Source organism: Athene noctua, chromosome 4 (assembly GCF_965140245.1).
Source record: "Athene noctua chromosome 4, bAthNoc1.hap1.1, whole genome shotgun sequence".
In the NCBI taxonomy this organism is placed as follows: domain Eukaryota; kingdom Metazoa; phylum Chordata; class Aves; order Strigiformes; family Strigidae; genus Athene; species Athene noctua.
In genome coordinates, this window is record NC_134040.1 from 25,973,672 (window position 1) to 26,034,619 (window position 60,948).

The 60,948-nt window shown below is 41.3% G+C and overlaps 2 protein-coding genes and 1 long non-coding RNA gene across 7 annotated transcripts; 1 reads left to right on the forward strand and 2 right to left on the reverse strand.

Annotated features, from left to right (window-relative positions):
* Positions 1-5,437: 5,437 nt before the first annotated feature.
* LOC141959610 (uncharacterized) lies at positions 5,438-16,389 on the reverse strand. The gene is made up of 3 exons (XR_012633474.1): positions 16,327-16,389; positions 6,098-6,212; positions 5,438-5,558 (listed from the first exon to the last, which is right to left on the reverse strand). It is a non-coding gene; the product is annotated as an uncharacterized LOC141959610 (long non-coding RNA).
* Positions 16,390-16,654: 265 nt separating this feature from the next.
* Positions 16,655-45,662, forward strand: KLF3 (KLF transcription factor 3). 5 transcript variants are annotated; one of them, XM_074904649.1, is made up of 8 exons: positions 16,655-17,068; positions 21,165-21,200; positions 25,425-25,516; positions 27,961-28,060; positions 34,820-35,315; positions 35,762-35,912; positions 40,389-40,549; positions 41,706-45,662. In XM_074904649.1, the coding sequence occupies exons 4-8, from the start codon at positions 28,004-28,006 to the stop codon at positions 41,885-41,887; spliced, it is 1,047 nt and encodes a 348-aa protein (XP_074760750.1). In that variant the 5' UTR covers positions 16,655-17,068; positions 21,165-21,200; positions 25,425-25,516; positions 27,961-28,003; the 3' UTR covers positions 41,888-45,662. The 5 variants fall into 5 exon arrangements, with proteins under 5 accessions (XP_074760750.1, XP_074760749.1, XP_074760752.1 ...); XM_074904648.1 differs by having other exon boundaries at positions 27,964-28,060; XM_074904651.1 differs by lacking the exon at positions 25,425-25,516.
* Positions 45,663-49,376: 3,714 nt separating this feature from the next.
* LOC141959611 (toll-like receptor 1) lies at positions 49,377-54,296 on the reverse strand. Its single transcript, XM_074903802.1, has 2 exons — positions 54,249-54,296; positions 49,377-52,142 (listed from the first exon to the last, which is right to left on the reverse strand). Exon 2 carries the CDS (start codon positions 52,050-52,052, stop codon positions 49,596-49,598), a length of 2,457 nt encoding a protein of 818 aa, XP_074759903.1. The 5' UTR covers positions 52,053-52,142; positions 54,249-54,296; the 3' UTR covers positions 49,377-49,595.
* Between the last annotated feature and the right edge of the window lie 6,652 nt (positions 54,297-60,948).

Sequence of the window (60,948 nt, forward strand, 5' to 3'; positions counted from 1 at the left end):
TAGTGAGCTTGCAATTGGGCTATTGCACTGGTCTTGCTCCACAGCAATGATACTATCTATAATTACTATTTTTCTTGCCTTGTATCTTCTCTTCCCTAGCCAACCACCTGAGCTGTTGAAATACTTAGTAAGCCTGTGTCCCCATCCCATTCATAAAGCTCCAAGCAGGCCTGTAGTCCATTAATCTTAACTCATGGCAACAACTCCACTTCACTGGAAGATTTTACTTAAATTGTTTCTAATTCGGGTTAGAATCCTTTTTTCATAGCATTCCCTTGTTAAACACTCATCCCTCTCATTCACACACATCTTTTCATTTCAGAGATGTGAAGTGCAAACTTCATCTTCTTTGCACAGTGTACAAACAACCCTAAATGTAGCAGCCAGGATGGGGTTCATTTCACTTCAATTTAGCCATCTGAAATGAGCCTGCCTCAATCATCTAGATTCTCTCTATAACAACTGGAAAGCAGAAATTTCTTTCAGAAGGAAAACTTCCCTCATGCTGGCACATGGGGAGGTCTTACCCTCTGGAGAGGTCTTCCACCAAATGCAGAGCACGTCTAGGACACCGAATACTCAGAAAACTAAAGGTAGATGAGACTGATGATTGATGGTTTATGTCTTGACAGTATTTTGTAAACAGAAACTAATTATTTCTGGCTCTTAAAAGCTTAGCAAAACTTTCTAGCCCATTTCAGAGAAGGGAAATAGAAGCACATAAGAGAATATATGACTTGTCAAAAGACAGACTGGCAATCACCGTCAAAGTCACAGGAAGAACACAGAAGATCTTCAATCACAGTCCTGTGCTAACACCATTAAACCATGCTTCTTTCAACAAACATCTTTCTACTTGTTGCCAACAAACATCTCAATAACAGTTTGACACAGGTTATTAATTGCTTGTAGTGCCTTGCTTTGAATAGCAATAAAAAGTGGTCACACACAGGATTCTCTGGAACTGGGTGGCCAGTTCATGTCCCCTAACCCCTTTAGGTCAGATTGAAGAAAGGAACCAAGGGCAGCATCCAGAGCAGTTCCAAGTGATCCTTCACTGGTCTGGATTCAGTAAAATTCCAGTGGAGACACAGTTGTGCCAGAAAAGGGTTTTCTTCCCCAGGAAAGAAGGGATATGAGCAAAAGCAATCTTTTCTCTGATCATAACTATGGAGGGCTTGCCAGCTCCAAACATACTTTCTAGTGTAGAGCAGACCTCCAGCCTTCAGAAGTACTATATCATCTCCCATCCATAAAAGTCAGACCAACGAACCTTCAAGTTCATAGGTTATCCAATCCACTATAATTATGTATCTATGTGTGTATCAGTAGTAATATATCTACATATGCATATTTGGGTACTCAGGAGTATCTGCATGTGCACACACACAATTGTATAATTATTATGAACTAATTCTTGATATTTAAATATTTGGTCTTACTAATAACGTATACAGCTCACCAGGACTCTGTATGCACATATAGGGGAATGCTAGAGGAATTTTTTTCACTTTATCAAGCCAGATCCAGCCTTCAGAGCACTTAAGAGACCCACAAGATCACGAAGGGAGAGGTATGGTTATAAAGCCTGGGTGAATAATTAGTGGTGCAGTGTAGTTGCAAAATAACTGGGCAAATACCCACTGTGTCTCTAGTCCATCGAGCTGCTGAACTCCCCACTGGCTGGGAAGGGCATGCCGTGGAGCAGCTCAGCTGTGTCGTTCAAGAGGCTGCATGGGAGTCCTGAATTCTTACTGTCAGCTTATCAGAAACAGTTGTAAGACAAAGAGAAGGATTTGTTCTTTTTCAAACAGTTCAGTAACTGAGAGCAAAAAATAGTGGGTTTGTTTGTGGTAAAGGTAGCAGTGTATCCTGCACTCACTTTGCTACTGTGCAGAGAGAGAAAATGTAAGAATGCAAAGCAACAGCATTTTAATTTCAGGTTGTAAATGCTATACCCTGTTCTTCACGCCCCATGCTTCATGCCGAGGAAAAGCTGCAGCATGCCAGAAAGGAGCTCTTTTCAATGAGCAGAAACAAAACTGAGGAAATTGGAAATCTACATTATTTACTGCATCTAAACCTCTTTCTTATGGTAAGCAACAGCCCTGGCCAGCAAGCCACAAAGCAAAAGACACCTTAGTGATCCAGGAAGTTCAGAGATCTCCGAGTTAAATACCGAGCAATGCAGGTGCAGGCTGCAGATGGGAGGTTTGGGTGTAAAAGCATGCCAAGTGCATAACAAAACTCGATTGAAGGAAGCCAATTTTAAGATCTCAGTCTGAATTCGTTGCACATAGATGGCAGGAATTCCACAGATACCCTGTCTGAGAAATAAGAGTTTTTAAGGTTCCTCAGTGTGCGAGCCACTGGCATGAAAAGAGACCTGTTTTGCTTTGCTTTCTTGCAATTACAGCTATCACTAGGCATGCTCAGATATATGTTATGTTAAATATGCAGGGACAAATAATTTCTTGACGCAACTCAGCTGAAGTGAGCAAGGAATTTAGTCTGTATTCACAGAATGAATGATTTTTCAGGATTTGTGTCTAATTATTTTAGAAATAAGAACTGAAGATTTTGCTGAAAGCAAGGAGGCAGACCATCCATATTTGAATTATTTCTACCTTACTTCTTCCATTCATCTTTTGTGCACTTTATGTTCCCTTATCCACTGGGATATGCAAACCATTTTTAAGACTGAAAGAAATCCTGGTTTGGTGTGTTCTTCTTCACAGAATCATAGAATGGTTTGGGTTGGAAGGGACCTTAAAGATCATCTAGTTCCAACCCCCCTGCCATGGGCAGGGACACCTTCCACTAGACCAGGTTGCTCAAAGCCCCGTCCAACCTGGCCTTGAACACTGCCAGGGAGGGGGCAGCCACAGCTTCTCTGGGCAACCTGTTAAAGGGTCTCACCACGCTCGCAGTGAAGAATTTCTTCCTTCTATCTAATCTAAATCTACCTCTTTCAGTTTAAAACCACTACCCCTTGTCCTATCACTACACCACTCCCTGATAACAAGTTCCTCCCCATCCTTCCTGTAGCCCCTTTAAGTACTGGAAGGCTGCCATAAGGTCTCCCCAGAGCCTTCTCTTCTCCAGGCTGAACAACCCCAACTCTCTCGATCTGTCCTCATAGGGGATTCTTATCTATCTATACAGAACCAGGAGCTCTAATCTGTAAAACTGAGATAAGTTCAAACAATAAATGAAATTATAAAGAAAAAAAAACAACAAAGAAATGTTAGGAGGGGGGTATGTAGAAAGAAATGAGCTTAGCTTGAAAAGACTGGGTGCTCATGGGCAGACAAAATTCAAGCCTTAAATTCTCCCCATTTCTGTAAAACAGCCCAACTAATAATCCACCATTTGAGGGGAAGAAGATGTCACAAACAGAATACAAAGCTGATATAGCATCTGCTTAATGCAAATGATCCTTGCTTGGCTACACAGCAACGTTCAAGCAATGCCTATCACAAGTCTTAGAACAGTGACAACCACCCAAGAGAAATCCACCTTGCATAACACATTCCACTGAAGGCTCAAGAGCCTTCTGGTGAACCTACTGGCTTAGGGTTTCCTTGAACAGAATCTTTAAAGAAAAAAATAAAACCTGGGCATTTTCTTCTTCATTAGGCTCCCCAACTGCATGATGTATCTCCAGTTAACATGAATTTTAAAGTAAGAAAGCTGTACCACCCTCTTGCCTTACTAATGCCTGGCCGCACAGCTACTTAATAATGACTGGTTTGATTCCTTAAGATGTTTTTTCTTAGCTTTGTTGAAATGTTTACTAACATAAAAAAGAAGCAAATATCCAGTTCTTACTCCATCACGCTATTTCATCTGTAAATTATAGGTGATAATAACGTAGGTGACCCTGCTGCACGTAAAGCTTAGTAAACAGCAACCCTACCAAAGCAGCCCCTTGCATTTCCTTGGAACCGTTGACATAAATATTGGAATTTGGATATGCACCATTGTTTATACAGTGCTTTTGATATATAAAGCCCTGTGCATGTGCCAACTACTCTGCTACTACTAAAACATACTTAGAAGATAGATCTAAGATTTACTCTTCATGTCTCACATTTCTTTGCTTAGGTCCCAATTCTACCTAACCTTTACAGCCAGCATTTCAAGTTTACACATTATTAGTTATTATACTAGAAATATTTGCAGTATATTAGGTTAGGCACATACGTAAATCTTCGCAGAATCCAGGATACATTAATTCACAAAGACTGAAATTCTCTCTTCTCAAGTATGCCTTTGTAATTACTCCTAAACATTTACTCTGACTTAAGGATGTAAATGGAATTTATGTGGGAAATGAGCTGTTGCTGGTTGTTTACACATGGGTGAATTTTGTCCAGTGGGTGTGTATGTTGATTTTCCACTTTAGGATTTCTGATCCTCCCAATTTTTCATAACTACCTGCCAAAATCACTGTTGTTAGTTTTGGGGTTTTGTACAGTTGAAGTCACAGTTATGACGTTTGTGGTCAAAATATCCCACATCTGATCCTTTTTCCATTCACCTTTAACTCTCTTCCCCAGCCCTGATCATAACTGCTTAGAAAAGTTTAAATGGATAAGTAACCTTTTTATTAATTACACATGTAACTAGATGATAGTTTGTTAACAGAGTAACTCTTGGCTTCTGGAGTACTGTGGAACAAGCGTGTCACTGAGGACTGGATTTCTCTAAGTCAATGGCGCCTGTATAAGAAGTTCTAACTTTCTCAAGTGTGTATTTTTGAGAACTTCCAGCCCCAAAAGGACTGATGTTTATCTTTGCAACAGTTTTCTTTGGGAAGATATGAGTTTAAAGACTTGACTTAGTGGCAAATTTTGCAGGAAGTACATAGCCTTTTTTGAGAGAAACATTCATTTGCATTTTTAATCATATAATTATTTTCCCCAAAGCAATAAAGTTCAACTGCTTTTGAATATATTATTTTACCCATTATATTTTTAAAAATAATATTTCCTTAAAGCTTGACCCTTAAGTTTAAGCATCTTCTCTATTTTCAGTTTACATCTTAAATAACTGACACATTTTATTACCATCTCTGAAACCCAGTAAGTAAAAAATCTGATTTGAGACTTCTGTATTCTGAATTTATACTTCTTACCTGCCATAAATAGACTCCAAAAAGAGATGTAATTTTGTGCCAGAATATAATCCTACAATCATATCACATTTCCTTTTCAAAAGTCAAGCATTCAGACATGGTATAACAAAATGTTGTAAATTGCATTAGAAGTGAGAGCCGTTAGGGTCATCCAAGAAAAATACGTGTTTTCTGTACAAAACTAGAGGCTCCACAAGCCCCAAACTCTAAATTTCCAACTATTCATGGAATACATCGCTGACCAGTAGCAGTTTGTCCAGGCCTTTTATTAGAAGTATGTACAACATACTGTCTTCTCCTGATGCTCTCTGCAAAGGCTTCATAAAGAGGAGAGATGGCAACAGGCACAATGGGAACAGGCCAAAGGATGATTTGGGGTATTGTATGCTCCAAAGGGATAAAAGAGCAGATTGGATACCTGCAGAAAAAGCACAAGTACCCCTTGAAAGTATGTTCATAGAATAAGCATGAAGAAATGTGAATGGACACCTTTTTGTGCTCAAGAACGAATACTGAGCATTTACAATTACTTTAAAATCAAGCTTCAGAATTGCTACAGCAATTTTTTATGATGGTATCTCTAAATAACTGTTCACTAAAAGTGGAATTTCTCCACTGATGTGAACCTGCTTTGGCCATGCCTCACCAGAAGCTGATGGAGTTCTTTTGAGAGGTGATCACCATAGGAGTAGCTTTGCTGTTCATAAGGGATCCAGAGAAGCCTGGAGAGAGCATGTCTTCGGTGTAGACAGAGGAGAGTAAACTTGACTGAAAAGCCATCTTCATGTTCTCCTAATCTTGGTGTTCTCAGTCCCATGTAATTCAGACATTCCATACAAACTCTTCAGCTGGCATGTGAGCAGCAGTGCTCTCCCAGCACCAATACACTTTAAAGTGCAGCTATTATTAACGTCCCCATGACTCCTCCCACACACATCCCCAGTAAAACCCTCTTACCAAGTTTCTGAAAGCATCTTTGGAAGGTGGCCATATGGCTGTTCTCCCCCGTTCCCATTCCAGGTCAGTTGTCTCTCTCTGAAGACCTCTTCCTCTCTTCTGTCCTTCTTGCACACTGTGAAAGGAGACAATAAGGATAAGGATCTCATCTATGGTTTATATAGATCCAGCAACCCACATTTTGCTGCTTGTGTGACCCAGGAGAGGTAAGATCTCATTTCTGGATAGTTTTCAGTAACTTTTTCCTGTTTTGGGAACTGTTTCATTTCTGTTTAAATGTTACTATAGATACTGGAATTCAGCCTTGCAAAGTTACATAACCAGACTCTGCAGAGGGAAGGGCAAGGATGTCAGAAGGGATGTAACATTCTTCTGTGCGAACCCTACACAGAGAAGAGCATTCGGTGTGAGAGCGCTGCGAGGGAAAGGTGCCCTTCACACCTCTCTCCAGGTCTGGGAGGCTGTGTGCCTGCCCTCAGGCCCATAAGGGACTGAACATGGCTGAAGCGTCTGGGTGAAACTAGTCATAGGACAGCCATTAAAAATACTGAAAGGGTAGATTTTGTTCATACGTTGAGACATGGCAGCACATACAAGCAGACATTCCACAGCTTAGAAACAGGAAAAAAGGTAAGTTGCATTTGTCTGGACTACTCAGGACAGGGATGTGCACAGAAACCAACCCATCTTGGGAGAAGCTAACTCCAGGCCCAGAGTCTCAGTGTGACCATGCACCCTGGCTAACTAGCCCAGAAAGCAGAGCTAGTCAGTTGTATCAGTGCTCTCTCCATGCCCAAGGCCTGTGGTGGCAGCTGGCTAAGTGCATTTCAAAAGTCACCAGCTTGCTCAGAGCAAACTCTGAGCAAAGTTACCTAACCACAGTGGTATGCTCACGGCCTCAGGCGTTTTTCTATTACTCATGAATATTTCTTTATCATATGGTAGGGAAAAAGAAGTTTCTAAACCAATTTGCAAATGCTTTTTCACCATCATGTTCATAATTCTGGAAATGACTTAGAAAAGATCCACTATCCTCCAAGCCTATCAATTCTCCATTGCTCCACCAAATACAACTGAATTCCAAGTGGACATCTGCATGTAAAAAGAGGAAGGATGGTTCACTGATTTCTCAATGTCTTCAAGAAGGCCAGGTTCACCTCTTGATCCCTTGAACCATCAGTCAGTCCATATTTCCAAGCCAAAATAGGCATTTGAACGTTTAACAGAGAATCTACTCAGACACTAATTTTCATCCTTCCCTGCTATCACTACCTCTGTTTTCCTTGAGTGAAATGGTAATCACACTGCCCTATTTCACTGAAAAGTAGCAAAGTGAAATTCCCTTAGCAATTATGTTTATCATCAAAGTTTGAAGAAAAAGATGGAAATGGAGATTTCAAAAGATTGAAATGGAGATCCCCTGCATCGCAGGCATATAAAATGCCCAACTGTTTTTTTATTTAAACTAGTGTCAGTTGTAATCTTGCCTTTCTTGACCAACTACTACAAGTGCTCCTTTTACAACCAGTACAGATGCTGCTTCTGCTTCTGCAGTGAAACAAGGAAACAACAAGTCAGAGACATCAGGCACAATCATTTAGGACCAGAAGTGAGTAAGAATTAATTAATATCACATGGCAATACAGGTAGGCAGATTTTGTGAACAGAAGTACTATGTTCACCTTCCATGGGGTTTTTTGTATATACCTGCCACCCTAGGTTTATATTTCACAGCTCCTCAAATGCCAATTATACTGATACTGGAACTGTTAACCCTTGCACAGTTTTTAATTAAACAAAGGCCATTTAGATACTCTTCAATGATCCAAACATTCATAAGTTATGTGTGCAGTACTGGAAACAGTCTCTGACACCATTCTAAGTGTACAGTTAGTCCACTTCAGTTAGTAGTTTTCCAAAATCATGTAAAACAGGTCAGACACAGGTTGATTGCCTTTGCACATTCAAAGGACAGGGTTTATGTAAATATAAAGAGGGATATTAAATGATCCAGCACTGAGAAGGCAAGTAGGTGATCATGACTCCAGTGCATTTAGTGTATGGATATATATACATACAGACATTTCAATCCTATTTCCTCCTCCAGTCACCAGCAACAAAATTAAAAAAAAAAACAAAAAACCCACACACACACAAAAAAAGCCAACAACAAAAAAAAAAATGTTTGCCTTAAGAAATACCAACAGAAAACAATTTCTAGGATGTACTGACTCCCTCACTTTTTGACAATTTGATTGCTTCAAAAGTGTCTCAAGGTGCACGCTGAAAAGTTGAGAACTTAAAAAGGACCTGGTCATTTTTGAAAATATAATACTAACATGAAGTGTTGTAGACTAAGGAACAGAAATGGTGAGTCTTCCCTTAAAGCTTAGACTGGAAAATGGTTTTCTGGTGCTAGTTTTATCTGATTCATGAAAAATTACAAAGGTATTTGGCAAAACACACTGTATAAATGCTTTTCCTATTGTATTGAAAAAGTTATGAGCACAACTGGAAGACCTGCACTTATTGTGAATGAGTTTCTTTGCCTGAACAATGAACTGAGCTGTAGACAGGATACCTATGTAGTACTCTCCAATGCCTTTGGATGTTTTGAATGCCACATCTCCTTCTATCCCAGTATCGCTTCTTTTACAATCCCATAGACTTTGCTTGAATTCTAACTACAGTTGGAGTATTTGAGAAATTCAGGCCACTTGAACCAATCAGTTCAGTGCGGTTCTTTGCTCAGAAATGCCAGTGTGACCTTACCATTTGCTGAATCTGTAAATAAGTAATTATTTGGCTTACTTATTAAGGTAACACACCCTAGCTAGGATGAAAAACCAGACCTACAAGATAATCCTCATCTCAAGTTTCTGCTGGCTGTACTGTCTCAATTTGCTTGCCCATATTCTATTAGTGAAATTTCATCTATGCTTCATACTGTAGTTGGAAGTGTGAGGTTCAGATGGTCAAAGCAATAGTAATCTAATAGACCTTTTCTCTCATTAATTTTTGAGCTTAGGATCTTGTTCTGCAAATAAAAAGATACCTATCTACTGTAGAAACTGTATTGCAGAGTATGTAATTAAAATTTTTTGTCAGATAACTTTTCGTTAAAATAGGTGGATTAATAATGGTATTACTAGGTGCTTACTTACTACACTTCTGTGTAGAAGGCAAAGAACTAAAATTTCTTATGAGGGGACTATATTTCACACTATAGCTGATATCACCCAGAACATTAATCTTTCCGTTTATACGCTGAATAACATCTTCTTAATAACATCTCTTTCCAAAAGTAATTTGGAAGTATAATGAAAACAGCAGTTATGTTTAAAAAATTAGACATGTAAGAAAAAAAAACTTTTTGAAAGAATGTATTTTCCCAAACACTTTTTTGCTTTTAATATGTAGAATATGCAGTAAAAGAAAAAATAATAAAAATTGAAGGTATCGCTGGTAAAAATAGAGAACAGCACTTGTTCTTTGTTTTTAACCACCAGATACCACTCTTGCTGGAGTATATAGTACTACATAGAGGTATGGAAGATGGTAGCCACTGGCCATTCCTTTACTTTGTTGTTAATATCTGCATTATGGTAATTTTAACTTGCAATTTGTTTTCATTCAGGTTCTCTACTTAACAAGTACAACATTTTATAGGTAGCAGCTGCCATGAACAGCCTGATTTTATAGCACATAATGATCCTTATCTTGCTCTAAAAGTGGTACTTACTGCAGAATCACAGCATCAGTAAGGTTGGAAGTGATCTCAGGAGATCATTTGGTCCAATCTCCTGTTCAGGGTAGATTCAGCTCTGAATTCAGAATAGGTTTGTCTAGGTCTTATCCAGCCAGATTCTGAAAACCTTTTGAAAAGATTTAAGAGCCTCTCTGGGCAAATCTCATGGCAAGGGACTGTTTTTTCTTGGTTTGGCTGGAACATACCTCCCTGCCATTCCCTCGGTTTTATGACCACTGTCTCCCATTCTCACACTGTGGCCTCAGCTTCACCTTCTCAGTAACTTCCCTGTAGGAGCTGGGGGTGCTGCTGTTAGGTCCCCCTGAAGCCATTTCTTCTCCAGGCTGTCATAGCCTTTACTGACATACTTCTTTTATATAGTGATATTTTTAATAAATACACACAAAATTAGCTAAAGATGGCAGCTAGTTCAAACTGGTCAGATTCTGCAGTTTTTTCAAACTGCAAGGGAAGGAACCAATATCATACCAACTTCAGTACATTTCTTCAGACAAAGGAATTAAATTCTACACTTTGTCTGATAAGTCATTTCAGGACCTCACAATTCAGAGAAGAAATGTGCTAACTTTTCAGTGAGTATTTAATGACATTAAAGAGATACAACATTTTTCAGTCCTACATTAGCTTTTCAAATCTGCTAGTATACATTTTTCACGCAATACCAGCTTTGCGAGAAAAAAAAAAAAACACAAAAAAATCATTGTTTCCCAAAATTGCATGCTTTTGGAGGCTGTTTTTGAATATTGAGCATTATGAGTCATTTGTGACTGTGGAAATTCCAGTAAGTCAATGGAGTTATGTCAGACCTGAATCGGACTCTTTAATTTCTGACAGTACATCCTAAACTACACAAGCTCCCCAAATGTGAAAGGAGGAAAAAAAAGGCAAAAATGGGTGTTAGCATTTTCCATATTTTAAGACACCTTTCAATCACCCAAATTAGACCCAAAGTTGTTCCCCCATTCTAGCAACACCTAAAAACCTGTAGCCTCTAGATATATGAGACCTTCAGAGGGTCCTACTCAAGTTATATAAAGCTGAAGCCATACATAATGAAACATGACAAAATAGGGAAATGCTTTAATTACACCAAAAAAATTAACATAGTATCTTAAAATTTATCTGTTTCCCCATCAGTCAAACAAATAAATAAGAACGGGAGGTATAGCAGCCTTAACTATATGTTACTATAGTTAGATAGCTGTAACTATCTCCTGGAAGATCCAAGATCTACTTTTCTCCTAGGAGCAGTCTGGCATTGCATCCATTGAGTTGCCTGACTGAACAAAGTCAAAGTGACTTTTACATGATATGGATCCTCAATAGGCATAAATAGATACCTCTAGATTACTTTTTGCACAGCAAAGTCAACTTTCATCTGTTAACAATCTGACTTTCTGTCTAACTGTCACACAAGATTTTTTGAGAATAGCAAAGAGCAGAATTACTACTCTGGACTTCCCATTGATTCAAGACTTTCACAGCATATTTTGGAACATGAAGCAAATCTTTATACAGTGGAAGTCAACAGCTATGTAAGCAGACTAGTTTACATTTTATATCCAGTGAACTGAGGTGAACAGAGCAACTCACTTCTTATTCATTGCTTTCTGTTGGGAAGGAACGGTGGACAGACACTACAAGTAACACAACTTTTATAACCAAACTACTGACTGCATATATTTTTTGTATGAGTAAATCACATCATCTTTCTGTTTGTTGTTCTATACTCTGAGGAGAAATTCCAGCCCCAGAACTGAGGAAAATGTCATTATAGTAATAAAGCTCAAGAACAGTAGTAAAAGACAGGACATCTACACAGATGGCAAGACTGTGTTCTAAATTACATCAACATCACACCTCTTGAGTTCACGTCAGCATAAATTTGATGAGAATTTGGTCTCCAAACCCAACAACCTTTACACATACATATCTGCTATTACTTCCAAAATTGCTGCTATTCTTTCTGCTATGGAAATCTCAAGTGTCCCTCAACTATATCTTGGACATCAATACTTAACACAACAATCTTTCTCCACTTCAAATAATAAAATTCAAGGCCAGCAGCCTCCAATAGCAGTGACACCAGCAACAAAAATATGCTAGTTCTCAAAAATATGAATACGTAACAAGAAATTCAACATACAACACCCCCGCAGTCCCCAAATGTTGTGTCTGTACTTTTGATTGCTGCAGCGGACTCGAGGGCTGACCCTCAGAGGGCTGTTTTTTATTAAAAGCAGTCATGTGTGACTCAGTGGTTTTAACTAGAAAGAGCAGCCATCCATCCTTTCCTTGTGTGAGGTGGTGAACACAAGAGCCTTGTGTTGTGGTGTTCAAAATTTGTTTCTGCACAAAATGAGAATTCATTTCAGGGGTGAGGAACTACAGCAATTGTCTCAGTCCTGGGGCCACAGGAAGGGGCAGGCAGGGAGGAGGATCCTGGGCCAGGTCAGGCAGCAGGAGTCCCGTCATCCAGCATGTGGGCAGGAGGAGGGAGGGGTTCATGCGTTTGCCTCTGCTCTAGGCCCCATGCACCTCAACACCAGCTCTGCCCAAGCTCCTCTGGTGGTTTCCTCTTGCCCTCACCTGCGCAGCAGAGCTGGGGAGCCTGGCTGCTCGATGCCACCTTGCCCTTCCTCCCAATTATGCAAACACGTGGATTGACTCAGGGGTTGCTCACATACCCAAGTGGCTACAAGATGAGAGCCCACTGTTTCAATATGGGAAGTTTCAACGCAGTAAAAGAGCATTGTATGTTGCACTGTGAGGTTTTTAATACCTGCAAAAGCCTTTCCTGGGGACCAGTGAGTTGACGCTACCCACACAGCTCCCAGAATGGCACAGGAATCGTCTGCCAAAAGACGGGGCTGAGTCACAGAATTCACAGGAGGGTATGTCTATGCTACAGTCACAACTGATGTGACTGCAATACAGTGTAAACAAAGCCGGGCAAGCTTTAAATTAGCTAGCCTGGGCACCAGCAGTAGTCTAGCCATTGCATTCAGGCCAGCCTAACCACTCAAGTATTTACCCAGCTTTTTGGGCATGTTTTCCAGCCAGCTCTGAGTTCCAGGCTGCCACAGCTGGATTGCTACCAGCTCCCCAGTTGGCTAGTTAAAAAACAGCTCAGGTACGTCTGTGACTGCAGTGTAGACATACCTAAGCTTCTGAATCATTTAAAGTCCTACTGTCTCGACTTCCACATCTCTAAAAACTTGGACACTGGCCTGTAGCACCACTGTATTGCTGAGATTAAATATTTGGGGTGCAATAAATAAATACCATTTTAAGTGTGAAATTTATGGTTCTTCAAGATGGGAACTGTTTCACAAAAATAATTAATATTGCTGACTATGTGACAACCTCTCTCTCATTCATTCCAGAAGCAGTTCAGTGAGTACCAGATGCACGAGGTGACTATCTGACCTGAAACCCTGCAGAACACAGAAAGTTTATACACAGATATCCAAATACCTCAAACATGTCCAGGCCGTAGCCTGTATCTGTGGACTAAAGGAAAAGTCCACTGATTCCAGCGCACATTTTCCCTGCAAAAATACCACTCACTGACTACATAGTACATTTTGTAACACAGAGCAGCTTGGAAGAAATGCCAGCTTAACACTCGCATTGCTTGGGACCAGCAAACCACTCCAACTTCACCCCATAACCTGAAGCTGAATTAAGAACTGCAAAAGTACACAAAATACGTCTTTTAACTGATTTTGGGAAAGCAGAATATGTCTTTTACCTTTAAAAGCCATAAATCTGTGTACAATTTAAGTCACATTCATCACAGTGGCAATTTAGCTTATTGTAGCAAGGGCTCATTTAATCATGTCTGGATTTGGTCCTTTAACAGACATCTGAATATTTTATACCTTTTCATTTAACATTTTAATACTGATTTGTTCATGCCAAAAATCTCTATGTTCCCCTCCACCCACTCTACATACCACCTCCTGTCTGCTTATACCAGAAATCTGTATGTGCCAACACTCTCTCTAATGCTTGGGAGTATGGATCCTCAAGGCCACATCATGTCAAATGCTCCATCTCATGGTAAGGGCTCATGCCATGTGCTACAAACCAAAGGACACCCAAGCAATATTCTTTATCCTTTCAATACCAAAGACTTGCATACCACTTCTCTTCCTTCTGTTTTGAGAGAAAAGTCATTCAGCCCATCAACATTTGAAATGCTGCAGGGATGATGGGCAGAGCAGGGATGGAGGAGGTGTTGTGCTGGAAGATGTTAAGGGCTGCCATCAGCCAGTCCTTTGATCTAGAAACACTTCCAGACCTGGTTAAACTGCTGGGTCTGCTAACCAGATGGCAAGAACTCTCTTGTGTTCCCAGCTTCTCCCTCCTGATTTTTCAATTCCCATTAAAATCAATGAGATTGTGCTCCTTTCAGAATTTGAACACCCCTTCAAATTTTTCCATTGTTGCAGTAAGAAAACCAAGCACAGGAAGGCAACAAAATGCTGACAGATGTACATGCTTGCTTGGTACTGCAAAAGCATCATTCACAATCCTCCCTCTCCTCTCGTTTGCCAATATAAATCCAAAGTGACTTCACAAGAAGTCAGTAAAATTACGCCAGATTAAAACAGGTTCATCTGGGGCCAGAACTAGATAATAGGTAGCAGGAAAACCCAGTGACTTTAACAGGGGCAGCATGCTAGCTACTACTGAGTATTTTGGGATTTCTCATGATCTGCCTCAGACCTAAGGGTTCTAGTTAGCTGTGTAACCTCTGCTAGTTCCCAGAATAAAAGAACACAAAACTGGGACGTAACTACTTTATCTTGAGCATGTTCATGCAAGAAAACTACAGCAGCTCCTTTTCACAGCCCTAATGAAATGCTTTGTGTCCATGTCTATGTTCTAACACAGCAATTCTGTTTATTTTACAGGCTTATAATAAAAAAATGACATTTTATGAGCTACATGATAGTATTTCAACAATACCTTGTTGTGACATGATACAGCGTAATTACTTAGCAGGAGATAGTACAATTTATTGTTATGTCACTGAGTCATATCCTTCAGGACTTCAGGCTGGTGTCTTAGTTTGCTTTTTAAAGCCATACAGACTAGCCAGCTAAGTCAAGGGATGCATAAAAACCTCCTAGAAGTAAAGATATAGAAGAAACATGCGCCTGCACACATCAGCATATTTGAAAACACTTCCCCAATCCTTTTTGCTTCCCTTTTTGTTTTGCTTTTACAGCATTACTGGCTGGGTTAGTAGTAATCAAAGATAACAGAAATTCCAACCCAAATATGCAAAAACCAGGTATGTTACATTAGGGTCCTATTCAGGTAGTTAAACACACAGACTGATCCCACGGAGCTGGAGTTGCTCAGCACCTACCACTGACTTCACCCACGAGAGGGGCAGCATGCAAACAGTCCCTCTCTGTCCACAAGAAGCACCGCTGGCTCTCCATCTGCCCGCGCAGCTTGCACCGCAGGGCAGGGCCTTGCCAAGCACGGCATTTGCCTATCCCTTGGCATCATTTTAGGTACCCCACACTAATCAGGAGAGGACATGATTTTGTACGACACACTGTAACAACTGTAAGCACAATACGGTGCACTAGTGGCAGCACCTTTCCCTAAGCAATAGAGTTCAGACACTAGGCCAGGATAGTTATCTTTTTTAAAACGCCTGCTCTGAGTGAAGTCCCTCGGACTGTCTTCGGGTACGGAGACAAGCGGCTCCGGTTTCACGGGCCGTACGTGCAGTGCATCCCGCGGAAAACTCCGTCTCAATCAGTAAGCACCGAGCCGGGAGCAGCCCAGGCTCCCGGCCGCCACGGCGTGCCCCGGTGCCCCAGCGCCGCGGGGCCGGGCCGCGCCTCCTCAGCCCCGCCAGCCCCCGGCTCAGCGCCAAGGAGCCCGGGGAGGGGGAGGGCTGGGACACACACACCCGCACCGCCCCTGCCTGCGCGGCCCCGCGGCTGGCACCGGCCGCGCCCGCCCGGGGCCGCCGCCTCCGTCGAGGGGAGGCCGAGCCGAGGGGAGCTGGCAGCGCCTCTCCCCGTTTGCCCCTTTCCCTCCCGCCCGGAGCCTCTCCCCGGCGGGAGGCGGGAGCGCACCCGGGCGCGACGGGCCGATCACAGCCATAAAAAAACCCAAAACCAACCACCACCCCGGCAGGGGCCTCAGGCAGCCGGCAGTCCCGGCGGCCGGGGCGGGCGAGCCGCCAAGCCGGGGCAGAGGCGGGCCGACACCTCTGCCCCACGCCCGCCGCGCTCCGGCCGCCAGCCCGCACCGCCGAGCCGAGCCTCGCCCGGCCCCGCCACCTCCCCGGCGCGACGGGGCGCGGCGCGGGCCGCCCCGCGGCGGCAGGGCCGGGGGAGCCGCCGCCCGGCTCCGCGCCGTCCCCCTCCCTTTCCCAGCCCCCGCCGGCGAAGCCAGCTCGGCGGCAGCGCCCCAGAGCGAGCACCTCCCTTCCTTCCCCCCGGGCGCTGGGTGTTGCTGTTTTGCTGCCGCCGCCGCAGGTCGGCCGGGGTGGGCGCGGAGGGAGGGAGGGGAAGGGGTGCGCTGCGCTGCGGGGCCGGGTGCCAGGCGCACGCCTCTGCCTGACACACGGGCGGGGGGGGAGGAGGAGCCGGCCGGGCAGGTTTGTGTGCGGGGCGGTGGCGGCCCCACTCCCCGCCCCGCCCTTCCCCTCCCCTCCTCTCCTCTCCCCGGGCTGCTGGGGATAATTAGTGTCTGTGCGAGTCTGTCTGCCCCCGGGAGGCAGGGCGGGCGGCGCGGAGTCAGTGCGTGCCCGCCTGTTTGTGCGCGGTGACTCGCCCCGGCCCCTCGGCGGAGCCTCCACCCCGCGGGCGGGGAACCGCCCGGCCGCGCTCCCCGCCGTGACCCTCCCACCGCCGCTCACCCCGCCGGCCCGGGGAGCCTGGCAGGGCGAGCGGCGCCGGCGTCATGTGACATCGCGGCCCGGTGCCAGCAGCCCGGGGGGAAGGCGAGCGGGCGGAGGGCGGGAGGCAGGGCGGCGGGCGGGCGGCTCCTCCTCGCACACGGACCCGGAGCGACCGCGGAGGCGCCTCAGCCGCGGGGACGCGGGACACGCCGGCCTCGCGCCTCCGAACCGCCGCCGCGCCCCCAGCCCCCGCCACACATCGCGACCCGCGGCACTGCGGGAGCCGACGGAGGCCCGGCGCCGTCCGCGCCGCCCGCCGAGCGTAAGTGTGAGGGCGGAGGGGGGGCGGGCCGGGCTGTGCCGGCTGCGGGATGGAGGTGCCGGCGGAGGAAAGTTTCCAGGCGCTGCGAGCGGCGCGGAGCCAGGGGCGGCAGAGGCGTGGGACGCCGCCGGCAGCCGGGGCAAGCGGGAGCCGCGGCCGGGCCGGGGGCCGGGAGTCTCCGTCGGCCCGCAGCTGCAGGGAGGGGGGAGCAGGACTCGCTCCGGGGGGGAGGGGAGCGCGGGGGCTCCGGACAGGGCTCCCGCCGCGGCGCCTGTGAAACTTCCTGCGTGGCCGGTGGGGCGGCGGGGGGCCGTGGGGGGGAGTGCCGCCCTCCGTCGCGCCCGCCCGGGCGGGCAGCGCACCTGTGTGGCCGGCGGCGCCGCTCGGGGCCGGCCTCCCCCCTCCCTCCCTTCCTCCTGCGGCGCCCTCCCCCGCCGGCCGCCCCCCCGCCTGCCCTTGGCGGGAGGGCCAGCGGCCGCCCGCCTCTCGGGGCCGCCCTCCCGCCGAGCGGGGCCGCCGCTGCCGGCCTCCCGCCGGGGTGTGAGGGGCTCGTCGTCGGCTAGAGACCGCTGTGTCGTCGGATCCCGCACAGGCTGCCGTGCCGGGCGGAACCGAGGTGAAAAGCGTAGCGGGCGCCCCGGCGCCGAGGGCAGTGGGGGACGTGCCGGGGCGGGAGCTCGCCGGTTGCCGCTGTCCCACACCGGTAGCGCGATGCTGATCGGCACCGCCGCGTCCCCAGTAAACTCACGGTGAAGTGAAGGATGAGACTGGCTCTCAAAAATGTATCCCCCGTGTTGTCGTCTAACCTTAGCACAGCACGGCAGTTAAGTGTGGAGTTAGAAATAACGACGGTAATTAGCTTCCCTTTTCTGGATGCCCTTTGTTGGGGTTTTTTTAAAGCCGGAATGGGAATAGGAATTATTTGCTTTGGATCTTTGTCAGGTGAGTACCTGGCACAGCTTGGGGAGCCCTGGAAAAGGAAGGTTCAGCAGCAGGAGCCCGTGCTGAGAAATCACAGCACCTAACTAGGGGCTGGGAGAAAGACCTGTTTCAGCATAGCTCAAGTGGTCATGCGGGAGTTATATGAAAAAAATACATTAAAGTTGCTTTGTGTACTCCCCTGGTGATTTGGGTACTGTGCCTGCACTGTCTGCTGTGTTTCATTTGCTTCCTCGCCTTTGAAAATTCAGGAGGTGTCACTATTCATGGAGCTGAACTCTGAAGTTTTTATTGTTGGGAAAAGCTGAATTTGGGTGGCTGATAGGAGAGCTCTGAAGACTTGACTTAGTTTAAACTAACATCCATAAATGTTCATTACCTGTATTGAAAACGGAAGACTGTGCAGCTGCTCACTGGTGACTTTTCCGTAGAGTACTTTTAAGATACACTGTACTGATAATAGCATAAGGAGCTGCTTCTTGTATGAGAGGAATTACATCTGGATTTGATAATCCTGCCTGACCTAGAAGAGATTTATTTCAACAACTTTTCCCTTGGATTTTTAAGAATATTTTGACTAGTGCCACAATAGAAAAAACTTAAAAAAAACCTACCAAAATTAAAAAAAAGTGACCTCAGTGCCCTTTTTTATTTTTTCCCAAGCAGGCAAATACTTTTTTTTTTAACCCCTGCACACACTCTTATAGTTGTGTTGTAAACGACAGTGGGGACTGGGGGTAACGGCAGGGGAAAAAAAAAAAAAAAACAACATGGTTTTTCCCTGAGAAACTGCAAGATTTCCTCTAGGTAGCAGAACGGTGAGGGAGTCCTTAGGTACTCTAAGGATCTGACCTAGGCAACACCTGTTTAGCCAAAAGCAAAAGTCTTCAGATAAATGGTGATGTAAATGTGAGATTAGTCAAAGACTATAGAGATAGGAGTTATACAACCAGCAAATTACTTACATTTCCAGATATTCAGTATTAAGACAGTAAGGAACTGATAATATCGGCATAAAAACCTACACCCATGCGTGGCTGAGTAGGTGCCGTACAAGCCAGTTGTCACCTCGTGTGCATTGTTAAAACTCCAGCCATGAAACCCCACGGCAATTAGTATTGTTGCTGTGGTACTTGTCCATGTACTTTGCTATAACATGTTCTCACATTGAGTGATACTCGATGTCCCACCCATGGTATGTAAGTAACTGATGGAAAGTATGTAAGAGAAGAGTGTTTGAAACCACGGTTTTGAAGGAAAACAAATGTTGAAATTACTGTATTGCATTACATCTAGACAAGATGTGCCTTTCTTCTGGCTCATGTTGTCAGCTTATTTAATTTATTCAGCTATTTGGATTCTTCAGAAATAAAGGTATTACATTCACAGAAAATCAGGTCCTGAGATGAAGGCTGAATGCATATGAAACAGGGGTGTAGAAGGCTAAGCGTTTGACAGCTTAGAAAAATATTCTTGGGGACACTGAGTGAAGTTGGCCCTCAGCTGTTGAGCAGTATGGAACAAAAGTAAGACACTGTCCAGGAGCAGCCCCCAGCTTCACAAAACACTCCTGCAATGGTCTGATACCTCTGGCTCTGTCTGCGAAGAAGGTGCTTACTGTCAAGCTGGGCGCAGCCTGTTTGATGTCACTGAGCTGTAGCTCTGTTTAGCTACTGGCATTCTGTAAATACAGTAATAAAACAACTGGTCCTAGGGAAGGTTTCAGCTAATTGTCATGACCTGTGGTGTCTAAAAATCTCCTGCTCCCTTATGTTAAGGGAGCCTGTTTGTAAATAGGGCAGGTCCCCTGCATAAGGACAGTGTTTTTATTCACACCCAATGAACAAACACCTCCACCCACTGTTGTTGTTTTAAAAGACTCCAGCTGCTCATGAATATAGGGTCAGGGAGGGCCGCCTAAATGTTTCTCTGTGCTTTCTCCCCAGCGCAGCCAGCAGAGCTGTTTCCTGTTCTTTGTTTCAAGGCTGGGGTTTGCGTCACACATTCCAAGTGGCATATGTGGTGCTCTTTCCTGTTTCAGGCTGTTTTCTGGCAGATCGGTAGCCTTGTCCAGGCCCCTTGTCACTGCCCCTCAACTCCCAATCCCCACCCAATGAGTTATCATGTCTCTACACACTCACGATTGCTTAAGATGCCTGTGTTATGTCATAATGAGGTTTCCAAGTTAACCTTTAACGCACGCCCTCGACTCCAATATAGTTATGGGGGTGGAGAGCTTCGCTCCCTTCGCTGAAAACTTTTACTCAAGTCTCCAGAAAGTTGTGAGCCAGTTTCTGCCTTCACTTGCTCATCAGCCGATCTGGAATAGATCCATTAAAGCCATGGAGTTACACTGGTGTAAAAAGAGTTTAAGTGAGAAGAGAATCCACATCTGCAGGCACATACTCATATGAGGGTTTTGGCTTCTGCCCCTACCCAACCTGAATGGCCCACCCTAAGCACTTTATATTTCCAGATTTCAAAAAGAAGAGGTGTTTTCTCATTATACAAACTAGAAGATGCACTGTCTTCCAGATGTAAAACAGAAAAGTAGGCACCGTTGGCTAGCTTTTCTTTGGAATAAATAGGTATGGCTGTCCCACATTTCATATTTTTGAAGGTGTAAAAATGAATTTTTTACTCTTTTCATATTTGTCTCCCCCCCCCCCCCCCCATTGCAAGCAGACATAGAGACACATAGAGAGGAAATTCAGAAAGAGAACATAAATCTTTCTGTTGCTTTGGATCTGACCGAAGAAGAGCTAAAGGACCCAAGCCAAAGCTCATTGAAATCAAGAGAAAGACTTGCATTAACTTCAGTGGGCTTTGAATCAGGCCCTGGATGAAAATGCAAGATGGAATGTTTATTCTTGTCTGTTACTTATGGGCCAGAATATGGATGGTTTCTGTACACACAGAAATACTTCCACCTTTTCGTTTTACCCCTTTTTTTATTTCACTAATTTTAAAAGTCTTTTAGTTCTTGCTGTTTCCAGTACTAAAAGTTAGCTGTTTGTGATCATTGCATGTATCTTTTAAAAAGTATCCAAAATACATGCTTTAAACTTCCCCTTTCGGGGTTTAATTGTATGTGAAAAAATAATCTTTACTGAATTACGTGCACATCCTTACATCAACTTGTTTTTTGTCTATTCAGAAATCCAGATAAGAAGTTTTTGGCCACACAGTTTTGGTAAGTTGTTTTTTAATTATTTTAATTTGTTACTCTCAGCTGCATTTACCTAGTTGTTTTTCTGTTAATTTTCAAATACCACAGATGAGTTTATCCATTAGAACCCGATTAAATATCTTAATTCTCGTACTGTTAGTTTGCACAAGATTTCAAACATATTTAATTTTTTTCCCATGACACAGGAATAAGTGCTGCATTTAACTTAATCTAATATTGGAAACCGGTGTATAATAAATGCAGTAAATTTTGTGGTTCACACCTTTTTGTAGCCAGAAGTTCTACAAAATCAGGGACTGAGATTGAAATTATAATAGTTTCATAAACCAACTTTTAAATATTAATTAACACCACTAACAGGAGGTCTTTTAGAGTTCTTTTTATGCTGTCAGCATTGAAGCTTTGTGTTTTCATTCTGAGGCTAGTTGCTTCCAGTCCAGAATATGAAGTTTGGCAGAGCTGGTTTTAGGAGAGATTTAACCCTTCCCTGTTAAGCATTCACTTGATGCCAAGGCTTCCTTTGAGGGTTTTTTAGCTGTAGTTGATACCTCCCAGGGGAAGGAAGTGTAAGTGTAGATCAACCAAATGGAAAGATAAAGCTCTAACAGGTTTTTAATAGTAAACTAAGTCAGAATGGAAAAAAAAACAAACGCATGGTCTGCCTATCATGCAGTCAGTGTGTGTTACCAACAAACTAACTTGATCCATGAAGGCATGACAAACTTTCCACTTTTAAAGAGTCTAAGCTGCTTTGATCACTGTCTCATTTGTACCCACTATGCTATCCAGCTCTTCTCCCTGTTTTTTTTTCCCACTTCTGTAGGTACATAGAAGTTCATCGACATTTGCCCTGTATTCAAATCCTCATTCAAATTAATCATTTAGGCTGTTATTCATAAATTTACACTTCCTTTCTTTAGGATTAGATTTTTTTCCTCTTCCCCATCTTATCAAAAATGTTGAATCTCTGTTTCATGTTTCATGAAATAGCAGAACCCTTTATGTAAGAGTATTTTCTGTCATTCTTCCCTTGTAATAAAAAGGTAGGATTTATATTTCTCCTTTTAAATTGTCTTCAAAATTAACCTCTTAAGAAAGACACAACGAAAAAAACCGAAGTTCAGTTTGGAAGGGAAAGATTATCATACCATTCCACATACTTCACTTGTTTTCAAAAGTCTGATCTTTTATCCTTACTAGACTGTTTCTCCTCCTAAGAAGTAGCTTGAGACAGGAAACCAGACAGCAGTCTGCACTGATAAGGGAGAATATTGTCTAATGGAGGTGGCACAAGAGGTTTTCTTTCTCTCTCCTTTACATTCAGTAAATGTAGAACTGAAGGGCTCCATCTTTCCTTAGTAGAGAAGACATTTTCTTAATGAGCACTGAAAGAACATTTTTGTCCAAAATTTTTACATACAAGACAGGCATTTTCAGGCATGTGGGTTCAAAGAGCCTGCAACAGTATTATTGTAAATTTAATGGAAATACTAATTAGTCTGCTACACAACTGATAAGTTACTATGTCAGAGCAGTTTTAGGTCAAACAAAGTGATGTGAGCAAAGTTACGATGCACAAGTTGTGCAAAAAACCAGATTTTTCAGTCTGCTTGCAGTTCTGAAAGGAGGAAGGTAAAATATTTTCAAGTCAATAAGAAGCAAAAATAGTCTGAAATACTAAATAACAGAATCTCACAGAAATAGTCTTCTTTGTTCTATCAAGTATAACCTTCAGCAGAAAAGTTTTGCCCAGGTACCATTTTATTTTTACATGATATCCTAACTTTTTCAACATCCTAAGTTTTTCAACAGTTACTACCATCCCGGTGGAAGTCCAGTCAATGCATAAGGCTGCCAATCACGGAAACGTTTTCTTGTTGCACTAGTTCTTTGTGATTTTCTCTCTGGTCTGTTCTTCATGGGCTGGCCATTCCAGTCTCTTCCCCCTGCACCCTGTCTGGGCCTTTGCTTCTTCCCCTGCTCTTGCTTGCTTTGACTGAGTCTGACTGCTGTGCTGAGCTGGAGAGTTTCTTTGCCTGCTGCTATTTTGGGGCCCAGTGCAGTTAAGCTCTTACTTCCCATTAAAGTTAATGGAACTCTAGAAACACTTTTTTGCTGACTCAGATCTTGATGAGCAACTGGTACAGTAAGTGCAAACACATCTGTTACTAGCCTTAGAAAACACCTTTTGTACCTTTTCCAGGGAATCCTGCTCTCAGAAACTGTTTTTTCTCTGTTAAACTCTTTCAAGGTTCCACTGAAGAAGAATTCTCACCTAGGTTCAGAACACTACCCCACCCTTTGGATTTCATTAGTGTCAGGGGAAGTTTGACTCAAGGCTCACAGAAGAAATAATAGTTTTGGAGCAACAGCCTAAGTCCCAAAGGGCTTGGACTGAAGATCCTTGCCCACATGGCTTATGTTGGCTGCTGGGTACCAACACTGCTACAAGAGCTACAGTGTCTTTGCAGAGGGCACTCCTGCAGTGCTAATTTAGCAGATATCATTACATAATTCTGTAATTAGATCAACAATAACAATCATACCTTGAAGCTTCTAGACAAAGCTTCACTGTACCACAGGATAGCATTCCTTGTTTCCCCCAGGCACAAATATTGAGAAAGCAAACCCTGTGCATGCTTTCATGTAGGGTGAAGGGAGACAGAATTTATGGTCACCACCCCTCTGTCCGCAACAAGAGTCAGCTCACTGACTGCTCTTCCAGGTACTTAATGAGAGCAAAAGCTCTGTATTAGAGGGAGGCTCTGTAGTTGTTGGATGTGCACAGTTAAAACTGGCCTTCCACCCCACCCTTTCCTTTCATAACAGGTTTGCAGAGTTGATGGACCTTGAAGGTAGATGTAAAGAGCTGCTGGGAGTAGCTGCAGTGCGGTTGCTCTTCTCCAGCTGCTCTGCAGTGCAGATGTGTAATCTGGGTGCATTACTTAACCACTTTTTTCATTGCGTCCAGGGTAAATAATCTGTACAAGTCCCTATTATCAGAATACAAGTTAAGTACCTTTAGGCTTTCATTTACTCTTAATTGTGTTTTTGAAGCAGTAAACCATACCCGTCAGGAAGTTAATATCAAGAAGTCTTCAGTACTGACAAGGAGATGAGCTCTACCAATGATGAACTTCCCTTCTGGAAGGGATATTTCACTGCATATTGGATCATAAGGGCAGAGTTTGTGTTTTTTCTGGCTTGCTGTCTTCACTGGACTTCAGATAGGAAAATACCGAAGGACTTTGCCTGGACTTTACCTTACACCTGTCCTTATTTGCATACAAACCCCAGTTGCTTCATTTGTCTTTCTGAAGTACAGGGTGTGAGCAAAATCTTATCAAAAGCCATGTCCTGTTTGGACAAGTTGGACTGACTTGGCAGAGATCCACAGGGTGGAGTGAATGGGAGGAGGCAAGAAAGTAAAACTGGGTGGCTTGTTAGAAAAAAAAAAAAAAAAAGGGTGGAATGTTTGCCTACTGGATTGTAGTTAATTATTTAGTTTCAGATTACGTGGGCTTTAAATTCTTTTAACCCACATGAAAAAAAACCTTTAATGCAAAATAGTTTATCTAATAATGTGAAAGACAAAGGTCCTTATTTTTTATACACTTAATATGAATACATTGTTGTCTCCTCATTGTTTTTTCCAGGGTACCTCAGGAATGAGAGAGAGTATTTTGATTTTCCAGAAATTAGTTGTGTTTACTAAACAACTTGTGGGCTTTCAAACAAGTACATTATGAAATCAGTGTGTAAAGTAGAACCCAACTGTTTTTTCATTCCTCTGTAATAGAAACAGATAAGACTGTTTACCTTCCCTGTTGCCCCTTCTCAGATGTTTAGCAGAGAGAGATTTTGAGTTAGTGGGCATGATTTCACAAATATACTAGGAAAAACCACTGACTTCTTGCTGGAAGTAACATGCTTTATTTGTGTGTGTGTGTGTGTGCATGCATGTATTTGCTTGTGAATGTGGTCCAAGCAATCAATTTGGAGCATTATTTTTAAAGACAAAGAGAATTGTTGTGCAAGTTTATTTGCAGCCTTAGGAAGGTGTCCTTCTGAGGTAAATTTTAAATGCTAGACCCAAAGCTGGTTTGTATTGACTCTATAGCAGCTCTGTCAGTTTCTACCAAATAAGAATTTGACCCTCTGATCTGGACTGACAGGGCCAAGCGTTATGTATTAATTAATTTTCCTTTCTTTAAAATCGGTTTCTAGTTGCTATCAAGTGGGGAAAAGAAACCTACCACTTAAGGAGTAACATGTGATAACGAAGTGCTCAGTTCCTGCACTGTGATGCAGCAATAAGGGTAACGTTTTCCTCTGGTGTTCTTAGATGACTGTACCTGAGAAAGATTGAGAATTACTTTTCACTTTTACTCAGTGCAGTACATTCTCTTGTGTATGTCAGTCTAATTCCTACACAGTAATTTAGAGCCCTCTCAGGAAATAACTCAAATGTGTAGCATGACATGAGAAATGTGTATCAGGTGTCTTTCATGCACTGTCTTGGAGTAAAAGGTGAAAAGGAGTAACTCTTAAACTGAATAAAATCTAGTTTTAAAACAACAAAAATGACAAAAAGAATAGCCTGGGAGCATGACTGCTTACTCAGAACAAACTATTCTCCTTCTCTTTCTCTTTCATTTTCCACGCTTGCTTTCCTCCTTCCCTTTCCTCCTTCCTTCCCTTTCCTCCTTCCCTTTCCTCCTTCCCTTTCCTCCTTCCCTTTCCTCCTTCCCTTTCCTCCTTCCCTTTCCTCCTTCCCTTTCCTCCTTCCCTTTCCTCCTTCCGTTTCCTCCTTCCGTTTCCTCCTTTTCCTCCTTCCTTCTTTCACGAAAGTACAAATTGGTGTGTCACTTTATCTATGCACATATAAACTAAAAATTGAAAGTTTCTGTAAACCTGAAAGTTCCAAATTCTTTTATGTGAGTCCTGAGAGGCTAAATTTTACTGTGAACATTTTTTAATGTCTGTAACTTTTTTTTTTCTGTTTTCACAGTACATATATATGTGTGGGAACACGTGTGAGTGATGCATAGATACGCACATATATATTTAAAGCATAGATGCATGGATATATTTCGGGGAAGACAGTCTTCTGAAACATTAATCCTGGCTATGTGAAATGTTAAAAACCTGAAAAAAGATAACCATTCAAAGAAATACAGTATAATTAATAACGTTTTCACAAACTACTTAAAGTATTTACAAAATTATAACAACTTTTAGCAAATAGTGCCATCTTACACAACTGCTTCTAAAATAAAGCATGTTAAGGAAATTAGATTGAGCTGCTCTATTTGTTTCACTTTGGTTTGCAATTTGTTTTTGTCAGGACTTTGACTTTTGTAAGAAGAATTGTGAAGAATATATATCCATAAGTCTTTAAAACTTTATTCATATACCTGAGTAATTAATGATAGACTTGTAACAACTCACGACATCTTTGAATTCTTTGGGAGGATTTTTATCTATATATCTATATATTTTTATCTATAAACACAAGTGATAATAAATTGCAAAATTGTTCATTAGTTTGGGCTTATTAGAATTGTTTTAATTTGAGCAGGTACATCTTGACATTTTCATTTAAATTGCTGGGAGAATTTCCGGGCCACAACTACAAATCTGTTGTTGAGCCTTTAGCCTCCTTTTCAGAGTAAAATTGTCTGGATGATATAGTCTGGCTGCATTTGTTTCTTTCCAGTGCCATCTACTGGTCAAAATTAAATTTGTGTAAATTTTTTTTGTCCTCATGTTAGTAGAGGTCGTACCACTTCCAGGCACAGTTGTGAACTGTAGAGCATATTGGTCAGAACTTGTTCCTTCAACATAAGTCATATAATGTATAGCCTCAAGTGATACATAAAAAGCTTGCCTACAGCTAAATGTGATTTGGAACAACTTTCCTTTGCTTCTCTTTGTTTTTACTCTGTACCCTTATGGCTTTGCCCAGAAGACATATCTACTCCTTTCCTTCGCAGCACCTTTCCGAGTTGACCGTGGCAGATGTGTAGTATGATAGTTATGGCATGCTTTATGCTAAATACTTGTATTTCAGGCAGTTTGAGATAAACTAGAATTGGACAAGTAAGGTTGAACACTCTGGAAAAAACTGAAGCTGCACAGAATACAACCAGATTTTTGGAAGTGCTTTTCTTTTGCACCGTTAGCACAAATTGTTATTGAATTGTCAGTAAATCTATTATCTCAGGGAAATAACTGGGTTTTTTACCGTTGAGTTATTACAGCATATTGAATGTACCTCTCACATTAGTCCTGGATTTTCATCTTTCTTTTGTGTTGACTTCAGTATCACTGTATGCAAAATTTCCACTTCTCTATCAGGACTGTTAGAAAAGAGATACCCTCTACAGAATCACTTCACTTACATAAACAAGATTATTCTGAAGTTGTAATGCTGATGAGAAATGCCTAGTCTAAACTGTGATGTGTTTATACACTCACAGCTAATAAAATGACAATTCTGTGATCTCAGTAATGCTCAGATGCACAGTAAAAATTCAACTTAGCTTTCATTAAAATGAGCAGATGCCCTTTGTTTCAATGGCAATTTGGAAAGAATAAACTTAAAATAAGTGAAATATTTAAATGAAGCCTAGTCAAATATTTAAGATCTTATGTTAGAGATAAATAAACACATTAATCTGACAAACTAGTAAGTTCTCTGTGATTCAGAAAGTTGATTAGGGGATTTCTTGCTGCTTTCTAACACCTTGTCTTTCCCCAGCAGGCCAGGACATCAGAGGCATCAGAACAGGTGAATAAAAAAGATGCTAATGTTTGACCCAGTCCCTATCAAGCAAGAAGCCATGGAGCCTGTTTCGGTGGTAAGACTTATAAAATATATTAGCCCTTGTGATGACTCTGTAGTTTTTCCACCTTTAAATTCATACCAAGATTTCTCTAAGCTTTGGACTAGCTTAGGAAGGGCTGTGAAGATATGTTTTGCTCTTTGGGCAATCAAATCCACATTCTAGGAAAACTTTTTCCATAGTTTATGAATTTATTGCCCTTAAATGACCTGCCCCATTACCTCTGCTGGTGGTCCCATCCCCAGAGCAGATGAGAGAACATCCAAGTAGTACTCCTCAGCCATTGCAGTGCAAATATGATCTCTGTAGCTCATGCTGCTCATGGAGGTGGGTTGAAATTAAATTGCCAGGCTTCACAGTGAAGTGGCAAGAGCCTGTGGTTTCTGTTACACCTTTGAACCAAAAGGACAGCTTCTCACTGTCCCTTTTTTTGTTTCTCTCTTGGTCTTGACAACATGTGCCTGGGCTAACTGCACTCTAAACAGCAGAAAATTAATCCTGACCAAAAAAGCAATGACTTTTTGCTGGATAAGCAGGTGCATTACCTTACCATGTGAACAGATGAGAATCAGGAAACCATAGGAGGAATGGGGGAAAAAAGAAGGGGAGACTTTTCCATTGGATTAATTTTCTGTCAGCTTGGTATATAGGGTCATCTCAGAGAACAGTCTGATAAGCAATAGCAACAGGAACATGTAGCTGGAAGGGGCACAATGGGAATTGTGACAGTTTAGGCTGCCAGGGAAATATGGCCTCAGGAAGCAGTTTTATGCATACTTCACCTATCCAGCTGTAGGTTGCTGCTGAAAGGGAAGGTTCAGGCTTTCCTCCTTTCTTTCCAGCTTTGTGTCTCCTTTGCATGACATGAAGCGACTGTGTCGCCACAGAGTGATTTGGATCCTTTGGATCAGCTCACTGAATGGTCAGAATTGCTAACCCTCCAAAAATACTCTTATTTTTATGTTGGATCTGGAAGCTGGTCTGACTCATTCTGTGAAGCTACTCAATACTGGAGCAAGGGGAGATGGGAGGATGAGGGAATGGGACCTCCCCTTTCAGCAGTAGCCTGCAGTAAAGTCAGATTAAGTGTAACATGAAACCACACCCCTAGAAAGGCTGATCAATTAAAAGGGTAAAGTCAGTGTGCATAAATTAAAGTGCATTAAATTCATGCTCCAAATGGCATCTTTCAATGAAAAGTTCGCTTCCTGTTCTATTTAAAATGTAGAGTAATTGTCATCAATTTAAATGCATCTGTAAACAGTCTCATTTCTTCAGTGCTATTAATAACACTTCTTGAGAGTTAAGTTTATATGCATTTTAAAATATTAGTTTGACTTTGATGGCATTTATTTACTTGAGAGCAATGATAGAAAAATAACTGATCTGAGAGTGTAAGTGTGACAAATTCCAATATTTGGGTCAAGAAAGAACCTTAGTATTGGCCAGTCTGTCACTTCAATCACAATTATTGCATAACCTTATTAAGATTAGTGGTGATTATCTACAATTACCTAAGGTAGCTAATGGCGTCCATCAGAGACTGAAAATGGACCACTTTTACAATAAAAGTGTCATTACATGAATAACAGAAAATCTCTATAGAGACACTGTAGGCTGTCTTTTGTACACATCTGGCTTCATCTCCCAAAGAAGGTTCTTCAGTGGCTCGGGATGATGCACACAAGAGACACAGTATCCTGCCCCGGGCAGCCTGTGTGCTTCTGCAAGATTGACAGGGTCAGTCACTCAACAGACTGACTGGGACAGGAGGGACCTGTTTTACCCAGACCAGCAGATGCAGAAAAACTGCAGTGGGAAGAACAAGGGAGCATTTCTGAGCCAAGGGTATTTCAAGACTGTAGTTCCAAATGTTGCTTGTTCTATACCAAGTGCTTCTTGCAGAGGTGTGGCACCCTCCATGCTGCAGTCATTTTAGGTGTTCTTACAGCTCAGTGTCATCATTCTGACCAGCCGTTAGAGAGCATTCAGAGCATTTTACCAAATCTGTATGCTTTCCTTTTTGTTACTGCATAACAACAACAAAAAAAAAAGCAGGAAGGGAAAAGCAGGAAGTCCAGAGAAAAGGATAATTTTTGAGTGAGGTTCCTCTCAGAGAGAGTACTATGCCGTAGAGGCCGAGGAGTGTCTGTGTTGCAGCTTCTGTACGCACACAGGCTGTTTAGCCCCAAGGCTTCCCCAGCGCTGCTTGGTCTCGTGGCTTCCTTGGAGCCCTGCTGCCATGCCATGTCTCCCCAGCAGAAAATGCTCTGGTTCACCTCTAAAGGGAGGAATCATGGTATGGAGAGAACATAGGAAAGGATAGCAGTCACTGAGTGTGTTAGTTTTCTTGACCTTCTTTAGATGAGGTAGAAGGAAGGAGAGACTTGTTTTGGAAGTGCTGAGCATAGCATTCAGTTCACTGCAGGCTGACATAACTCAGAAATCTAAAATCAGGATTTATTTGTATTCTGTCTTTCATTCTGATAGTATCATTAGAGGCCAAACTATGTGAAACCCCTTAGGAATTTTTATTTTACCTGAACATACACTGTCTGTAGGTACGAAGTCTGTCTTTAAAAAATCTCATTAGTTGGGGTGGGAGAAGGAAACAAATTACAGTTTTGACACCACTGTATTTCAGGGTGTGTGGCTAAAAGGATTAACTATACTTCTCAGATGACTGAAGCTCACACCCACAGTATTTCATCACTACCAGCAGCTCATGCTATTTATTGAATTGAATTATCAAACACATTTTGTGATACTTCTTAATGAACTAGTGACAGAGTCATCTGATTCCTACCTGAATATTTACTGCAAGGACTTTTTAAATATTCAGACAAGTACCAGTTACCATTTAGTGGAAGAAGTTGCTTTTTTATGTGTTACTGTATTTCTTTGAATTGAAATAAAGAGTTTTTCTCTGCCCTTCCATCAGTCCCAAAACTACTTGTTTCACCCATTCTTAAAGATAGTGATGTGCTACATAAGGGGTTAAGGTCTTAAGTAACGTACTGGAATACAAATTCCATATGGTTAGAATGCTTTTTCATGTATTAGCTACTATTTGGATTAAATCCTATTCATCCTCTTACATGATACTGATTTAACAAATAGTGTAAGTAGATAAGTAGATTCTTTACCTGTTTCAGTTTTTCCAAGAGGCTGGATGAATTTTAAAATTAAATTCATAGGGTTATGTAGTCTATAAAAAACATTGTGAATTGCTTCAGAATATGTTCACCTGTACAACAAAGATGATGTTTCATTGTGAAAGTATAACAGAATTTAGTGAATTATATCAGATCAGTGCTTGACAATGTCATCTTATGGAAGCATCAATCTTCTGGGTGGTGATGGCTGTGCTTGTAATGTATTTGGTCAGTCTTTATTCTTGATAGATTGTCAAGAGGAAAAGCATGGTGATTTTCCTTTTGGATTTACTGATTTAATTGTATGAGCGAACATGGATATGACTCAAAAATATTAGAAGTTCCTTTGAATTATTTTCCATTTTCTTTGTGGCTTTAGTGCTCTGGGTTTTGTTACAGACAAACAGCAAGAAAAGATAAATGAATTTCTTTGTAAGGCCCAAAGAGGAAAAGTGATGATATCAAATATAAAAAAGAGCTAGATGGAGACTGTCAAGGAGTATGTGTTGAAATACAATCCTGCATCTTTGCAGTGATCTACTGTAGTGACATACCATTCTGCACAGGGATGTTTAGGAAAGCAGAATTTACAGGAAAGTGGAAATTTGCTGGGTTTTTTTCAATCCACATCAGACCAAATCCTGCATACACTATTACTTCCCACAGTAGAAATCCAAAGAAAATCTTATAATCTCAAATACTTCAGGCAAACAGAACAATTTTACCTAATTTTCCATTATTTCACTGCAATACTTTGCATAAGTTCTAGAACAGGTGAGAAAAGACGGCTCTTGCAGGCTATGAAGTACACTCCTGCTTCCTGCAGTTGGAGGCATTTAGAAAACCAAGCAGAGGTAGTTGGACTGGTTTTTGTTTGCTATTGTTTATGCTCCCTATTTACAGAAAGAGACCATGAAGTCTTCCTTACTCTCCATCCCACTGAAAGCAGTGGTTCATCTCAACCTAACGGCAATTACTGTCTGTGTCCCAGGGAGCTAGAAACTAAAACTTTGCAATGTTGAAAGATACAGAAATCTTAACTTCAGAACCAGGAGATAGATCTGAGTGTGACTCTAAACGAACAGGGTTTCAACCAGACTACTGATAGTGAAGCAAAACATTTCCAACATACTGTCTGATATTCTCCTTTTCGTTGTTCTAGCATCCTTCTTGACTTTGCACCCTTTTTATTTCCAACACAGATAATTTTTTGCACCACATTTTTCTATCACTTTATCTGCAGTTCAGCTAGAAACATAGCGATTAAAATGGCAGAAGGAAGAAAAGTTTAGAAAAATTATTCAACTTCCCCAAACTGCCAAAAAAAAATAGCTTATGTTAAATCTGTGCCAGATTAATTACAGCAATGCACATCTTCTATGCAAAATAATGGAAGGCACATGGGGCAAAATACAAAGTCCCTAAAATAATCACTTCTTTAAAAAAGTCATTATTCCTAATTCTTGGAAAGTATTTATTGCTCGTCTAAATAGATATTACTTAACTTCTCTAGCTTACAGTTCTCTGCACAACATTTTAATAATTTGGTATTTTTTCAACACACACTTGGTGTTACTTGAAGGGCTAAAAGAGAATAACTGTTTATATAGAGAGGTTACAGATTGGACGTGCTTCATTCTCTAATAGACTTGTTGATGGAACATATTCCCTAAGATGTAAATTGCATAGTCTTTTTCCTTTCTAGTGTGCTTGCAGTGAAAAAAGATGTTCTTTGGTAGTGATCATCCCTGACAAACCTGCAGCACTGTAAATGTACTGATGCTTGGTGGTGGAACGTTTACAGTTTGTTGAAGCTGATTAGTCTTTGGACCATAAACCAGTAACAGTAATTTTAACAGAAGTACTTAATATCTATTATGTGTTTAAATTTTGAATTTTTGCCTATGCCCATAACTTGATGAAATTTAGTAGATAATAAATACTGTAAATATGAAACTAGCAATATTAAGTCACCTTCATCACTTTCAATGCTAATAATTTCATTGCTTAGCTCAGCCCTGGTGGCAAGTCTATAGAACTTGGTTTAGCCAGCACTGCTAGCAGTAATGGCATTTCAATAGATGAACATTTTTATAGATTGAATTTGTAAGAATAGTCATATGTAGAATAAATAACGTTTCAGAGGTTTTAATGTAATATTTACTGTTTGAAGATTACTCATCACTGTGTACGCTGCTTTATTCGAGTATTCTATGGAATAGGTGACCCAGATTTGTTGTTTTATCACAGTGCTATGGACACAGCAGGAAAATTTAATATTTTCTAAAATCACTGTTTCAAACGGTAACTGGAAAGAAGAAAAACACATTTGTGTCATTTTGCATAAATACTTTTAGTTAACATTGACATTTAAAATCAACTAACTGTCCCTCACAGGGAAGACAGATAAGAAACCAGTTTCCACCTCGGGGAGAAAAAATTGGAATGTCATGGAAATAATTGCATAAAAATAGAATAGTCTATACTTTTAATCTGTTTCACTTTATACCATTTTGAACATTATTTTAATCCCACTCATCAAAGTCTTTTTGGTGCCAAAGAATTCAGCAGTTTTTTAATATTCGTGTGAAACTACTTAGCTTTAATGTGAAGTTTTACTTACCTAGATTACAAGGATAGCGTTTGTAAAAGAGTTTACAGCATCTGAGGGCTAAAAAACTGTGGACTGCATTTTCTTTATCTATGTGCTGTTAGAACATCACATTGCTTTCCACTGTAAATTATTTGTTAGTAAACAACCTGTTTTCGACACTGTTTAAATGCCAAATTGATCTGGATAGTTGATTAATAATACTATACTCTGAAATTAATGTTAATACTTCTTGGTTTACAAATACTATTTCCACTAAAATGTGGAGATCGTCATGTAGGTCAAGATTAGATTTGGGGTCTATATGGTCTTGTGATAAGAGCTGCTCACAACCACTATGACAGGAATATTCTTCCAACACGCCAACTGTTTATCCTTGTACTAGTTTTCAAGATTAGACTAGCTAGTTAGCTACTTTTTTTCTTAAAAAAAAAAAAAGTTTTAGAATTTAGCTTTTGCACTCTTGAGTTTCTCACCTGTTGCTTATATAGTTCAGCTGTGGTTTTTTTATTGCTTGTAGGGTTCAGATACATAATTTCTTGCATTAGTGATGGTTGTTGCCCATTGCTTAGTTACTTAAGCAGCTGATTGGGAGCCATGACTTGCAATTCTAAGTCAAATTTAACTGCTCTCTTGCTTGACTTCATGATCCTCAGTATATAGTTATATGCTGGACATAGCACCATGTATCTCCCAGGTCAGTTGAGTAATGTGCAGCTTAGTACATGAGAAGGAGTTTATAAGGAAGAAAAATTGTTGAATAAGCCTTGAGAATTTGTTTTTACCTGTTTTATGTTGCTTCTGAAACACTGAATCAGTATTCAGATAACTTCCTTTGTGTGAAATCTTGGGCTTTATTTAATTCACTTTTATTTAGGATGTACCTTTAAGTGTTCTCTTGAAACTTTTAATTTTGCCTCAGTTTTATTAGCCACTTTTCTTTGTCAGAAGTAATTGTGTGTGTTGATTTATTGTTTGATTTTCATTTTTTTCCACTCCTTCTGACAGTCATACCCGTCCAGTTATATGGACCAAATGAAGCCAAACAAATACAGCGTCATTTATTCAACACCAAGTATGTTGCACAATAAATTCTACTCAAACCCCGAAGGACTATCAAATGGAATCCAGATGGAGCCAGTAGACCTTACGGTGAACAAACGGAGCTCACCATCTTCAACTGGAAGTTCTCCTTCCCCCCTAAAATTTCAGACTGTCCATAGGAGAACTTCACCTGGATTGACTCTGTCCTCACCCAGCTCACCTCTCAGTAAATTCACACCATCACCCCCAGGAGTACAGCCTATTTCCATGCCAATAACAATCCCACCTGTAATGGCCGCTGCTCTTTCACGCCATGGACTGAGAAGCCCTGGAATACTCCCAGTTATACAGCCTGTTGTGGTCCAGCCGGTTCCTTTTATGTATGCTCCTCATCTTCAGCAGCCCATCATGGTGTCCACAGTTCTTGCTGATGAGATGGAAACTCCAAGTAGCATGCAAGGTTGGTGTTGTCAGAGCTTCTTTTTTATGCCATCTCATCCTAGGAAAATAACCATATAGCCAAGCACTTTCTTGTGTGTTTTTCTCATTTTAGGAAATGGAACATAATTCCTGTTCTTTTAAAATAAGCAGGCATAGAATTTACTCTGTAAATATTTTACCAAACTTACCAAGGTCATATTCTGCTGTGATTTGTACCTGCATACAGCTGTTTATCTACTGAGATTTGGACTGATGAAAATTAATAGAATTGGTTTGAGTTATAGTTCATCAGGAGATAGACTAAAACTGGAAGATTTTGTATTTTAGCATAAACTGTTGCGCTAAATATAGAACTGGGGGATTTCTTTTGTTTTAACTATAGATTTTTACGTATATTTTTTAATTTCCCTAAATCTTCATATTTCTGATGTGTTGCCTTCCCTCTCCCACCCTCCCTTGATACAGTGCCTGTCATTGAGTCTTATGAGAAGCCTACACTGAAGAAAACAATCAAAGTAGAGCCAGGAAGTGAACCATCAAAGACTGACTTCTATCCTGAACAAATGTCACCTCCAATGATGACCTCATTATCTCCTCAGCAAGTAATGTTGCAAGAGTAAGTAGCAAACAGTAGTCCCAAAATCAGCAGAAGAATGAAAAGGAGTTTATTGCAGCAGTTACCAGTTTTGAGGAGTAGGAGGGAGTGTTGCTGTGCTTTAGAACATGTGATAAAATACAGAAAAAAACATCCTTCTCCATCACTACCACTGTGAAATGTGATTTCAACTTTTTTTTTCCTCCTTTAGCAGTACAGGAGTTGATACGTATTTATACATCACAACCACATAGACCTGCCATTATGTAATGCATTTCTAAAGCAATTCTGGTCCCCATCCGACAATTTACTAAAAGTACAACTCCCAATAAGGCAGTGATACCTGTTAATGTAAAACCAGCAGCAAACTGGAAAGATACTGTAAAGACATTTCGTACTGATCTCTGTATTTACATTACCTAAAATACCTTTCTTTAAAAAGAGTTTTGTGACTTTCTTTTCTTGGAGGACCTCTTTGTCTTTTAAAAGATTTTGACTACTTAGTGGAAAGAACCCCCTCAGGCCTACAAGTTCTGTATATATCCAGTGAAATTCCATGTTTATCTGAAGCCATTGTTCCATGGGTGGGTTTTTTGGCAGCTCAAGTAGTTCCTGAAGCTTACTCTCCTCCCAGGCGCTTGTTTCCACCCCAGTACCAACTCATTGTGCTGGTACAACTGTTTGTTACTGGGGGCACTGCATGAACTGGATCAAAGGTCTAATTGGGTTTAAAACAGTTCTGTTTGCAGAAGGCAGAGCAAGAATGCAGTGAGGTCTGGGTTGGAAACTTTTTAATTGGAACTATTAAAAATTTCTCAGGAAGTACCTGAGGAGCCATGGGCACTCTTCTGTCTTCCATTTTTCTATGGAAAATGCTGTCAACTTAACTAAAACCATGGAATGGCTGGGAGCCTGTCTCATTCTTCAGCAGGCAGTGCTGTGGGCAGGCATGCAGGCTGTTGGCGTGGCTGTGGCAGGAGCTGAAATTGGGAATTGAGCTGCGGTCATAGTACATGACCTTGGAATCCATTCCTGCCCTTTCTTCCTGCTCACCGTTGCCCTCGGAGCAGTTGTATGAGACCTCATCTCCTAGAGTGCAGAAAAAGGGCTCCAAGCCAGGCTTCCAAAACCAATGTTTGACTCTGGGGTGATGCAGAAAGAGAGAGGAAGCATGAGATGGGTGGTCTTTTGCATTCAGAAGGCAGCCTCTTCCTCCTGCTCCTGACCGTTTGCAGGTTAGAAGGTACACCATGGCTCCAGGGCTAACTACATTGTGCACAGCCTTCTTGTGGGCACCCCTCCTCATTTTCAAGTCTCTAAGCAGCTTTGATGCAGCTTGTAGACTGCAGGCTCTTTGCAATTAACTAGTTGCCAGATAGCTTTTATAAATTACATGCTGTTTATTTAAAAATAACCTTATATGTTTTATTATAATAAATATATAATAAAATAGAAAACATCCATGTTTATGAGGTAGTTACTTGTCTTCCATAATGGACCCTGCTGCACAAGGGAGTCAGGTCTGCATGTACGTAGAACTAATTTCTCCTAGGTCAGGACTATTAAATGTTTCAGTTTACTTCTGTTCATTGTTAGGCCTCTTTAACAAGAGCAAAACAGTAAGTGCTGGTCCTCTCCTACCACACCCTTCCTCCAAGGCTGAGGCTTGTCACTTGCATTAGTGATTTGCATTAATTATTTCCCAATGACTCCAGTTTCCACAGGAAACCCATCCGCTGACCAAAGAATATAAAATTTCATATAATGTATAGGTAGTGTTACTACAAAAAACACATGTTTCTGAAGCATCTCCTCTGCTTGCCCATGCAGAACATTATGTTTAGAGAGACCCTGTCCTCACATTGTAATGGCTTAAATTGCTTCCTAGCTGTCCTGTAGAGCTGCAGTTCTTGCTCGTTCCTAACGCCAGCCCTTTCAAGTTCACCTTCTGCTGTATCTGCAATAAGAAATTCATAAATGGTAGTTTCTGTCTTTTTATCATTAAAAGAATAGACAAATCACACAAGTTACAAGATGAGAGACCTACACCGTTACAAAAAATATCCTGTTGTCTCACAGCTTCATTAGCCCCTCGCTGCATTGTGAGCTATAGTTAGGCAATGATTTTCTTTCATTTTTTGTAGGTTCCAACTGCCCCAAATGCACTATTCAGACATATAAGCTGCATTAAAGGTGCATAGGAAAGCGTCAGTCTCATTTTTAAGTGGCTGATTTTGCTTTAGTGTTAGTTTTTGGCATACATGTTTTATAAATATATATAACGTTGCTGGCATTTGTGTAGAGATTGCTGGACTTTCTAGTATGTCTGATAATTGACATAACTATGCAGTTATTACTAAAATCGAACTCAAAGTAATAATCTCTGGCCAAATATAAGAAGCCTCATTAACACTGCATTTTCTTGCAAGTGTTAAAGTCTAACTCATGCTGTTAACACAGCCTGGTCTGTTGGTAAAGAAGGAGAAAAAACACTGTTGAAATTGTAACATGGTTTTTGGATGATGCTCTTATCTATTAGTGATGCTTAAATGGTTAGACTTACATGAATTTGTATCTGGTTGTGTAAGGGGGAATGAAAGAATTAGGGCTGTGCTTTTATTATTGGCACTTAATATTTACCTCTGATTTTTGACACCGCCTTAACCATTTTTTAAAACTGCCACACCCTATCTGATTATTGATAACATTCTGTAGGCTTGCCAGCCTCCTTTCCTCTAAAGGGAAGAATAAGACAAATTCTCAGCACTTTTATTACACGCTCTTAGACTGAAAACCATCACAAATGGTATACAGCCAATATCCTTTTTCTTCCTTTTTCCAGATGTTACCAGGACTAGCCTCCACACATAGCGATTCAAACCAAGTTTGCTTGCTGTCGTAAGCCAGAGCTTCTCCAAGACTAGTATGCAACAGAGTTAAAACTGAACATTGCTTTAGAGAAGCATTTATTTGGAAGCTCAAAAACCTGCCTTTCTTATTTAAGCATATGTACATCTGTGTCTCGTATCACCATCTGGGGTTTCCCGCCATTACAGTATATTTAGATAGATTTAATGTGTGATGGAAGAGTACATCACTCAGCAGTCACAGGAACACCCAAGAAAGAGATTTTGGCTCCAAATTTCAAGCTTACAACTCTAATAAAAGAACTAATAACAGAATTAAACTTCTTGCACATCGGTAATTCCCATCATGCTGCTGTGGAGAGTAATAGAAACTTTTTCTTGTTAAACAACACACAAGATTTTCTGTGTTTTAACACATTCCCTTTACTTTGTTGAGAGAAGAAGGTATTCAATGTTTATGAAAATTGGGCCCTAAAGAATCTTGCTTTGCAAGTAACTAATGTAACCTAGTGTTAAAAAAGCGTAATTTGATCAATAAAGAAATGTGAAATACAGTAAATGAGAAAAGACAGGAGTTCTGGAAAGCTTATTTCTGTCCCATGGAGGAGCTGGTTTCGTGACAAGGAGTGTTAATATCTGCACATTATATACTCACTTTCAGTTAGAAGCTAAAGAATACACTAAAAGCAGTGATACAGATCTGCTAACAGGTTGACAAATGCAACTTTTTGAGGTTGCAAGATTTGTAATGCCACTTCACTTTTAGATCAACATACTTATTTCTTTTTCTAACATCAAGGTGGAAGAAAGAATCAGTTTGTCCCCAATTCTATAGTAGGGGTGGTATTCAAACCTAAATATCCACGGTCAGTGACACCTTTTAAGAAGCTTGATGTGTTTTCACATGCATGAATGTTTATGTTTTTGTTTGTTACAGAAGTTCATATGTAGTTAGTGTGTGTCTTACCTGCACTGTACCTGTGGGCTTCAAAAGCAAAAAATTATGTTTATGAAGGTGGAGGGACGACTTCAGACATCCTGTGGGTGTGCCACACAGGCTAAACTCTACTTTTAGGAATTGACGTCAGTGGTATAGGGAGGCCGCACCCTTCTGCCAGCACCAAACAGGAAATTCTTAATTACTCTCGAAAGGAGTGGCTGGAACAATAAAGATTGAGTTCTGCTTTAAAACCCTAAAGATACAATTTCTTTAATAATATGGAATAGCTGTTTCCAATTACAAGTCAATTAGTTATTTTTGAAGGAAGAAGATGAAAAATTGTGAACAAATACAAGATGAGTTCACTATGAACTCAAGAGTTTGAGAAATCTGGATTTGACTGAAAATCAGGAATTTGAAGGGGTTTGTTTCCTTTGTAAGCTTAAAGAAAGCTAGGGAGTAGTAAAAATGGCTACATCATACCACAAAGTGAGCAAACTTTTAAAAATATTACTGCTAGAATACATGAAATTTGCTAAACCCTCTTGAATTTTTCGACATGTATGTAATGTCGCTCTTTCTGCCAAGAGGCAGAGTGGTAATGAATAAAGGGCTCTGTCATGATTCAGATTAGCTGAGGTTTGCTGTGCTAAATGTTTTTCATTTTTAACATTCAATTTGCATTTGCAGGAATCACCCTTCAGTTATAGTTCAGCCAGGAAAGAGACCTTTACCTGTGGAATCTCCGGACACACAAAGAAAACGCAGAATACATCGATGTGATTATGAAGGCTGCAACAAAGTCTACACTAAAAGCTCCCATCTGAAAGCTCACAGAAGAACCCATACAGGTTTGAGCATTGCTATGCTTTTCTGTCATCAAGTCTATGGTAAAATAGTAGACTAAGCTGTTAGTTTGTGCTAATGGCCAGGTGACCACAAGTGCGAATAACAACAGAAGTTAGATCTGGCATTGTTCTGAATATAGTTACAGCAAAAAGACAGAGGATGTAGCAGGAAAAACACACAACAAGAGACCGTAAGCCAAAGCAGGATCACGGTGTATGCTGGTGTGCTTTACATTCACTGGCTCTTTGCTTATTTTCTGTCCAGTTGCTCACAGGTTACTCATTCTGCACAGCTCGTAAACACCAAATCAGTTCAAATTGCACTACTCACCTCTTGCATCACTGTTAAATTTGACTGAGACTTCCATGGGAGTAGCCCATTTGTAAAAATCTGGACCGTGTGCCAAATACACACACATCTGCTTTATGTGGAACGCTAACCACTGGTCCGATAGTGCTCTCTTCTGAGTGAGTGCTCCAATAAACATATCCCCATGTCTGTTCTCCACAGAAATGTTCATCTTGACATACTGAATGCACATACGCACATCCAGTGTTTCTACAAAGATAGGGGACATTTTAGGTAGAATGGAGCCCAGTTCATGTCTGTCTTACATCAAGCCAGCACTTCACCTATTCAGCAGCACAATGATGTTAAGGAGAAGGAGGATCACATATTAGAAAGTAATGACTGAGAGAGATTTTAAGTGGAGCTACTTGCGACAGTGGTGCCAGTTATTTCTGCTACAGTAACTTCAAGAGATCACAATAAGATTTCTGCCTGCTATGCTGAATAGTAGCACCAGTCCTTTCCCCCAGCTAAGTCTAGAATATGAAGTCCTGGTTTTGAAAATACATGAACAAGTGCTGAAGCCTTCACACTTCTGGGCTTGATGAGACAAAACAAGTGCTAATATGGCAGAGGGAGGAACAAAAACAATAAAAAAATAAGTCGCGGCAGGAAACAATTTTTTGATCTGTTAAGTTTGACTACACAGTTTCTAGTGCAGAGTACTCTGCAGTCCAGTGCTGTTTGGAGGCTTTCTGAGTAAGCATTAAAGTACTTCCTGAAATTAGACAAGGCAAGAGGATAAATCTGTCAAATATTTAACTGATGTGTTTGTGTCTTAAATCCCCACTTCTGTGTTTCTTTTTCCAGGTGAAAAGCCGTACAAATGCACTTGGGAGGGATGCACGTGGAAGTTTGCTCGTTCTGATGAACTAACGCGGCATTTCCGCAAACATACAGGAATCAAACCTTTTCAGTGCCCAGACTGTGACCGTAGCTTTTCACGTTCGGACCATCTTGCTCTTCACAGAAAACGCCACATGCTAGTCTGAATGCCTTCTGTCCCTGACTCCTGTCACACTTTTTTTTTTTTTTCCACACATACATTTTAATTTGGATTCAGCTGGTCTGAATCTTGGAGTTTATACCATTAAAAGCTTATGTATGGTCAGTAACAGATGTTATCTAACCCTTCTATGTCCTTGCCACGGGTCAGACCTAAAGAATGTGAACACTTCTTTCTTTTCTCCTGGGGATGCTAAGCAAACCCTTTCTGCAGACAGTATGTTTAATGTATTCCATTGTGAATAAGGGAATTTGTAAACTAACAGCTTTTGTTGGTTTCTTCATATAATCAACCCAACATATACTGATAAAGTAGTAAATATTACTGAATATCCAAAATGCTAGTCCTTGCCGGAGACTTTTATTTATGTACCCTGTAAGGGATACACTCTCATTTTCTGCTTAACAATGCAATGAATGGACTCTCTGAACCATGTTGATTTCTGCAATATGGTTAATATAACAGTTTTAGAAAGGCACCTGATTCAGAAATCCCCTCTGCCCAAACAGTGTTTAACACTGTAGAAATAAATCTAAACAATATAATTACTCTACAGAAAGATTGAGTCACAGAATAATTTACCCCAGTCCAGAAGAAAAATTGGCAGGAATTGGTCTATACATAATACTGTGTATCTAAACCAGTGTCATCTGTCCTCTGTATTATAGTGTAGTATATATCCTTGTCTTTATTGCCTAATGCCCTGGTGGATCTGTTAAATGAAGACCTTGTGTGACACTGTATGTCTGGTTTCTGTGCAAGTGTATGGATGGAACACACACGGTACTCTTCACTGACGTGGCATTAAATGATATTCATAGAAGCCTACTACACCTCATTTCAGGGATATAGACTATCCCTCTACAATCACTCCCCTACATTTCCTCTAAAGAATTTTTTCTCTTTGCTGTACCTCAGAAAATAGCAATCATGAAAAATGCTCCAACCTGTATTGTTGCCAGTGCCACTTTAATACACTACAGTGTTTAAAATTATTAATCCACAATATTTTTATGAGAAGATGGCATCAGATATGAAGCACTTCTGATGATAAATTGAGTCATGTATCTCTTTTGGATAAAGACATGTACCAGGTCATCCACTTCATAACTCTGATTTGTGAGTCTGGTAGATGGACGAAGCTTCCCTGTGGATGTGTCTGTTGCATTAAAATACCACATCAGCAAGTGCTAACCCCCATGTCAGTTAGGAGACACAACTCAATAAATAAACTGAATTCAGGCAACCTGCAGTCGACCCTAGAAATGTTCCTGTCTCTGGAAGCCTGCTGAAAGGAAGGTTTCTGTCTTTATTAGCTGGCAGACTTTGTGGCATTGCAAGGAAACAGGATGTATTTCTCTAGTCTCTCAGGCACCAGAGTATTTTTTTACCCCTACATAAGGTAAACATGGTTCCCTGCAAATCAAACATACTGAAGTCAGATCTTCATTTCTCTTGGAAAAACCCACTGGAAAATGGAGGGGGTGAGGGGAGAAGTTTCATAAAACTCCAGGAGAAGGCAGGTGGAGTGTCCACCTGCAGGTGGGTGTATTTGAACTCATGGAGCAGGTAGGCTGTGCTTCTATACCCTGTGGAGTCCAACAGCAAACAAAAATAATCTTGCAGATGCGAGAGTTTGAGTGCAAAGAGTCTTCCCTTGGTGATAGTTTACCAGCTGTTCTGCTGACATCCACATACCCATAGAATTAGAGGAGAGGATCTGTACTTCTTGGAGAAAAAAAGCTCCTGCAGTAATTGCTGTGAAATACAAAGTAGTGTTCCAGTTATTTAACAAAGCTTACACATGGGAATATGGAAGCAGCAATTTTATTTAAGGAATAGACCCCTGAACATGTGCTCTACAAAGAGGAGAGCAGGATGGGAATGTTGCTGCAAAGCTTTTGTGAGGAAGACCCATGTGTTCTGTTACAGCACCATACATCCTCACCACCTTGCTAGGGCTGAGGGAAGTTAACTAAATCTATTCTTGTAACTGGCCCTCATCTGATTATCTGGGGAGCTGAGAAACCTGGGAGATGAATCAATCTTTTTTTTGTTAGGCCAGGTTGTTACTAACATTGAGGAACTTGCAGGGAAGAGAATTATATTAATGAGCAGCTGTTCTAGAATACAGATTTTTGTTGGATATTGCAAGTGGTAGCAGAATTGGCCTACTTCATTAGGCTCTAGGTTTTAATGGCAGTTCTACAAATGCAGACACATCACTGACAGAGGCTTTGTGGAGCCCCTGTAGCATCAGTCACAAGTCTACAGACATTTAGTATGCTGGGATGAAAACAATTATTATATTCTAGGGGGAAAAAGTGGATGAGATCCTATAAAAATAAGCAGTTTAATGGCAGCTGGTCCCATTTTTATCTTAACAAATGCAGATGCATAAGATCTGGGATGTTTAAGGAACATTCTTTCCAATGCTCTCTTTGTCTTTTAAGGTTTTCACAAAATTTTAAACTTTTTTTTTTTTTTTTTTTAATTTAGAAATCTAAAATCAAGTACCCTAAAAACAGAACTTCTTTGTAACTGCAAGTTAATTTGGAGAATTTAATCTAGGTTATTTGCCATTTTGCCATGCTTATTCATTAGCCTGTGTATGTTTTTCCTGATAATATTTATGCTAATGGTAGGGACAAATACGGTGGAGACTTTAAAATATCTTTATTCATGTGCCTTGTGATTTAGGACAACAGAAATTTAAATATTAAATATAAACATTTGAGATTATTTCATATATATGCCTTGCTTATAGGATTTTTCACTTGTGTCTGTGGTGTCTTTTTGTGGGATGTCAAAAAAGTCACAAATATGTGATGTGAATTTACATCTTAACTGGCTCATTGATTCATTTTAGCAAACTGAGTTGAGGGGTATCTTGTAATTTTTAAATACAATTAAATACTTTTATAAGCCAGTCCTTCCATCTTGGCCCTAAAGAGAAGCCAGTTTAAAGACAGAAAACCCTAATCCTGCAAAACATGTATATTTTTAAAACCCACCTTTTTCCCTAGCAGTACTTACACACTTACACTGTGCAGTAACAGGTAATACTGTTTTACTAAAATGGGCTTGTTTAAGCCATTTGATTATAAAAAATTACTGGTTTCCAAGACAATCGCAAAAAACGATTTTATGTTTGGTTTTATTTAAATATACACCACCATTCTGCAGTGATATTTCTAATGCCACATCTTGCCCAAATATGTTGTTGTCTCTGTCAAGGTTAGCAACATGTAGATGAACACAAATCCTTACTATAAAAAATTACAGAGCATTTTACGTATCTTAAGAGGGCTACACCAGTTTTCATTATATTTTACAGGTATTAGCACTTTTAAAAAATTTAAATATTAGAGGGTCAAAATAATCTTTCTGCTTAGCATCTCTCACCTGCAAATATAGCAGGGATGTTATATTTACTTTCAGACTTGTATAAACTATGCAGAAATTTTTAAATAAAATGTAATATATTTTATAAGCTAATAAGACTGAATGGATAAGTAAAGGTTTCTAGTGTGCATTACTATAACTTACAACTGCGGAGACATTTTGGTAATCTTTTCTTACTAAAGATGTGAATGTTTAATGTACTTTCACTGTTTCTACTTTGGTAGTCCAATGGGAATTCAGTAATGACATTTTGTCATGTCAGACTGTGAACATAAATTTGTACTGTACAGTCCTCATACTATATTTAGGATACAATGCCTATGTATTATACTTGTTAATAAAACCCTCAGAGTATTGTTTGTGGTCATGTCATCATATGCTGGACAGCAAAGAGCAGTGACGCAGTCACAAGGGCCAGGTATGTGGGAGCCCCTGGTTTTTCGGGTGGCCCTTCTGCAGTGCCCGTGCACACCTCCTGTGTGTACCTGCCCGCGCACGACCAGGGGCAGGGCAGGAGTGGGCTCTGCCTGTGCGCACCTGCACTGCTTCTTCTAGCTCCTGTGCCATGGAGGAGCTGTGCCCAGCACTGCACTTAGTGGCAAACTCATTAAAATAGTTTACCTGCTTCTAATTAAGGCATTCACGTTAGTCCATTGGCGGGTCCAGAGCACCAAACATAGAAGTCTGCATATTTTATCACTCACAAAATGGCTGTCTGGGCCTGTTCCTTTAGCTGTGTTCTTCCCCACAGCCCTTTCCCAGGCCAGGGTGGCAGAGCAGTCAGTGCAGGAGCAGACTGCTAACGCACTGATGCACACGAATCCTGATCCCCTCAGGACATACTCGCAGGCTTTGCTGAGAGATGATGATGTGTAAAGCTGACAAAGAATGTTTTTTATTTCTTCAGGCTTTTTCAGATGACTAAAAAGAGTGGGCCGAGTTGAATTCCCTGTGCATCTCTTAATACTTCCCATTCCTGCTGAGGTAATGGCACCTGGATGTTGGTCTGTTGCTGCCTGGGACCCCGCAGATCAGGCTGGTGAGTGCCTATGCTAGTGACAGACAGAAGGGAAAGCAGGTATATGAGGTATAAAAATAAAACCCTGCTAATAGAGTGTGAGAAAATGACCAGCATGTGTTTCTTGGCATCCTTCTTGAAAATAGGGATTGCTCATTGTAAAGCAAGAGTCAGTGCTCACATCGTCCTGTTGATCTACAAGGTTCATTTGTCAGCAAACTAGTCAGTATCTGCACTCCACAGCCTACTCGTGGGAGGGAACGATAGCATCGGGGACGGAGTCACAGCCGTTGACCCCGCGTGGGAACTGCCGCAAGGAAGGGCTTATCCTGACCTCTCTTCTCTAGCCCACGCACACCTGCGAGTGGCTCCTGCATTTGCTGGGCCGACATGATTATCTATTTCAGTTTTCCTAAAAGGCAAAAATGCGTTGTGTGTATTCCAGCATGAGCTATCATTCTCAGGAAACAGTGATAACTTAATCGGACACTGGGTGTCACCCTTAGCCTGAGAAAAAGGCAAAATTTAAGCTTACGAACTCTGGCCTGGCAGAACACTAACAAAGTCGATACATAATGTTGCTTTCATGTGTGGTTCAAGCCTTGTGAGCTCAGGGAGAGCAACACCTGACATCATTTTTATAAATATGAACGTTAGTATGACAATATTTCAAGAGTTCAGCCAGATACTCATGTCCTGTAAGTCTTGCAAACTTCTTCCCAAGAAGCAGCTTTATGAACACATTTAAAAAATAAAAATAAAAATCTTCAACAGCATCATAAAAAGCAGTGAAGAAAAGCAGTTGCTACATTTGGCCAAAACAAAAAATAATCAACACTTTATGTATGGTCTGAACAGAAACTGAGTTTCAGGGAACAAGAAAATGGAAGTTCCAACAGAGAAGTGATGAGAAACACTGTCAAAGGGTAACTAAAAAAAAAAAAAACCACCCCCCCCCAAAAAAAACAAACAACAACAAAAAAAACACAACCACAAACAACAAACCACAAAACAACAACAAATCAGAATTAATCTGCTTTATCAAAGGAACTCAGAAGTGTATTCAGCTGTAGTGTACTGTACAGTATGTAAATAACTGAAATACTTGGCATGTGCAGAATGATTTATGAGGTAGGAAGGACAGAGTATAAAGGGGTCTCTTTCAATATACATTAAAGACTTGAGAAAATATTCCTTTCACACCTATCAACATCTTAGGTTTCAGAACAGTCTTAAAGGTGAGGAACTCTTCCACAGCCCAGACCCTGTACTTTATTTAGGACATAAAACCCAGTTTGCTGATGCATTATATTTACAGGGACCAGAAAGCCTGATTTGAGAAATGTTACTTCCTCTTTTCTTGTCTAGTAAACAGGACAGAATATGTGTCCATTAAAACATTACCACAAAGTGTGAATGCTAATCATATCATGTCCTTAGAGTGTAATGCTTGAGAGGGGAAGAAATCTTTCAGGAAGGAGTGGCACAGGTTTTCTGGTAGCATTCTTCACTATAAAGCACAGAGGAGCCCTGGAGATGTAAAGGGTATAAATCTCCTAACCAGCTTAATGTGCACTGGCCTCTGTGGCTGAACAGTTCCTTAAGTACCCAAGAGCTGTATAGCACACAACCCTTAAATGGTGCCCAATGCCCCTGGCCACCATGCTGGGTTGCCATGTCACTCTCAATGTAGGGTAAAGCTTTCCTGACTTGAACTCCTGCAGAGCACTAAGCTCCTCTGTGTCTTTGAACATCTCCCCTCATCATAATTAGCTTTTCAAGCATGCTGCATCCAGCAGCTCCCACTGAAGTACTAAGGGTTTAGCAGCCCTTTTTAAGGTACACAAAGAATGCTTGGTTCTGTCTTTGGGAAAGGGGGAGAATCTTCTCAGTTATGTGTTGTCACAGAGGTCATTAGCCAACTTCCCTTCACCTGAAAAGACTTAACAGAGATTTTTAGCCATTCTTTCCAAACCTCTACATTGAGAGCCAGGCACATAGCATCCTATTGCAATGACCTGTTAACCTGAGCTGGTAGGTAGGTGCACAGCAGTGTCTCAGCATCTCTGGACAGCAGGAAACTCTCCTGTAGCTTCCCATCCACTGCTTCATCTAGCTACCACCACCCATGCCTGGCAGGTGCTCAGCCAGCTGCCCCAGCGAGTGTTAAGGATCATGTCCTTTTACTGGCTTGCTCACCTGCACATGCTGCTCACAGTTGCTATCAAAGGGCTCTGCATTTCCATTAAGCCATAAGTATAATTATACAACTCCTCATCACCAGTGAAATGACACCAGGAAATTTAATAACAGATAAAAAATGAGAGGTTTATTAGATTGTCAAATTAAATCCAAGCACAGCAAATGATTAGATGTCTCCTATCATCAAATACCATTAGTTTAATCAGTTTTATTTTAGCAGAGAAGTTATTTCCCAGTGAAAATTACTCCTTTTTCGCCTGCTGATTAAAAGGGCAAGGTTAAGAGAGTTCACTGAAAGTCTGGGCATATTAAGGGGATTCATCTCCAAACATCAAGCTTCTATGTTTTAGAAAACAGGAGAAACAAGCAATTCAATATAGCTTGATATGATCATAGCAGAAAGCAGCAATATTATAATACTATAAAAATTTCATAAGTTCAGATATTAACTATTATTTTGAAGACAACAAATAGTGAATTCTAATCTAGGCAAGTGGGAATGTTTAGGACAGCAAAGGAAGAAGAATGTTAAACATGGACTAATGGCTCCAACTTTCAGCTCTTACCCAGGGAAGTCTCTGTCTGTGATGAAGGGAAATCATTTCAGGAAAGGAAAGCAGGCTGAAAGTGTAGAGATACCGTACCTTTGGCAGGAAGGGATTTAAAGAAGAGCTTTCTCCTTCTTTGTATTATTTAATTAAACTCAGTGAAAGAAATCACACCTAAACCTCACAACATCCATGTCAGAACAAAGATTAAATGCATGCTATGACAGTCCTGATGACATGGAACCAACCAGTATTTTTGTTACTTTCAAATATTGATTTCAATGGGAAAAGTCCAAAATAAATGGAGTCTAAGTCTACTTATGTAGACCATATGTGCAATCACTATGAAAATTTTTGTCTCCTTCTCTTTGTCGATGATGGGCAACTACAGAAGATTTCTGACTACTTTCATCACTAGAATAAGAGCAATTTCTGTATGTATCACAATTACATTTTGCTACAAACTAGGAATACTGTAAAAAACTATAAAAACTTGATTAAAAGAATTTAAGACAGTCAAGTCAGTTATTCACATACTGACTTATACTACTAATAGAAGTAACATCACTCTGCTCCTCATTAGCTTCAGAGGATATTGGCAGGTTTATGCTAATAGCTGCCCTCAGATTAGCCCAGAAAAGGGCACGCTTGCTCCTCTCCTTCGGCCACTCCAGGTAGGTTCGCTTTGCCATGAGAGCCTTCAGCTTGTGATACCTGGCAGGGATAATATACGGAGGGATCGGCTCCAGCAAAATGAGGATTAAGCTGTTGGAATTCTCACTGAATGATTTGTGATGGGCAAAGTACAGCTCATAGTGACACCACTCACTCTGCACAAAGTTGGGAGACAGCACAAAGATCGACTTGTAGCTCTTCTCAATGCAGTTAATGATGTTCTCCACAATGCTCTTGCCGGGGACAAAGTTTCTCTCGTGCTGGCACAGTTGTACACAGCCCTCCCCCTTCTCCAGGTTCGGGATCAGCTCGTTCTTCACCCACAACGCATCCCGCTCGCTGTAGGAAATGAACGCATGGAACTGCAGAACGGTCTCCTGCTCTTCGGGGAGGTTGTGCCAAGCTCTCCGCTTCGTCTGCGTCCACTGCCACGTCATCCGCGCGTACCACGGCACATCCAGGTAGATGCACAGAAAGGCCACGACAGCCACCAGCACCAGCGTCAGCAGCAGAGCTGTCACAAGCAAGAGCATCGTGTTGCAAGCCAGTTCAGACAGGTGGAAGTCCTTCAGTTGCGTTCCCTGCCAGTCTTCCGGGTACTCACACACGTACGCCGCCGGCCAGCCAAACAGCTTCCCCCCAGACTGCCTCTCCAGACGGATAAAGTCTTGCAGTTCACAGGAACACTTGAACGGGTTGTGCCCGGCTTGTAACTCCCTGACCTGCGGGCAGCTCTGGAAGAAGTCGGCAGATGGGGTGAGGATCGAATTCATCTCTACGTTCAGGAACTCCAGGGACGTAAAGCCACCGCACCCTGGCAGGTCAGCCAGCCTGTTCAATGCCAGGTTCAGCTCTTCCAAGGACTTCAGCTCAGCCATCTCCTTGGGGACACTGGTGATCTGATTGTTCTGCAGGTGGAGTTTTTTGATGTTGACAGGCAAGCACTCAAACATGGCATCCATCAGCTGATTTGAGGACAGGTCCAACTCTGTCAGAGACTCAGCCCATTGGCATTGCACATCAGCGGCATTGTGATGAAGCAAGTTGTTGCTCATGTCCAAATATTTCAGCGATTTCATACGGCTGGTCATGACGCTTACCTTGTAAAGGCTCTCAAATTTATTCCTCTGCAAAATAAGTAATTTCAGATCTGTCAGAGTGCCACAGTTCTGGAACAGTTCATCCGTCAGGGCATTGTGAGAAAAATTTAAATACTGAAATGAGCTCGTTCTATTGGGGCAAAGCATGTGTGGCATATATGCATCATATATTGTCAAATTGGCAATATTCATCTCTGAAAACTGTCTGTATAGAATCTCCTGGTTGAAATAATAAACCTTATTACGAACATGCTCCAAAGTTAGTGCTTTCATGGAACCATCCAAAGAAATTAATTGTTCCAGAGATCTTAATAAGGGTAGAAATTCATATTCACTCAGCTCCCCCAGTGGTCCCCAAAAAGTCAAATTTCTCACAGTCAAATGCTCCACAGGTGAATACCAAATAAGCAGGAAAATTTGTAAAATGATAGGCCATTGTAAGTCCACAGTGTCAAGCATTAGAGCTGTTGTCTTGATTTTCTTCAGAAGCGCTAAAGGAGGAGAGGGGAAATATTTGTAGCTCAAGGTGTATCTTAAGTTAACTATTTTTAAGTTTTCTGAAGTGCTCATTCCATCATACAAGAGGGAAAAACTGAAGTTTTTGTTTGCTGCAAAAACAATGTGGAGGTTCCTTGTATTCAAGGCTGTCAGACTCTGAGGCTCATACAGAGAAAAGTCTTCTAAGGTTAGGATGACAGTGTGCAGCTGTAAATGTATTATATACCTGAAGTCTGACCTTCGTATCATCATAGCACTTAATCCTAGGTACTCCAAACGAAACATGTTCCCGAATTCCTGACAGATGGGCAGGGCAGTAAAGTTATTAAAAGAAAGATCTAAATGTCTAAGATATGCAAGAGTTTGACAGTAAACTTTCAAAATTTTATTATGAGATAAATCTAAGTATTCTAAATCTTCATTAAAAATGAAGACACTGAAGTCAAGCTCTGTAATTAGATTATGAGAAAGATTTAATACTTGAAGGTCAGGAAGAGAAATAAATTCTGAAATACTAAGTCCAGAGATCCTATTATGTGATAAATCTAATACTTGAGTGTGGACGGGAATGTTTTTTGGAACATTAGTTAGCAAACTGTTTGAATAATTTGCAACAAATTCATTTTCCACAGTTGGCTGGATATTATTCCATAGCATGAATGTAAAGACACAAGAAAAGATATAGATATTTGTAAGGGGTCTCATTATACTTTGCAGGTTTATCTTGATTTTTTACAGAAACACAGAAGCGTATCTTTGTTTTCTCTTCAATATGTCTCAGTGATGAGTCCAGCCCTATGAAAAGAAAACACATGGAATTTGCTGAAACTGTTGAACTGTTGAATTTGCTTTTTATTGCTAAAATAAAATTCAATACAAAATGTATCTAATACAAATTTTGTTTTCACATACTCTTGTTCTAAGTTCATATCAAAGTTCCTCACCCACATTCTTTAATTCCTATGATTGATTTTTCTCAGTTAAGTAAAAATTAATTCCTTCATAATGGGGGGAATACAATTGGTGGTATGTTAAACAAACACAGAGATGTTAAGAAATACACATTTCTCAACAGTCTTGAAAAATACAAAACTGGTACAAACAGACATCAATGCTTTCAGGAGTAAAGGAGAACACAACAAGCCTCCCATCTGTTTTTTCTGTACACACCCTGTCCACACACATTTGGGGACAGAACTCCAAAAACCCCATGGACCCTCACAGGAACCAGTGCAAAAGCAACCTCTTCACGCAGAAGAGACAAAGGATATCCCTCTTCACACCCCAAAGATCCCAGATATGGCCATACACCCCCTCAGAGTCAGCCAATCAGAGAAGCTGACCAGCTTTGTCTTTGCTATAGCACAAGGACACAGAGGTCCATTTTTCCAGTAAGCTAAGAATCTTGCGGAGGAATTATATGATCTCATGAAATTTGCAATGCCAGTCTGCCCAAAACCATACTAACAGGAAAACAGCAGCATAATCAGACACTACATATGAAGTACTGGCACCCAAAATCTGGAAGAATGACACAAAATCTGAATCTTGACACTTCCAAGTACTCCACAATTTCCTAATTGTACCAGGAAATTTTCTACATTTTCCAAATTACCCCAGAGTTGCAACTTGACAAAGAACCTCTCTAGAAACAGTGAGGGACAATAAATCTAGTTCTAAGGATCAAAAAACCCATGGAGGGAAAGATTTTCTGGATATTGAAAACAGTCCAGCAGAATTAATATCTGGTCATGTCTATCAATAGCCTACAAAGATCTGGAGAGGCATCAATCCTATCATGAAAAAACCATGACCTGGGCATTACTCTCTTGTCATCAAGCATTTAACATAACAGACAGACAACCTGAAGTATGACAACTCATAAACTGTTTCAGGAGACAAGCATCCCCATTATTTTTTTTCCTGTGCTGATTTTGTCTGTAAAAACCCAAAGTTTTAAAAGTCTGCCCCTGTGTAATCTTTTGTTAAATAAAAAACAAAAGCCTATTTTTTCAGTTCTACGTTATAATGTGTTAGTCCCCAATAATTTGGTTAACTGATATCAAAACTCATCCCTTCCCCTCCAACTCTCCTACCAAGCTTAATCAAGCTTTCTTTTAATTAAGTAAATCAAAAATACATGTAAATAACATCACCAAAAGCAATAAAAGAATAAATCAGTAAAGTATAAATTTCTACCTCAATAGAACCTAACTGAGAGGTCAAATCCTGTGCTAGGGTATCTGAGCACAGAATGGAAATGAAGCTGGGATGATTGGTCAAAGTACGGTATCACTCACAAGATGAACTAAGTCAAGGAAATCTGACCCTGATTCCTTCAAAGAGCAGCTGACCCTTTTCTTCAGAGTCCAGGCTGGTGAAGAACCTCTTGAATCAAATAAACTTTGATCTGCAACCAGCTGGGGGAACTTCCCCCTGGGCAAAAGGGATGTCAGGAACAAAGAAAGAAGTGTTCTGAAGGGTGAAAAAAACAGAAAGATATTCTCTGCCTGTGCTCCATTGCCAAATGAATTTTAATTTACTGTGCATGCTACGTGATAAGGGACAATCCACACTGCATAGCACTGAATAGTGCCACAGTCAACGAATAAAGCAGTTACGTCTTGCAAAGCAATATTAAGGATAAACGGTTACCCCTTCAACACTATTTTATTATGGTATTAAATTAGAATTAGCTGAGAATGAAAATTGCCACACCAAACATATTTTTCCCTTTCTTCATTGTTGACATTAAACATACATCTGAGCATATTCACTAGAATTTCAAAATGCAGTAATATTTTCCAACAGTGAAGAAAGTCCAACACCTAAGATTTAATGGAGTCCAAAATACATATAACAAAAAGGAAAAATATAAATAATGAAGCAAATACAACCCACCTTTTGTGTGCGGAATTAATCTCTGAGTGAAGAACCAGCAGAAGTCCTCTGTATACTTGGTTAATATCCTCAAAACAGAATTTCAGAATTTGTAATCTTCAAGCTGGGTAATCTCACAAGAGATGGTAATTTCTTAATAATTACTACCTCAGGAAGTAGAAAGAACAGTTTTCTTATACAGACCATATAATTCTAAGAATTAATGAAATTTCTGTAAAACGCAGGTATTAAGAGCACAATGAAAGGAAACGTTTAACTGTCCAGACTCAAAATACATTTACTTCTGTAATATTTACATAACTGTATGGTTTAGGAGGAAATAACCCTATCTGCATTACAGAATATTCACCAAGGCAAGATTGTTTAAATAATTCTGCATTTCTAATTTCATGTCTGCTTCTGATGGTTACACAGACGTTCTAGAAATTTGTCAACTGCATCTCCTCTTTTGCACACACAGAAAAGAGGAAGCAGAACCCTCACCACCAACTTCTCTCCATATTAAAATCTCTTGCAGAGCTCTACCCTGCTCAGTTATTTTCCTCAGCAGACTAATTAATATAGCACACTGACAGATGGCAAAAGCTTAGATCTCAAAAGCTAGTAGCAGGGGCAAACTGGCACAGTTCAAAACCTTTACAGGTCAGTCATCTTTACACTAGAGATGCCCTGGATGGTTATCAGGGATACCTCACATTGTAGCTTCCTTCAAAAAATTACGGAAAATGAACTATAGAGAATATTTGCTATGATATGAAAACTGTAAAGAAGCCATGAAAAATACAGTAACATAGGGCAATCTGGGGTTGAGGAACCCAATAAAGCAGCCATTCAACTAACACTGAACAGGGGCATGAGCCTAGGGAGCAAATCAACAGAGCAGAGAGCGAGTGCATTGCAGAAACAAATGTAAATAACCAAAACCAACACCTCACTCCCATAAGCCTCCAAACTAATACAACATGCTTCAGTAAGATTAATTAACAAGGAAGAAAGAAGCAGAGATGAATAAATGAATGAAGATTTATTGAATCTTAATGAATTTTAAGATTAAATTAATGAAGTAGGTAGGGGATTCTTCAGGTATGAGCAAAGTAGGGGGAGAGGGGGCACCTGGGCCCATTCTGGACTCAGTCTAGACCTTACTTCACCTCATAAAACAGCACCTTGGAGGAGAGTTGAAGGCAAGAAGGGATTCAGCTAAAGAAGATGAGAAGTATAAAAATGCATTCGAGATAGCAGTGCCAGTTATATTTCAAACTTGCATTAGATTCCTTTGAAACTTTTCTTTTGCAATTACCTTTACAATTTTGTAAAGAATTTAGCCTTTTGCTTTGCTGAAGGAAAATGTCTGTTTTTCATTTTGAGATTGATGAGTAAGACAGTCTGAACTGAAACTGAACTGAAACCATTCTGCTTTCCTCAGTGCAGCGAATATGAGTGTGGGAAAATAACGGAAGAGTGGCAAGGAGGATTGCAAACACACTCAAGTGACTTGCAGCTAGGGTGTAGAAAAATACATATATCAGTCTAATTTTTCTCCATCCTTGTGTGTTTGGCACAAGTAGAACATCTGTGTTCAGATAACATAGGCCTTTGACAGACTTAGAGGGACTCCACTGAAAATGCTTGAGATTCCTGCCCTGCTGTGGGAAAAATCAATGCACAGCGGTAAACTATGCCTCTGCAAATCCCTGAACAAACAGGTGCAAACAGCTGGTTCAGCAATCTTCTAGCAAGGACCGAGCTCCGCAGTGCCTGTGTTCCAGCTTGTGTTCCTCTGCTTGGGTGCTGCTTCGGGGATCCCCCCACCCATGAGGTAATGAAAATAAACTCACTGTTTGCATTTCACCCGTGGTTTTGTGATTCTTCCTGTGTCCTGCCTGTGTCAGCTCATACACTACATGACAGAAAACTCTGAGACATCTGTGACCCAAGACAAGACCAGCGATCATTAATGTTGCTCAATAAGCAGCAGGAGTCTTCTTGTCAGCTGATACTGTCTTATCTTCAAGTTAAAGGAGAAGTTCTCATTGCTGGGCATTAATCCATGAAAATGAATAGACTAAGACAATTGTTGACTAAACAATAGTATCACAATTACTCAAACTAGTGGCAGATTTACTTCCAATATAATCTGTGAAAAAACTTCGCTACATGGACAAAATCAAATATACCATCAGCTTTCATCAGAAGTGATTCCAGTGCACGTACAGCTGTAAAAAAACAACAGTAGTACACATTTAGTTGTAATATGTCCAATTTCCTTACTACCATTATGTATGAGACTCTAACATACATGCAAATAAACAGTTTGCGATAAAGGAAAAATTGCAACTAGTTTAAAAACCCCTGATACTCTTGAACATCTCTGTTAAATCATTAGGAACATTGAATAATGTTATTTTTACTACCAATTCAGCAAAGCTTTGTCTGGAGCTGGGTTCAGTTTACTGATTAAGTCATTTTGCATGATAGGCAAAAACTAAAAAGCAGACGCTCATCTTGCCATTTTATTCCTAGGAACTGAATTTACCTTGCAGGCCCCTTAACTTTCCTTTGCTTAATGGAAAAGCCGGCCTTCAGGAGGATTTCAATTATCTTCTTTCCTTTCTCAAAGACTTCCTTGGCTGTGTCCCCCCATACAATGATGTCATCAATGTACTGCAGGTGTTCTGGAGCCCCACCTTTCTCCAGTGCAGTATGGACCAGTCCATGGCAAATGGTGGAGCTGTGGTTCCACCCCTGGGGCAATCGATTCCAGGTGTACTGGATGCCTCTCCAAGTGAACGCAAACTGTGGCCTGCACTCTGGCGCTATCGGAATGGAGAAGAACGCGTTAGCAATGTCAATCATGGCATACCACTTGGCTGCCTTCGACTCCAGTTCATACTGGAGCTCTAGCATGTCCAGCACTGCAGCACTCATTGCTGGCGTAACTTCATTCAGGCCACGGTAGTCCACAGTTAGCCTCCATTCGCCATTGGGCTTTCTCACTGGCCATATAGGGCTGTTGAAGGGTGAGTGAGTTTTGCTGATCACCTTCTGGCTTTCTAGTTGACGGATCAGCTGATGGATGGGGACCAGGGAATCTCGGTTGGTGCGGTACTGCCGCCGGTGCACCACCCTGGTAGCAATCGGCACTCGCTGCTCCTCAACCTTAAGCCGCCCCACCACTGAGGGATCTCTGAGAGGCCGGGTAAGGTGGACAACTGTTCAACCTCCTCCAGGGCAGCTACACCAAAAGCCCACCGGTACCCTTTTGGGTCTCTGAAGTTCCCTCTCCTGAGGTAGTCTATGCCCAGGATGCACGGGGCATCTGGGCCAGTCACAATGGGGTGCTTATGCCAGTCCCTCCCAGTCAGGCTCACTTCAGCTTCCAGTAAGGTCAGCTGTTGGGATCCCCCTGTCACTCCGGAGATGCAGATGGATTCAACCCCACTGTAGCTCGATGGCATCAGGGTGCACTGAGCGCCAGTGTCCACCAAAGTCTTATACTCTTGTGGATCTGACGTGCCAGGCCATCGGATCCACACTGTCCAGTAAATCCGATTATCCCTTTCCTCCACCTGGCTGGAGGCAGGGCCCCTCTAATCCTGCTCAGCATCACTCACTTCTTGCAAGAACAATTTACTGGTCCCCTCAAGAGGGTCAGACATAACGTTGGCCATTCTGTTCTGCCTGGGGGATTTCTGACTGGACACTGGAGCTGCGCTCCTCTTGGAGGACTCCCCTTTCGTGGTGGTCTTCCCTTTCAGCTGCTCTACTCGTGCAGCTAGGGCAGCAGTGGGCTGTCCATCCCACCTCCTCATGTTTTCTCCATGGTCACGGAGGAAAAACCACAGGGTGCCTCGTGGTGTGTACCTTCTGCTGCCTTTCTCTTGGGTGGGGAAACATTTACTTCTAATGGCTGAGACATCAGCCCGTGCAGGTGGGACATAGGACATGTCCTCTTCCATTTTCTGGACCCTCTGAGACAGTTCCTCCACAGCTGAGACCCAGGAATGCTGAGATGAAGGGAGATTTCCCTCATATTGCCGGAGCTTGCCAACCACTCCATCCACTGGTAGAGTGTGGGTGTCTGTCCACCAGGACACTATTGCCAATGCTTTTGAGTGTGCTTCTGGTGCGCTCTTCAGGAACTTCTGCCAATTAGGTGTGTGCAAGGGCCTGATCTGGGTCCATGGGTGACTGCTCATCATTCAGATCACCATAGATCATCTCAAACACAGCCAGTTCCCTGAGGTTCTGGATGCCTTTCTCAATGCTGGTCCATTTGCTCAGCTGACATAGGATATCATCCTTGTAGGGGTGCCTCTCCCTTACACTGAACAGGAGTCGCTTCCAAAGGCTGAGGGTTTGACCCTGCTTCCCTATTTCCCTATCAATGCCAGCATCCTTGGCCAAAGATCCCAGCTGCTTGGCCTCTCTCCCCTCCATCTCAAAAGCACTGGCTCCATTGTCCCAGCATCGGAGCAGCCAGGTGCAAATCTGCTCGCCTTCCCCCTCTCTCTCTGCTGGGGAAAATTTGACCCTATCCTAGTTGAACCAGCATACATGCATTCTGAAATGTACCAGCTAAATACCACCCTTTCCATAGTCAGCATTCGTACACTCATGTACCTTGTTATATTTCTTAAATTTCTACTGCTGGGTTTTCTTGCAGATGATTCTGTCAATGAGCATGTATCTTCACAAACAGCCTTTCAAGGTACATTTCACATGCCTGCCTGTATTTTGTGGTTACTTACCCAGAGATGAACTGCAGCTGCACTTGGCCGGCTATCAGAAGCCACTCAGGACCGGCACCATGCTCAAAGGTGTGAAGAATCTCTCCAACTAGAACCTCAGAAGGGAACTTACATGTGTAAAGTTACTAAAGGTTGCAAAGCCAGTGTTTGTTCATATCAAAGACCTTATCTTGGACTGCAACTCTCATTGTCACAACTTAACCCTGTGCATCAAGTAGGTGAAACAAGGGGTAAATGTCACCACAACTCAAAGTGAGCAGAGATCATACTGCATTTATGCCCAAGCCTATTTTGCTTGGCCATAAATAGACAGAAGGATCAAAAGCTGTGGAATTCAAACCAGTAACACGGAGCCACCTTGTAGAATACAGAAATTTCTCATTTATTGGTTTATCAATAATACTTCCTCTTGACCAAACAGTGACTACAAATGAGCATTATAGTCAATCTAGGTAAATGTTTCTGGGAGAAAAAACAGCCAGACTGAAGCTCTGAGTAAAAGCACAGGTTTCACTGAGGTTTTGAACCTTCCTCTCAGCAGGATGCCTCACCTCCCACAGAGTCCCATTCTTTTCCTTCAAACGCCTTTCCCTGCTCTAACCCTCTGCAGTTGAACCTCAGTGATGATGCTCTGTAACAATTCTAAAGCTAAAGAAGAGCCGAGCTCTCAGCAGGGCAACCCACGTTGTGTCAGGACTCCTAGTCTGTTACAGTTCAGTTTCCTTTATACTACACACTACTTAAATATACATGAAAACATTTATACTTTCACTTCACTCTGCACATATTCTAGGTTTTGAAGGGTGTTTAACCCCAGTATTACCAATTTTGTATGTTGATATTATTATGTAACTAAAAATAGCATTCCTGATAGTCACCGAGATGACTAGTCAAATGCCAGGAATCTGCTCTGATATGGTATCTGACATCACAATGCATTTATTCTCTTTTCCTGATAACTGGAGTGCATTAACAGTTACAGATTTCAGTACAGAACTAGCGGCAGACTCACATTACCAGAGTGCACAGATAAGGGTAGCAACTTTCCAAAACGTGCAGATAAAGTGACTGACATGGGCTGTGAGACTCCACATGGCCCCATGTACCGGAAAAATTTCTTTGTGGACTAAAACTGGTTTTATAGAAAGTGTTCAGAGTATGGCAGAGACTAAAATAATTGTTTGAAATATTCTGATATATATTACTTGAGAAACTCATTGTCTCCTGTAGAATCAGAGAAACTAGACATAGTCATTCATTGCATGTGTGGCTGTTTTGTCCATTACCTGGCACATATCATGGACAAAAATCCAATAGTATGTGGGCTTCTGGTTCCAAAGTACAAGTTTTAATTGCTCCCCATGCTCATTACAAGCCTCCCTTTCCAACATTATTCACTCAGGGATTTTGGACACATACCAGAAACCTGTAATTATGTATTTCTGCTCATGATCGCATCAGCTATATTGCCAGAGGTCACATAGTTCCCAAGTTCTTTCCAAAGTGGCAAGCAAACCCTGCTAAAATCTTCCGCTCCTGAAAAAAATAATTAATTTCTGGCAACAGCTATATGCTCCCACCTGAGTAACAGGAAGGATTCCCGATGCACTCTCAGAGGTCCTCCGGCCAGCAGAAGAAGCAGTATGAGTTCTTAAAGCTTCACGCACAACAAGGGATGTTAACTGTATTACAGAAATTTCACAGGCTACTGACTTAAAACTCTGAGGCTTTCAAAGAAAATTTTCGAGTGAGCCACCACGTAACAATCCAGCTCACCTGGTTGTTTGAAAGGGATAGGCACACCAAGCTAAGCCTGTTCATCTTCAGTTTTCTAAGGGTTAAATGGGACATACACTGAAGCATTAGTTGGAAGGCGGAAGCACAGAAAACATTTGTCTCTGCAGTCCTGAATGAAATGCCTGCAATTTGGTAAGTGGAACGAGAGACCT

What these genes read in the sequence shown, in the direction of transcription:
- LOC141959611 (XM_074903802.1), bottom strand. Translation starts at nt 52,052, where the DNA reads ATGAGACCCCTTACAAATATCTATATCTTTTCTTGTGTCTTTACATTC.
- KLF3 (XM_074904649.1), top strand. Translation starts at nt 28,004, where the DNA reads ATGCTAATGTTTGACCCAGTCCCTATCAAGCAAGAAGCCATGGAGCCT. An exon ending in CCATGGAGCCTGTTTCGGTG is followed by an intron (nt 28,061 to 34,819) that starts GTAAGACTTATA and finishes TCCTTCTGACAG; the next exon opens with TCATACCCGTCCAGTTATAT. An exon ending in AACTCCAAGTAGCATGCAAG is followed by an intron (nt 35,316 to 35,761) that starts GTTGGTGTTGTC and finishes CCCTTGATACAG; the next exon opens with TGCCTGTCATTGAGTCTTAT.